Source organism: Lithobates pipiens, unplaced genomic scaffold (assembly GCF_037356315.1).
Source record: "Lithobates pipiens isolate NorthernLeopardFrog02 unplaced genomic scaffold, aLitPip1_a1.2 Scaffold_16, whole genome shotgun sequence".
NCBI lineage: Eukaryota > Metazoa > Chordata > Amphibia > Anura > Ranidae > Lithobates > Lithobates pipiens.
The window spans coordinates 566,270,869-566,342,957 of NW_027507748.1; the positions used below are offsets into that span (position 1 = coordinate 566,270,869).

A 72,089-nucleotide genomic window follows, 5' to 3' on the forward strand; every position below is an offset into this window, starting at 1 on the left:
GGGCTCAGGTAAGTATTAGTGGGCTGCTGCACACAGGTTTTTTATCTTAATGCATAAAATGCATTAGGATATAAAACCCTTTGCCTTTGGAACCACTTTAGCACAAGCAAAATAAAGGGTCAGAGTCCATCAATGCGCCTGATCAGTGCCCATCTGCAACCTCACCATTGCCCATCAGTAGCCTCTCCATTGCCCATTAATGCAACCTGCCATTGAAAATGAATGCAGCCTGCACATTGCACAATAATGCATCCTCACCATTGAAAATGAATGCAGCCTGCACATTGCCCATCTGCAGCCTCGCCAGGGCCAGGTTACACAGTGCCGCGATCTGCTGTGTACCCAGCGATCAGTCACACACAGTCCCGCCTCCTGTGATAGACAGAACAGTGGTCCAATGCCAAGACAGGAGGTGTGACTGAGCGCCGGGCACACAGGAGATCGCGGCTGTGTATAATCCGGCTGCGCTCGGCACTCCTATTCCCTCAGAGACAGCAGGAATCGGTGTATAACACTCACACACAGTTTTCCCCTGATTTTTGGGGAGAAAAAGTGCATGTTATATGCTGATAAATACGGTAATTGTTAGGGTTTACATACATTTTAAAGGTTCACATCAATTGACCAATAAATTATTTTAAGAGTAAAATTTTATATGTAACTGTATATTGAGCTCTGGTTTGCTTGAATTATCAATAAAACATATATTCTATTTAAATGCCAGATGTGTAATATATTTCACCAATAAGGGAAACTAGACAGGGGGTCCACAGAAGAAAAACAAGGTCTGAAGGGGGCCACAGGTGATACATTTGCCACTGATTTACACAACTAAACTCTTATGAAAACTACAATAAGGGGCACACAATAGATACATTTAATAAATGTTCACAAAAATCTTTTCAGTGCCTCTTGAGCTAGTGTTACCTATATTCATTTATTCTTACCAAGCAAGTTAGAACCCAAACAGACATGTTTGTAATAATGCCAGATGAGCTTTTTGAAAGAGAGAATAACGTCTCATCAGTTCTTCACAGCCTTGATGCTGGGAACGACTTTGATATATCACACGTGATTTACCACGTTTTCGGTAATGGGATTTGATAGGAACTTTCATACAACCCTTTAGATCACTTTATTCTTGCTCAAGGGCCATTCTAAAGATCCCATATGGAGAAGAAATGCCCTTCATTAACTCTAATGACACCAAAACAGGCCTGCCTGCTGTGCCCACTTCAGTTTGCTTTACCATCATAACCATTAAATGTATCCATCTGCCGGAATTTAGAAGAAGTGGGATTTCACTGGGCCTGCAATGAAATCTGTTATCTATTTTTCATAATTTATATATCATATCTGGCCTTTAACATAAGAGCTTGGCATGCTTTCACAATGAAGGCTGTGCTACAAATAGTATATATATATATATACAGTGGTGTGAAAAAGTGTTTGCCCCCTTCCTGATTTCCTGTTCCTTTGCATGTTTGTCACACTTAAGTGTTTCGAAACATCAAACCAATTTAAACAATAGTCAAGGACAACACAAGTAAACACAAAATGCAATTTGTAAATGAAGGTGTTTATTATTAAAGGTGAAAAAAAATCCAAACCATCATGGCCCTGTGTGAAAAAGTGATTGCCCCCCTTGTTAAAACATACTATAACTGTGGTTGTCCACACCTGAGTTAAATTTCTCTAGCCACACCCAGGCCTGATTATTGCCACACCTGTTCACAATCAAGGCATCACTTAAATAGGAGCTGCTTGACACAGTAAGGTCCACCAGAAGATCCTTAAAAGCTACACATCATGCCGAGACCCAAAGAAATTCAGGAACAATTGAGAAAGAAAGTAATTGAGATCTATCAGTCTGGAAAGGGTTATAAAGCCATTTCCAAAGCTTTGGGAATCCAGCGAACCACAGTGAGAGCCATTATCCACAAATGGCGAAGACATGGAACAGTGGTGAACCTTCCCAGGAGTGGCCGGCCGCCCAAAATTACCCCAAGAGCGCAGCAACGACTCATCCAAGAGGTCACAAAAGATCCCACAACAACGTCCAAGAAACTGCAGGCCTCACTTGCCTCAGTTAAGGTCAGCGTTCATGCCTCCACCATCAGGAAAAGACTGGGCAAAAATGGCCTGCATGGCAGAGTTCCAAGGAGAAAACCACTGCTGAGCAAAAAGAACATCAAAGCTCGTCTCAATTTCTCCACAACACATCTTGATGATCCCCAAGACTTTTGGGACAACATTCTGTGGACCGATGAGACAAAAGTGGAACTCTTTGGAAGGTGTGTGTCCAAGTATATCTGGCGTAGAAGGAACACTGCATTTCATAAAAAGAACATTATATCAACAGTAAAATATGGTGGTTGTAGTGTGATGGTCTGGGGCTGTTTTGCTGCTTCAGGACCTGGAAGACTTGCCGTGATAAAAGGAACTATGAATTCTGCTGTCTACCAAGAGATCCTGAAGGAGAATGTCCGACCATCTGTTCGTGTACTCAAGCTGAAACGAACTTGGGTTCTGCAGCAGGACAATGATCCTAAACACACAAGCAAGTCCACCACCGAATGGCTGAAGAAAAACAAAATGAAGACTTTGGAGTGGCCTAGCCAAAGTCCTGACCTGAATCCTATTGAGATGTTGTGGTATGACCTTAAAAAGGCCGTTCATGCTCGAAAACCCTCTAATGTAACTGAATTAGGACAATTCTGCAAAGATGAGTGGGCCAAAATTCCTCCAGGACGCTGTAAAAGCCTCATTGCACATTATCGCAAACGCTTGGTTGCAGTTGTTGCTGCTAAGGGTGGTCCAACCAGTTATTAGGTTTAGGGGGCAATCACTTTTTCACACAGGGCCATGATGGTTTGGATTTTTTTTCACCTTTAATAATAAACACCTTCATTTACAAATTGCATTTTGTGTTTACTTGTGTTGTCCTTGACTATTGTTTAAATTGGTTTGAGGTCCCGAAACACTTAAGTGTGACAAACATGCAAAGGAACAGGAAATGAGGAAGGGGGCAAACACTTTTTCACACCACTGTATATATATATATATTTATATAACTTTTATTTATAAAAAACAAAGTAACATGTCAGTAAGCAAATCTCAAAAAAATATATAGTATATGCGAGCTCACAAAAAACATCTATGTACTTTCACCACTTCAGCCCCCAAAGATTATACCCCTTTCCTGACCAGAGCACTTTTTACAATTTGGCACTGTGTCGCTTTAACTGGTAATTGCGCGGTCGTGCGACGCTGTACCCAAACTAAATTTGCGTCCTTTTAGAGTTTTCTTTTGGTGGTATTTGATCACCTCTGCGGTTTTTATTTTATGCACTATAAACAAATAAAGAGCGACTAGTTTGAAAAAAAAAACAATATTTTTTAGTTTTTGCTATAATAAATATCCCCAAAAATGTTTTTAAAAAACTAATTTTGTCATAAGTTTAGGCCAATATATATTCTTTTACATATTTTTGGTAAAAAAAAAATCAAAAAAAACGCAATAAGCGTATATTGATTGGTTTGCGCAAAATATATAGCATCTACAAACTATGGGAAAGATTTATGGCATTTTAATAATTTTTTTATTTACTGGTGGTGATCTGTGATTTTTAGTGGTAATGCGGCATTGCAGCGGACCGATCGGACACTTGACACATTTTTGGGACCACTGACATTTATACAGCGATCAGTACTATAAAAATGCACTGATTAATGTGTAAATGTCACTGGTAGGGAAGAGGTTAACACTAGGGGGCGATCAAGGGGTTAAATGTGTTTCCTAGTTAGTGTTTATAACTGTATGGGAATAGGACTGATTGGGAGGAGGAGACCTATCACTGTTCATACTTACTAGGAATAAACAATATGTCTCCTCTCCCCTGACAGAACAGGGATCTGTGTGTTTACACACACAAATTCCTGCGCTGGCTCTGGTGCCCGTGATCACGGGTGGCCGGCGGCGATCGCGGGACCCCGCCGTGCAGAGGGTGTGTGCCTCTGGCGGCTCTTAAAGGGAACAATGTGGCCATACATTGTTTTGGGCAGCCGTGCCATTCTGCGGACATATATCAGCGTGAGCCAGTCGGCATGGGTAATGCATACTCTATTAGGTGATAGCGACAACCTTAGAGGCATAAACTCAGAACTAAAATATGACAAACAGTTGAACAAGCAGGTTTCCAGGACCTATCTTGGACTGTCGAAGACAGTTTGAATGCTGTGCTGAATAGCAATGCAGTTCTGCAGGCATTGCCGCTTAAGAAGGGGGGCCAAATGGCCTCCATCAGACCTCCCCCAACAGTCTGCCAACAGAATTTAAAATACTGAAATAAAGGAATAGGACCTTCCTCAAGTGAGGTGACCTCGCCTACCGTGGCAAAATGTTAGGTCAGTTTATTCATTTTGTGCATTTTTAAAACAAGAAAAGAAAAAAAAACACATACAAAAACAAAGAAAAAATCAGTTACATACCGAAATTGTTTGCTTGTTAGTCCAATCACTCACACCAATGCCCGTCGATATGCAGTGAAGAGGATGATAAAAAATAACCAAGGAGAGACAATCCTACGTCTACAGAAAATGTTTGAGAACTCCTTTGTTGTTGAAGAGAGGGTTCTGCTAACTCCAGAAGTGGCAAGTCCAAACTGGAAGAAACTAGTCCTGCCTTGGGAACCCGCTCTAACCACATTGCCCATATGCTAGTGAAGCGTTCGCCTGTGCCCTCACAAGTTGCTATCCAGTCCTCAGCATCCCTGATCCTATTCACCCCTCGTATCTACTTCTCTCTATTGGGAATTTGTGTGCACTTCCAGTAGATTGGCAGCAAGTGCTTAGCCGCATTCAAAAGATGGGGCAGTACACTTTTCTTATACTGACTAATGGACATGAGGATGGACATGGAAGATGTATCGGGGATAGGGGAAGGTCTAGACCAAGAATATCTTGTATCTGAGCTTTAATGTCCTTCCAAAAGGGTTCTATCATAGGGCATTCCTGCCACAGATGCAATAGTGTGCCCCTATGGCCACAGCCTTGCCAGCATAGGTCAGGTGTAGAGGCCTAGATACGTGAGAGATCAGCAGGCACCCTGTACCAGCGTGATAGGATCTTAAAGTTCATCTCTTGCATTGGTACATATGAGCCAGCTGAGCCTCAGAGTACTTGAGCCTTAAGTCACGTTCCCATGCCCAGATGAACAAAGGCTTAGCGTCGGGAGTGGCAGAACCCAATAATTTATATAGTTTGGATATCATATGAGGAATAGGTTCTTCAGCTACAAAAATACGTTCAAAAGGCGTGAGAGGAGATATGACTTTAATAGTGCGGCCCTGCTGTGCAAAGAAATGATGGAGCATGCTAAGTCCATGGGAAAGCCACCACGCTAGGCCTTTAGAACCTCAAGGGCCAGCAGGTTACCATTCTCCATTAATTTACCACCATTGGCATTGCCATCGTCTGCCCATGGTCCAAAGAAAGAAATTTATTCACCAGTGGGAAACCACAGAAACTCGCCAAGCGTAGCCAATGGGGACACAGGGAAAACAGGTCCCACAACTGGTAATTCAATCCTAAACTCTAGGAGCATGGGTCGTCAAAGGGTAAGTGCTATTCAATAGCCTGCTGTGTTCCCAGGCCAGCCAAGGGGCGTAAAACAAGTTTCTGCATGATATACACTTTTCTAAGGACACCCATAACTGAGATTGAGTATGGAAATGCCAGTTCAGGATGTGTTGGAGAACTATGGCCCTATAATACCTCTGGACATCTGGGATTCCCAGACCTCCCCTTGTTTTTGGGCACCACAGCAGTCTCAAAGCAATTCGTGGCCTCGGCTCATTTCACACAAACCTGGTCATCAGCCTGTTAAGTTAGGTTAAGAAGACCCTGGGCAGGGATATCGGTATCATCTGCATAAAAAAAAGTATTCTTGGAAGGATATTCATTTTCATAATGTACACCTGTCCCATCCATGTATAAGAGCTATCTTATTCCAGGAGGCTAGATCCCGTCTAACTGTGGCTAACAGCTTAGGATAGTTATTAGCATATAAAGTGCCAAAGCTGTCAGTAATCTGAATGCCCAAATACTTCAAAGAGGATTTGGTCCATGTAAAGGAGATTGCTGCCTGTAAGCTATTTGCTAGGGAAGAAGGTAGCTGGATAGGTAAGATCTCTAAGTTTGTATACCGTATTTATCGGCGTATAACACGCACCCCAAGTTTAGGAGGGAATTTTAAGGAAAAAAACTTACATTTAAATGCCCATCAATGCAGCCTTATCAGTGTCCATCTGCAGCCTTGTCCATCATTGCACCCTTGTCAGTGTCATTTGCAGCTTTGTCAGTGTCATTTGCAGTCTTGTCATGCAGCCTTGTCATTTAAAAATGGAACCACCGAGATACAGAGATGGATGTCCTGTGTATCTCGGCAGTGCTTGGTAGCTCTCGGCCATTCTCTGCGGCTCTCGGCTGTTCTCGGCCACCGAGAGCGGCCGAAAGCCGGCGCGAACGGCCGAAAGCGGACTAAAACCATCCGGAGGCTCACAATCGGCTGGGGATCGGTGTATAACACGCAACCGCAATTTTTTTCCCGCTTTTAAGGGGAAAAAGGTGCATGTTATACGCCGATAAATACAGTAATTAATTTTGACAGATGAGAGCGTCGCAAAACGCTGAAGTTCTTGCATCATGTTAGGCAATGAGACAAGGGGGTTTGTAAGGTCAAAGAGCATATCATATGCATAAGCTGACAACTTGTACTCAGTATTGCTCACCGTCAGGCCCTTATTTATCCAGGTTCGCTCTTACAGTGTGTAAAAAAGGTTCAAGAACCAAAGCAATAAGAAGAGGCAAAAGGGGGCACCCCTGCTGTTCCTGATGGGGTACCTGGGAGAAAAAAAGGCTGTTTACCTTAACCACTTGCCGACCGCCGCACGCCGATGTACGTCGGCAGAATGGCACGGGCAGGCATAAGGGCTTACATGTACGTCCCTTGCCTCCCGCGGGTCGGGGGCCCGATCGGGCCCCCGCCCGGTGCCTGCGGCGGTCGGTATTCGTTCGGGAGCGATCCCGGACGAGGGGACGGCCATTCATTCATGGCCACCCCCTCGCGATCGCTCCCGGCGAATGAAATTGTCCGGTGACATCACTTCCTCTCCTGTAATGTAAACACAGGAGAGGAAGTGATGTATTCTCTCCTCCGTGTCGGTAGTTTTCGTTCCGGCACCGAGGAGAGAGCATCGGTGAGTTGCACAAGCACTACACTACACAGTAGAACATGCCAGGCACACTCACACCCCCCCTTTACCCCCCGATCACCCCCCAATTACCCCTGCCCCCCCAGTCACAGTGACACCAATTGCTTTTTTTTTTTTTTTTTGCATTGGTGTCATTTGTGACTGTAATAACTGTTAGGGCAGTTAGGGTTAGCCCCCTTTAGTTCTAATGTGCCCCCCTAACCCCCCCAATAAAGGTTTAACCCCGTGATCACCCCCCGTCGCCAGTGTCACTAAGGCAGGGTTCACATTGCAGCGGTTTATGAGAACGAATGTGATTCGCACCGCACTGCAGTGCAAATCACATCCGATCTCTGTGCGATTCGAGTTCAGCCATTCGCCGCACCCGCCACACCCGCCGCAAATTCGCACGGGACCTTTTTTTGGCCCGCAGCAGAATCGTATCGCATGGGTGTTCACACCATGCGATCCGAGTTTGCAGATCGCACTGCGATATGCGAACTGATCTGGGGGTGTCAGTAACATTTCACTGACACTCCCAGCAGTTCGCATAGGGCAGTGTGAACTGCCGCCGGGAGGCATGCGATGCGGGAACCCGCCGCGGATTCGTGGCGTTTCCGCATCGCTCCAGTGTGAACCCAGCCTAATAAGCGATCATTTTTCTGATCGCCGTATTAGTGTCACAGGTGACGCTAGTTAGGCAGGTAGGTATTTAGGTTCGCCGCAGCTTTTTATAGCGCCAGGGACCCCCATATACTACCGCATAAAGCCCCCTGATTGCCCCCTAGTTAACCCTTTCACCAGTGATCACCATATAACTGTTACAGGTGACGCTGGTTGGTTAGTTATTTTTTTATAGTTTCAGGGCACCCGCCATTTATTACCTAATAAAGGTTTAACCCCCTGATCACCCGGCGGGTGTCATTTGTGACTGTAATAACTGTTAGGGCAGTTAGGGTTAGCCCCCTTTAGTTCTAAGGTACCCCCCTAACCCCCCCAATAAAGGTTTAACCCCGTGATCACCCCCCGTCGCCAGTGTCACTAAGGCTGGGTTCACATTGCAGCGGTTTATGAGAACGGATGTGATTCGCACCGCACTGCAGTGCAAATCACATCCGATCTCTGTGCGATTCGAGTTCAGCCATACAGATAGTATGGCTGAATTCGTGTCGCACCCGCCGCAAACTCGCACGGGACCCTTTTTTTGGTCCGCAGCAGAGTCGGATCGCATGGGTGTTCACACCATGCGATCCGAGTTTGCAGATCGCACTGCGATATGCGAACTGATCTGGGGGTGTCATTAACATTTCACTGACACTCCCAGCAGTTCGCATAGGGCAGTGTGAACTGCCGCCGGGAGGCATGCGATGCGGGAACCCGCCGCGGATTCGTGGCGTTCCCGCATCGCTCCAGTGTGAACCCAGCCTAATAAGCGATCGTTTTTCTGATCGCTGTATTAGTGTCACAGGTGACGCTAGTTAGGCAGGTAGGTATTTAGGTTCGCCGCAGCTTTTTATAGCGCCAGGGACCCCCATATACTACCGCATAAAGCCCCCTGATTGCCCCCTAGTTAACCCTTTCACCAGTGATCACCATATAACTGTTACAGGTGACGCTGATTGGTTAGTTATTTTTTTTATAGTTTCAGGGCACCCGCCATTTATTACCTAGTCTCACTAGTGTACCCCTAAATTTAGGGGTGTCTACTTTCCAAAATGGGGTCATTTGGGGGGGGTTTGTGCCATCTTGGCATTTTATGGCCTTCAAAACTGTAACGCCCTTAGAAAGCCTGAAGGCGGTGCTTGGTTTTCGGGGCCCCGTACGCGGCTAGGCTCCCAAAAAGTCCCACATATGTGGTATCCCCGTACTCAGGAGAAGCAGCAGAATTTATTTTGGGGTGTCATTTCACATATGCCCATGGCATGCGTGAGCAATATATCATTTAGTGACAACTTTGTGAAAAAAAAAAAAAAAAAAAAAAAAGTTTGTAATTTTCCCGCAACTTGTGGCAAAATATAAAATATTCCATGGACTCAACATGTCTCTCAGCAAATAGCTTGGGGTGTCTACTTTCTAAAATGGGGTCATTTGTGGGGGTTTTGTGCCATCTTGGCATTTTATGGCCTTCAAAACTGTAATAGGTAGTGAGGAGTGAAGTCAAATATTTACGCCCTTAGAAAATCTGAAGGCAGTTCTTGGTTTTCGGGGCCCCGTACGTGGCTAGGCTCCCAAAAAGTCCCACATATGTGGTATCCCCGTACTCAGGAGAAGCAGCAGAATTTATTTTGGGGTGTCATTTCACATATGCCCATAGCATGTGTGAGCAATATATCATTTAGTGACAACTTTGTGAAAAAAAAATAAAAAAAAATTAAAGTTTGTAATTTTCCCGCAACTTGTGGCAAAATATAAAATATTCCATGGACTCAAAATGCCTCTCAGCAAATAGCTTTGGGTGTCTACTTTCTAAAATGGGGTCATTTGTGGGGGTTTTGTGCCATCTTGGCATTTTATGGCCTTCAAAACTGTAATAGGTAGTGAGGCGTGAAATCAAAAATTTACGCCCTTAGAAAGCCTGAAGGCGGTGCTTGGTTTTCGGGGCCCCGTACGCGGCTAGGCTCCCAAAAAGTCCCACATATGTGGTATCCCCATACTCAGGAGAAGCAGCAGAATTTATTTTGGGGTGTCATTTCACATATGCCCATAGCATGTGTGAGCAATATATCATTTAGTGACAACTTTGTGTAAAAAAAAAATATATATATTTTTTTTGTCATTATTCAATCGCTTGAGGCAAAAAAATAAAATATTCAATGGGCTCAACATGCCACTTATCAATTTCCTCAGGGTGTCTACTTTCCAAAATGGGGTCATTTGGGGGGGTTTTGTACTGCCCTGCCATTTTAGCACCTCAAGAAATGAGATAGGCAGTCGTAAACTAAAAGCTGCGTAAATTCCAGAAAACGTACCTTAGTTTGTAGATGTGACAACTTTTGCGCAAACCAATAAATATACAATTATTGACTTTTTTTTTACCAAAGACATGTGGCTGAATACATTTTGGCCTAAATGTATGACTAAAATTGAGTTTATTGGATTTTTCTAATAACAAAAAGTAGAAAATATCATTTTTTTTCAAAATTTGCGGTCTTTTTACGTTTATATCGCAAAAAATAAAAATCGCAGAGGCAATCAAATACCATCAAAAGAAAGCTCTATTTGTGGGAAGAAAAGGACGCAAATTTTGTTTGGGTACAACATTGCATGACCGCGCAATTACCAGTTAAAGCAGCGCAGTGCCAAATTGTAAAAAGACCTCTGGTCATTTACCAGCAAAATGGTCCGGTCTGAAGGTGGTTAACATGGGCACTGGGAACCGAGTACAAGGCCATGCCAACATGTTTTATCCCAAACCTAGGGTCTTCAGGTCCACCTTAAGGTAGGTCCAGTCCACCCAATAAAATGCTTTTTCTGTGTCAGCCTATTAGGTCAAGTATGGCATGGGGTCCTGACATCTGCAAGCCCAATGGATAAGCTGAATAGCCCTAAGGGAATTATCTCTTGCTTCTCAGCCAACAATAAATCCTGTTTCGGATGGATAACATGGGGCATAAGATATTTCAGGCGATAACTTTGTGGTAAGGTAGGTTCTTTACCATCCTTCGGGAATACTGTAATATGGGCCAGTAGGGCCTCCGAAGGAATCCGGCTGCCACCTGCTATAGAATTGAATAAACTACACATTGGGCATATTAAAAGCGGTAAGAAGGTAATATAATAAAAAAATTGTAAACTCAATCAGCACAATCAAATAATACATGACAAATAATGTGACAGTAAATCAATTAAAAATACCATAAGAATAAGAAAGTAGCTATCACTCAAAGTGTTTTCACTCCACTCAAATAATCAAAATACATAAATAAACAGTGCTGCGCCACTAAAAATATACAGTGTGCATAAAGAATACAGAAGACATGAAATGAATCAACATTCCAGTCCATGAAACAGTGATGAATCAAATAAGTGACAAAAATAAGTGACAAAAATAGGAACAATCCACCATTCTTGTGAAATAATCCAAATAAACCATGCTCATGCTCACCTCACAGTTTGACCCTGTTTCACCAGCAGGTCAAACAAAGCAGTTCCCTTCTGGGGATATCATAAGGGACACCAGTAGTCCTCTACTCCAGTGTCCTCAGGGCCCATTAACAGGCCAGGTTTTATGTATTACCTAGTGGAGATTCAGACTAGAATTCTGCAATCACTGAGCAGCAAATAATATCACTGGTGATGTATTTCAGTTATCTTGCAAACCTGGCCTGTTAGTTCCCTGAGGACAGGGTTGATGACCACTGCTCTATTCCATACACCTCCTCTATCTGGTTGGCAAACTCTCCGTGTGTGCAACGATCAGCCTATGTATTAAACAGAATGGCGAGATCTAGTGCTCTCTGTTTTTAAAATCAATTTATTCCCATAAAAAAAAGTAGTCATACTCACAAACAAGGCACTGTGAGCCGTGCTAGCTGTCCAGGCATGGATACAAGTTAGACAGGATGGTCACAGTTTGACATCAGCATGTGGGCCCCGCCCCCTATATGCCTATCATCAGAGCATTGAGCGTAGAGTTCTTCAGTAGGGGTGAGGCAAGAGATGTCACTCTGCTGTTAAATAGAACCTAATGCTGTTATGGCACAGCCGTGGCTAATCAGCCACTAATTAACCTTCCCACTGCCTCCCCACTGCTGGGATCTCAGTGACATAGCAAAGTAGAAAAATGGACTTCATTATGAGGGGACACCCAACAACAAGGTGAAACCCCCAAAAAAATGCAGAGCCCATTTACTAAGAATATCACATCGTGGCCATTTATACATAAATCAATAACTACTTCAATAGCCCAAATATAACACCACAGACTATAACAAAGCAGACTAAGGATTGCTGTATATGATTGCATTGAGTTTAACACTTCAATAATGATGCAGGTACAGACGATGTCTTCAAACAGTTTCGCAACTAAGTTGCTTCTTCAGGAGGTGTCAAAGCATCTAAAAATAAGTAGATACAATCTCATAATTACATGAATAGTAAACAAATAATACATCATCATTGTAGTTAAGCTACCATAACACTTAATTGATGGAGTTTAATAATAAAAAAATAAAAAAACAGTGCAACTCACCACTGCAAGCTCAAGGGGACATCAAAAGGGTACAAGAGACACCCTGAACTACATTTGTGTAGAGAACAGAGACCCCAAACATTATAGATTACCACCAGTGGGCACGGTGTGATCAAAAGGCACGTCCTAAGAATAATCGAGTCGTCTGTAGGTACAGAATTGGATGCCACGCCACAATGGAGAAGACCCCCAGCCGCCACCTGCAATCCCTTCTGGGAGCCACACCTATAGAGGTTTGTCATATGTGGGTACATGAACCGGCATGAAAGGGACCAAGTGGCTCATACTCCATACCTGAGTCCAAAAGGTAGAGATGGTTGATAAAGGCAAACGATAGCAAGGAACATGGTAAATGGGACAGCCTGCATTCAGTCCGTCACTCTCTGAGGGTAGAGGGACCAGGAGAGGAACCTAAAGCAGGACGCTGGTGGCCCCTCTTGCGACCTTTGCATCTGGCAGGCAGCCAGGGTTGAGGTATCTAAATTGGGAGCAAGTCCAACGACCCTCTCCAGTCCGGGAAGTCGACTAGGTCCAACTCCAGAAAGGCTAGAAAGCATGGGGGGGTCATCTTTAGTGCATAGTGTGGCTTGATGGCCCTCCTTGGTAACCTGCAAGGGGATCCCCAGCGGTAGGTGAGTCCTGCCTCCTGGGCGGCCGTAATAGGGTATGAAGCGTTCTACGCTGCATAAGGGTATGTCTGGAGAGGTCCTGATAGAAGAAAAGATGGGCCCCCACAAAATCAAAATATGGCTCCCCATGCATTTTTTGCATAATGTGTTCTTTAAGGGTATATTTGTGCAATTTACAGATAACATCCCTCGGGTTGTTCACATCTGGTGATGGAGGCCTGAGCAACCTGTGGGCCCAGTCAATTTCAATGGGAACCATATCAGGTCCAATATTTCCCGAAACATGGCGATCAAGGTAGGGGTGAGATCTTTAGAGCCTTTGGCTTCAGGCAGGCCGCGTATGCGGATATTTGCCCGCTGGCTACAGTTTTAAAAATCATCCATCTGGCATACCAGGGTGTCAATTTTCTGATCTTGCGCATCACATCTATCTGTTAGCAAAGCTATTGTGGGAAGTGTCTCATCAAACCTCTGTTCCAGTGTCTCCAAGCTGTGTAGTTTCAGATTCGAGCTGTGCTATTTCCTGTTTAAAAACCTTCTCCACCCTGTCAGCGAATTGCTCCAGGTTCTCCTTTGTGGGGAGAGACCAGATATGGCGCTTCAGGTCTCCATCCCCCATAAGATCCGCTAGGTGAAGGCTGGAGGGGCAGAATCTCTTACCGACCTTGGGGAGGGTATTGGGGACGCTGCAACCTGAGATAGCTGGGCGCTATCTTAGAAGCTCTGGTCCCCGTCCGATGGGCCTTGGGGAAGAACAACTCAAGCTGCCCTCGTCGAGAACGATTGGTCCTCTGTGGCTGTGAGGAGGTCCAGCGGCGTTGTGACATGACTGAAGCCCGCTGCCAATGAAATCTCCCCCTTATGCTGCTGAAGAAGCCGCGGTGGACAGAGCCGAGGAGACACGTCCTCACTCCTCCATAGCTAAGACATGCCCTCGCATGAAGGTCTTTTTACTTAAATGCAACAGCTCTCATTGCTGTCATGGGAGGTCCGAGGAAAGAATAACATGTTTTTTATTTTAATTTAAAGATCGCTTCACAACTACTTTAGCCACTTAAGCCCCGGACCATTTTCCAGCTAAAAGACCAAGCCCCTTTTTGCGATTCTGCACAGCATTGCTTTAACTGACAACTGCACAGTTGTGCGACGTAGCTCCGAAACAATCACCCCTGTGGTTTTTATTTTTTGCGATATAAACAAAAAAAGTGACAATTTTGAAAAAAACTCATTATTTTTTACATTTTGCTATAATAAATATCCCCCAAAAATATATTAAAAAACATTTTTTTTCCCTCAGTTTAGGCCGATACGTATTCTTATACATATTTTTGGTAAAAAAAAATCTGCAATAACCATTTATTGATTGGTTTGCGCAAACGTTATAGCGTCTACAAAATAGGGGATAGTTTTATGGCATTTTTATTAATAATTTTTTTTTTATTAGTAATGGCGGCGATCAGCGATTTTTATTGTGACTGCGACATTATGGCGGACACGTCGGACAATTTTGACACATTTTTGGGACCACTGGCATTAATACAGCAATCAGCGCAATTAAAAATGCACCGATTCCTGTAAAAATGTCACTGGCAGTGAAGGGGTTAACCGCTAGGGGGCAGTGTAGGGGTTAAGTGTTTTTTTTTTTTAACTGTAGAGGGCGTGGCTTGGCGTCTGACATCACTTGTCGTCTTTCCCTATAACAGGGAACAGACGATCAGTGACAGGCTCAGTAGGAAGCCCGAGGAGAGGTTTGTTTACACTTACCTCTCCTCATTCTTCAGCTCCGTGACTCAATCACGGGACACCAACGGCGATCGGGTCCACAGTCACGGAGTACACACAGCTGGGCACTTAAAGAGCAACGTACAGGTACGTGATTGTGCCCAGCCGTGCCATTCTGCCGACGTACATCGACGTGAGGCGGTCCTTAAGTGGTTAATTGTAGTATTTTTGCACAATAAACGTTTGTTCTTGTATGGTCATGGGGGGCGGGGGTTATATATTTTAAAGCAGCGGCCACCACTATTCTACTCATTCTCTAGCACAGGTGTCAAACTGCCGGCCCTCCAGCTGTTGTGGAATTACAAGACCCATGAGGCATTGCATCGATGATAGTTACAAGCATGACTCCCACAGGCAGCAGCATGATGGGGTTTGTAGTTTCACAACAGCTGGAGAGCTGCTAGTTTGAACCCCCTGCGTCTAGAGGTAAAGCATAACACCAGCTTAGGCTCACAGTACCACTGCAAATAATGTCACTTTCATGTTGCACACTGCAACCACTGCTGGTGGAGGGAAGGAAGGCGACATAACATCACTAGACAAGCAAAAGCACCTCGGGGAAAAGAGCCATGTATATGTTTTTAAGAGGATGGGGGGTTCAAAATGATGGAGCTCCATCTTAAATCAATCTGACTTTTTCAGTTTTTAAGTCCAATATCTCTATTAGCAAACCACTATGCAGAGTCTATATATTCAACATATTGACTTCTCCACGAAATACAACTAAAGGGTTATTTCCCCTTTTCCTATGTGGCATTGTCATACTGCACCCTATTGGGGAGGCAGACCAGTGTAGGAAAGCCAGCCAAATCGCCATGTTGTTGATTGGCAACTTCAGTTCCTCCGATAGCCATGTTCCCTGAACCCAAAAGGTTCTAAAAAACATCTCCCACCCAATAAGCTGGCATCCATTTAAAAAAAAAAACTCCCATTTTGCAAGGAAGGACTTTCTGGTATCTTGCATCTGAGTGCTTATCTACCATTCCAGAGCTGACCTGGACTCGAGAGTCAGATGCATTAGCAGATTCAAAGATCTGACCCACACCGGCAGGCTATTGAGCTGCAGAGTTCTAGAGAGAAACTAGACATAGGGAAGTGCATCTAAGGCAACTACCATTTTCCCCAGTACTTTCATGCATGGTTTAATTGAGATACTTTTCAACAACCCCAGGGACTTCACCTGGGCACTAAGAGACAAGCCTTTCTCCTGCAGTAGCCATACTTTCACCTGTGCCACGTCAAAGAGTAAGCCTAAGTACTCCGGCCAGTACTCCAGTGGGCATTTCATGTCAGTTTCTGTGCCCCACAATGGGAATACACCGGGTCCTCAACAAACCCAGAATGAGAGCCAACACCCTGGAACACACTCTGGGACCCATAGACAGACCAGAAGGTAATGCCACAAACGGATAGCAGCAAATCTCCACTTCAAAGCGCTGAAACTATTGGTGAGGTCAGAAAATTAGGATGTGTTAGGTAGTCTGGATAACCATGAAGGCTAGAAAGTCTAATGAAGCAAAGCAATCACCAACCGAGGTGGATTCCATCCTGAATAACTGTAGCCTCAGACTGGGCCGAAGGTTTACCTTCCAACAAGACAATGACCCTAAGCACACAGCTAAAATAAACAAAAAAAAAAAAATAACAACTCCGTGACTGTTCTTGAATGGCCCAGCCAGAGCCCTGACTTAAACCCAATTGAGCATCTCTACAGAGACCTAAAAATGGCTGTCCACCACCATTTACCATCCAACCTGACAGAACTGGAGAGGATCTGCAAGGAGGAATGGCAGAGGATCCCCAAATCCAGGTGTGAAAAACTTGTTGCATCTTTCCCAAAAAGACTCATGGCTGTATTCAAGCAAAAGGGTGCTTATACTAAATACGGAGCAAAGGGTCACAATACTTAGGACCACGTGATATTTCAGTTCTTCTTTAATAAATCTGAAAAAATTTCAACAATTCTGTGTTTTTCTGGCAATATGGGGTGGTGTGTGTACATTAATGAGGAAAAATGAACTTAAATCATTTTAGCAAATGGTTGCAATATAACAAAGAGTGAAAAATTAAAGGGGTCTGAATACTTTCCATCCCCACTGTATATAAATAAAATGTTTGGAGGGGGGTCTAAGTAATTTTCTAGCAAAAAAATACTGATTTTAACTTGTAAGCAACAAGTGTCAGAAAAAGGTATATTCTTTAAGTGGTTAAACTGACCTCATTTACAGACCGAACTTCATTCCTTTGATCTAAAAGGAAGAAGTGTTACAATGTTTCTCTTTATCTCACCTGAGCAATGTTATAAAACTTGGCAGGCTGCCTAGATTTTATTTTTTTGACAGATGTCATATTGCGCAAAGAGCTCTGCACTGAATCAGGAGAATGCTGTGTTAAGATGGAGAAGGGGGTTTAAGATTAATCGTGCAGCTCTAGGTTACAGTAAGGATGGGGGTTGTTATAACCCCTGTCAGTATTTTTAACCATCTGTGTCCCATTAGGGAGCTTTACCCTCACAGCCAAAACAGGGAGTGAAAGGGAAATCTCTATAAATTAAGGGAATACTTTAACCTGAAGGTTTTGTGCCAATATTGACTGGTATTTGGAACTGTTCATAAGTCCCTTTACCTTTACTAAGGCCCCTGTTCCAGATGAAGAAAAGCAGCCCCAAATCATATTGCTGCCACCACCACCATGCTTCACTGTGGCTATGGTGTTATTTTGTTGATATGCAGTGCTTTTGAGTCAAACATATCTTTTGGAATTATGACCAAAAAGTTCAACCTTGGTTTCATCAGACCAGAACACATTTTCCCACATGCTTTTGGCAGACTTCAGATGCTTTTTCAGAATTTAGCTAGGCTTGCATGTTTTTCTTTGCAACAAAAGGCTTCAGTCTTGCCACTCTAATTCATAGCCCAGACATATGAAGAATATGGGCGATTGTTGTCACATGTACCACACAGCCAGTACTTGCCAGATATTCCTGCAGCTTGTTAATGTTGTTGTAGGCCTCTTGGCAGCCTCTCTGACCAGTTTTATTCTCGCCTTTTCATCCATTTTGGAGGGATGTCCACCTCTTGGTAATGTCACTGTTGTGCCATATTTTCTCCACTTGACCATCTTCACAGTGTTCCATGGTATATCTAATGCCTTGGAAATTCTTTTGTGCCCTTCTCCTGACTGATACCTTTTAACAATAAGATCACTCTGATGCTTTGGAAGCTCTTGCAGACCATGGCTTTTGCTGTAGGATACGACTAGGAAAATATCAGGAAAGACATACTAGAGCAACTGAACTTTATTTGGGGTTCATCAGAGGTACTTTAAATGATGGCAGGTGTGTACCAACTCCTATTTAACATGAGTTTAAATGTGATTGCTTAATTCTGAACACCGCTACATCCCCAGTTATAAGAGGGTGTGCACACATTATGAAAGCACATTCAGTTTTTTTTAGTTTTACTCCACCCCTACTAAAAGATTTTAGTTTGTTTTTTAATTGAGTTGTACAGGTTATAGGTCACATTAAAGATGGAAACATTTCTGAATTTATTTATCTTGGTCTATTTTTTTTACATCACAGAAACCTGACATTTTAACAGAGGTGTGTAGACTTTTTATATCCATTGTAATTGTGAAGTTGAAGGAAAACGATAAATGGTTTTCAATTATTTTTTTTACAAATAAATATGTGAAAGTGTGCCGTGCATTTGTGTTCAGCCCCCTTTACTCTGATACCACTAACTAAAATCTAGTGGAACTAATTGTCTTTAGAAGTTACCTAATTAGTAGAGTCCACCCGTGTGTAGTGTAATATCAGTAGACATACAGCTGTTCTTTGAAGCCCTCAGATGTTTGTTAGAGAACTGTAGTGAGCCAAGGAACACACCAGACAAGTTAGGGATAAAGTTGAAAAGTTTAAAGCAGGGTTAGGTTATAAAAAAAAATATCCTAAGCTTTGAACATCTCACAGAACACTGTTCAATCCATCTGAAAATGGAGAGTATGGCACAACTGCACACCTACCAAGACATGGACGTCCAACTAAACTGACAGGCCTGATAAGGAAAGCATTCATCAGAGAAGCAGGCAAGAGATCCATGGTAACTCAGGATGAGCGGCAGAGATTCACAGCTCAGGTGGGGGGAATCTGTCCACAGCACAACTATTAGTCGACCACTCCATAAAACTGGCCTTTATGGAAGAGTGGCAAGAAGAAAGCTGTAAGAAAACCATAAGTCCCATTTGCATTTTGTGAGAAGCCATGTGGGGGACACCAAAAATATATGGAAGTTGTAATTGATTATATAAAGGTCTAAAATAAATATTATATAAAAACATGTGGAAGAAGGTGCTCTGGGCAGATGAGCCCAAAATTGAACTTTTTGGCATAAAAGCAAAACGCTATGTGTGGCCGTAAACTAACACTGCACATCCCCCTGAACACACCATCCCCACCGTGAAATATGGTGGTGGCAGCACCATGTTTCACCATGCTTTTCTTCAGCAGAGACAGGGAAGCTGGTCAGATTTGATGGGAAGAAGGATGTAGGGCATTTTTTAAGCCCCATACACACAATCAGACTTTGTACAAACTTTCCCATGGACTTTTGTACAAAGAGCATTGGCCGTAAGTTTGTATTTCATACACACGATCAGACTTTTTAGGCAACACGAACGTAGTGACAACACTTAAAAAGAGGACGTTCAATTACTCCAGTGCCACCTTTGGTCATCTTCTGTATTGTTGTCTGATCTTTTGCATTGGTTCTGAGCATGCATGTTTGTACTTTGTACAAAAGTCTGATGGTTTTGTGTACACATGATCGGACTTTGCTCCATCGGACTTATGTTGTCAAAAAGTGTGTCCAACAAAAGTCAGATGAAAAAGTTTGCCCGGTGGAGTGTACACACGGTCGATGTTGCCTCAAAACAGCTAATTTGCATGTTTGTTGTCAAAAAGGCCTTTAGACGAAAACCTGTTAGAGAGTCTGCAAAAGATTTGAGACTGGGGTGGAGGTTCACTTTCCAGCAGGACAACAACCCTAAGGATACAGCCAGAGCTACAATGCAATGGTTTAGATCAAAGCTTATTGGCAAAGATTTCACACTCTAGCTGTGAAAAGCTGGCAGAGACATACCCAAAAAGACTTGTAGCTGTAATTGCAGTGAAAGAAGGTTATATATTGACTCAGGGGGCCTGAATATAAATGCACGCCACACTTTTCATATATTTATTTGTAAACAATTTTAATTTTCCTTCCACTACACAATTATGTTCCACTTTGTGTTGGCCTATCACATAAAAACCCAATAAAATACATTTACGTTTTTGGTTGTAACATGATAAAATGTGGAAGATTTCAAAAAGGTATGAATCGTTTTTCAAGGCACTGTATATTTGTGAAACAAGTTATTGGGGCCAAACACCAAACCCATATAAATGACTTATTCCAAAAATGGTTTGATGCTGATGTTTTCATTAAGGCCTGGATTCTTAGCAGGTTCTAGTTAAAAAAAAAAATTATAATCCATTTTATGTCCAATTGGAAAGGAGGTCTATCAAATTCACTCCCTCATTCTGAGTGTTCCAAATGTTCTAAGGCTGGGATCTCCAAAGAACAGCTGTCGTGGAACTACACGTCCCAGGAGGCATTGTAACACTGACATTCACAGGCATTACTAGGCATGATGGAAATTGTAGTTACAGAACTGGAGCGTTTGGAAACCACTCTTCCAAGGCATAGCACTTAATTACTGTCGCATTGAACCTGTGAAACAAACCTACATATCTGCTAAATGACATGGTAATCTTACCGCTATTTGTTGCCTTTGTTTTACCAAAATAAAAAGCATACATACTGCAAGCATAAAACACACTAACCTCTTAATATCAAATTAACGTATTACCCCTTTTGATTGAGCTATAACGTCTTCCAATCTTGAACAATTTCTTTCAACTTTAGGTACTGTCCATTTAGAATGCTGTTAAAAGGTTTAGGATGGGCAGTTACTGCATGTAGGATTGCATTCGCAGATGATGTTTTTCTATACAGATCAGAGAGTAGGTGATATATGATGCCCGACGAAGCAGTCCTGCATTGCTATTAGTTGCACTTTGTTTTTGACATGATCATTCAATAAAAAAAAAAAAAACATTTGATCTTAATCTGAAAATCCATGGTGTGCTAGCAAATCTGCATTCGACTGTCTGTAGAACAGCCGCCTCTCCCATACTCCCCATCAGGGCAAGCCTGATCATTGGAGGAGAGTAAGCTAAGTTCTCAATAAATTTACAAAAAAACGACAAAAAAAATAATAAAAACACGCTGTGCTTTCATGCCTAGTGTGGCCAGTTTTTAGGGAAAGCAGAGCGACTATCAGGAACACCCAGGATACGTTTTCATCTTTTTCATACAAGCATGTGGTACAGCAGGCACATATCAGGAATATGAAATGCTGCGATACGTTGCAATGGAAAGTTTGAGATTTTTTTTGATAATGAGGATCTGCTGTAAGTGATGGGCCGAATCGGTGAGATCTCCTAATAAGACAGACAATCTCATCACTATTACTTTCTTCATATCACTAAACACTTAGAAATCATTAATTATAAATCTTTTCCACAACCATCAGGCACGAGAAATTGGGAAGATGTGTGTTCTTTATCATGAATACCATGTTGTAGAGTAAGCTTTCTCACGAACAAATAAATAAGCTTAGCTACTTCAAACTGCTCTATTTCTTTAAATAGGCAAAAATGTAAAAGGCTAATGAACGACCTACAAGTACTGTCAGCCACTGCAGCAAATGGCTTGTAGTTCTCAATGAACTATGAGGGCGCTGGTGAGAGCTTGTGTAGTTCATCGATTCTTCCTGCAGTTCAGTAACTGCCTGTCCATAAAAGAGGTATGGGCAGACAGCTGATTGGGAGTCAGCAGGATCCTGGCCTGTCACCCTGAATGCCAGCCTGCAGTGTAAAAAAAAAGCACCTTTTTTTTACCAGCAAAAAGATTGCCAACTAATATGCACTGCACAAACTAACTGATAATGCTGCCCCTACCTTGCATAGTCTGCTAAACAGAGGATTACAAGAAGCTGATACCAAGTTAAACTCAAGTACTTACATCTGTTGCATTTAAAAAAACTTTTCTAAGAAACTGCATAAATTGTGCATTTTCAAAAAAAAAAAAATAATAATAAATATGTGGGGAATGTATTCCAGAAGTGATGTTTGGCTCACAATATTCTGGGTGTCACTGGGGCTGGACCTCAGAGGACTCCCTGACAATACCCAACTTAATAAACCCACCAAGAGTTAAAAAGAAAAAAAAGAAAAAATGTTAACCTTGCATTCAGGCTTTCAAATAGATTTAGAAAGCTGTATAATAAAAACATAACATGAGACACAACAAGGTAAAGCATAGTCACCTAACAATGCCGTTCTGCCCAGTAGTAAATCTTTTTTTGTTGGAACATCTATTGCCATAGTCCCACAACTTCATTAAAACAGAATTCCTCAGAGGGGGGGGGGGGGGGGAAAAAAAAAAGTCAAAAGTCAGCAGCTACAAATACTGCAGCTGCTGACTTTTAATAATCGGACACTTACCTGTCCCAGGGTCCAGAGATGCGGGAGAACGAAGCCCCGCTCATCTCCTCCTTCCTCTCTTTCGGCATTGTCAGTATGGGTGCCCGGCTGTGGCTTCACAGACAGGCAAGCACTGCAACTGGCTGGGCAATCATCTGGGACCTGTGACGTGTCCCAGATGATTGCAGAGAGGTGAACTTTCTCAGCGCCGCGGAGCCCCGGGATGAAGTGGCAGCTGGAACCCTCTTTAAAAAAAATAAATAAAAAAAATAAGTTTCCGCCATTCCATTTTTGAGTGGAACTCCGTTTTAAAGAAACCTTAGCTGCTCAAGAACAAAGACCAACTAATGCTTCTGAGCTGCAGAATGAATCTTGATTTAAAACAAGAACTCAGAACATGAATAATGCTTCATATTGATGCCAAATCCAGGACTCTTCACTTTAGAATGTCTTCAGAGATCTATCTTCTTATCTTATGCTTCCAGATTATTGCAGATTGATGATTTGACACATCAGTTTTATTCATGCGACAACTACATTTCTTTATTCCTTAAAGTCCTGTTTTCTACCCGTTGAAATACAGCCAGGAAGTTTTGTCCTTTATTACGCTGAACTTTCTTCCCTTCTTCTGTAGATGAGCCCAATTTGTCTATGATGATATCATCAGCCTATACACACCAAAATTGAGGGTCAGAGTTAATAAATAAATAAATATACATTCAATTAAATAATCAATTTTTATGTCAGTTAAATATCTTACCAATTGTTCTTTTGAGACCCGCTCAAAAAGCGGATGCTCTGTAAAGTGTTTCACCATCCATTCGTGAACTTCTTCTACATCTGTGATTGTATATACCAACCCCTGCAATGCATATTTATCACAGATTATTACACCATATGGCACAATATTACAGAAGGTACAGTGGATATAAAAAGTCTACACACCCCTGTTAAGTCAGGTTTCTGTGATGTAAAAAAATGACAAAGAAATAATTTCAGAATTTTCCATCTTTAATGTGACCTATAAAACTGTACAACTCAGTTGAACAACAAACTGAAATCTTTTTAGGTGGAGGAAAGTTAAAAAATAAAAGTGTGCACACCCTTAAACAAATCATCTTGATTTTATTACAGCACTCAGTCTTTGTGGGTATGAGTCTGAGTCTATCAGCATGGCACATCTTGACTTGCCAATATTTGCCCACTCCTCTTTGCGAAGACACTCCAAATCTGTCAGATTGCGAGGGCATCTCCTGTGCACAGCCCTCTTCAGATCACCCCATAGATTTTCAATCGGATTCAGGTCTGGGCTCTGGCTGGGCCATTACAAAACTTTAATCTTCTTCTGGTGAAGCCATTCCTTTGTTGATTTGGATGTATGCTTTGGGTCATTGTCATGCTGAAAGATGACATTCATATACATCTTTCTAGCAGAAGCCTGCAGGTTTTGTGACAATATTGATTGGTATATGGAACTGTTCATAATTCCTTCTACCTTGACTAAGGCCCCTGTTCCAGATGAAGAAAAACAGCCCCAAAGCATGATGCTGCCATCACCATGCTTCACTGTGGGTATGCTGTTCTTTTGGTGTTGTGCAGTGTTGCTTTTGCGCTAAACAGATCTTTTGGAATTATGGCCAAATAGTTCAACCTTGGTTTCATCAGACCACAACACATTTTCCCACTTGCTTTTGTGAGAGTTCAGATGCATTTTTGCAAAATTTAGCTGGACCTGGACATTTTCTTTGTAAGAAAAGACTTCCAACTTGCCACTCTACCCCATAGCCCAAACATACGAAGAATATGGGTGATTGTTGACATATGTACCACACAGCCAGTATTTGCCAGATATTCCTGCAACTCCTTTAGTGTTGCTGTAGACTTCTTGGCAGCCTCCCTGGCCAGTTTTCTTCTTCTTCGTCTTTTCATCAATTTTGGAGGGACATCCAGTTCTTGGTAATGTCACTGTTGTGCCATATTTTCTCAACTTGATGAGGGCTGTCTTCAGTGTTCCATGGTATATCAAATGCCTTGGAAATTATTTTTTACCCTTCTCATGACTGATACCTTTTAACAATGAGATCCCTCTGATGCTTTAGAAGCTCTCAGTGGACCATGGCTTTTGCAGTAGGATGCGACTAAGAAAATGTGAGGAAAGACTACCAGAACAGCTGAACTTTAGTTGGGGTTAATCAGGGGCACTTTAAATGATGGCAGGTGGCAGAATGCCTATTTAATATTAGTTTGAATGTGATTGCCTAATTATAAACACAGCTACATCCCCAGTTATAAGAAGGTGTGCACACTTATGCAACCACATTATTTTAGTTTTTTACTTTAACCCCCCAGGAGATTTCAGTTTGTTTTTCAATTGAGTTGTACAGTTTAGGTCACATTAAAAAGGTGGAAAACGTTCTGAAATTATTTATCTTTGTCCTTTTCTTTTACATCACAGAAACCTGACATTTTAAAAGGACTGTGTAGTACTTTATACCCATTGTACTTAATAAAATAGCAATTATCCATCATTTAAATTTTCCTAACAAGTAAAACACTTACACTGTCCAAATAATTGCCAACATGCTCCTATTGGCATGGGATTAAGGTCAGATGGGGCTTAGACCCCAGCAGTAACATCAAATGTAAAGGAGAGTTTTTCTGGCTAACATATGTCATAGCAGGCACACTGCGATGTCTTAGACAATACATTTACTTTTAGCGAGTCTCGCTGAATGCACAGATGCTGGTGTGTGCTCAGAGAGACAGTGTGATGCACCAAACTTGTTGCATCACACTGTTCTTTTTTCCCTAACAGAACTTTATTGGAATGTCTCATTTAATAGAATGAGACATTTCAATATGGTTGTACTCACTGTGGCTGCATTGGTTTGTGGCAGTTCATGTTGCAATCTCTTACAATGAAAACAGTACTGCGTGCAGTTCTCAACTTCAACACACACCACAGCAACACTGTGGTGTGAACTGACAGCATAGTAAACATGATTTTGCCTTGTTCATTGTGGATGTGCTGGGAATAGCCTTCATCATAGCCCAAAAGCTTTTGGTGTAAATTAGCTCTATGATCATTGGTCTGATGATTTACCTCAACATCAAGACGCAAAAAATCTATATATTATTAACATTCTTGGACACAGTTTCCTGTGACATGAGAACACTAAACTATGAGCATGCACTTTTGCACACTCCTAGTTTTGAGACTATCTTGCAACTGACAGCCAACAACAAATCAGCATGCGTCCCATTCAAATGATCACCATAACAGCCAATCATGGTAAATCACATTCAAGCTGGAAAAGTTTGTTTACAAACATACCAGCCTGAAAAATTACACTGTGCCAATGGGTGCACAGAGGAAAAAGTGGATGACTAAAACATGCAAAATTTGGTGCAGCCCTGCATAGAAACCAATCAGCTTCCAGATTTTTTTGCCAATGCTTAATTGAAAAAGCCGACAATAGAAGCCGATTGGCTACCATGTACAGCTGCACCAAATGTTGCACTCTCCAGGTTTAGTAATTCAACATCAGGATCTTCCATGACTACAAACGAGAGAGAGACTCCTCCTACCCAAGACAAGAAACATATCATGCACAACCAATTAAAAAAAAAAAAAAAAAGTTACATATTTCCCTCAGTATTAAGAAAGAACAGAAGGCAACTGATAAAATAGCATAAATGACAGTACAAAAAATATAGGTCAGGAATCCCTGCTGTCCTGGAAGATTACTTGAAATTGAGTTACCAAGTAACTCTTTTCCCAAGTTATCTTCGATGCCAACACATTAAAAAAAGAGGACAAGCTAGAAATACCCATTAGGCTGGGGCAACTGCTTGCAGGACCTATTCCACAAGTCTTAGCCTTGACAGGTGAATAGAGCAATTCGGATGTGTTAAACTACAGTATGAAAATTGGACCAGATAGCAGCTCTGTAGAAACAAAGCCATTCATTCTCTTAAAATTACCTCTAAATCCATTGGCAGGTCCTGTAATTATGTACAGTATACACCGAAAAAGGTGACTCTGATCCATCTGCAAATAGTGTTCATAGACACCCTAGAAACTCACTTGGGTCCTGCAAATAGTACCAAAAGGTTACCTATTTTCCCATCCTTTGGATTTCTAAAGACAAAATTGTATAGCTAAGTTTGGGAATGAATCACCAAGTCTTAAGCCTGTAGCTTGGGGTGATTATTATTCAGACCCTCAGATCGAGAGAGTCTGGGAAAATAGGATTTTTAAAACAGCTTACCTGTAAAATCCTTTTCTTTTAAGTACATCATGGACACAGAGCCATAGTAGTTACTATGTGGGTTATAGGCCACATTCAGGTGATGGTCACTGGCACACCCTAAGACAAAATGTGCACTCCCTATATAACCCCTCCCACTACTGGGAGTACCTCAGTTTTGTAGCAAAGCAATACAGGTGTACACCAAAGAAGGGAGGGACCTGTGTGTCCCGTGATGTACTTCAAAGAAAAGGATTTTACAGGTAAGCGGTTTTAAAAATCCTATTTTCTTATCGCACATCACGGGACACAAAGCCATAGTAGTTACTGTGTGGGATGTTTCATAGCAATGCCAAATGAAGGGCAGGAGACAACAAAAATAGAGCACTAAGACTAGAGGACTTATGTTGCAGCACACTGTGCCCAAAGGCAATATCCTCATGACCTTTTACATCCACTTGATGGTCTTCAGTGCATACATTTACAAGATTCTAAGTTGCGGCCTTGCAGATCTGAACCAGAGGCTTGGTGATGCACTGCCCAAGAAGCACTAACAGCCCTTGTGGTGTGCGCTTTAATATGAAAAGGTGAAATTTACCTTTTAAGACATAAGTTTGAACAATCACTTGACAAATCCATTTAGAAATAGTAGTTTTTGACCCTGCCTGTCCTCTTTTAGGACCGTCTGGCAACACAAATACTTGATTTTCTGGAAAAAATTTCTGGAGTGCCAACAATTTCGGCCATGACTGTACCTGGAAGGTGGTAACAGATGCCGGCCTTCTGGGCTGGGGAGCAGTCCTGGAAGAAGCGTCTGTCCAAGGGAAATAGTCCAAATCAGAAATTAACTTGCCTATCAATATTCTAGAGATTCGGGCAGTACACCTGGCCCTAAAGGCCTGAACGCTCAGACTACGGAATTGTCCTGTCAGAATCCAATCAGACAATGCCACAGCAGTGGCCTATATCAATCACCATGGGGGCACGAGAAGTCATTCGGCACAAGGAGAGGTGAATCATATTCTATCTTGGGCAGAATACAATATTCCTTGTCTGTCAGCAATAGTCATTCCATGAACAGAGAATTGGCAGTCGGACTAATTGAGTCACCAACAGTTGTTCCCGGGAGAATGGTCTCTTCATCTTTCTGTCAATATGTCAAAGATGGGGAATTCCGGATGAGGATCTGTTTGCGTCCAGGTTCAAACAACAAGATCGACAACTTTGTGTCAAGGACAAGGGATCCGATGCGTTGTTTTTTCCATGGCCTCGGTTTCCACAGATCTGTGCGTTCCCTCCTGCTCTGCTGCTTCCGCGCCTTCTTCGCAGGATCAAGCAGGAAGGGAAGGAGGTGATTCTTGTGGCCCAGGAGATCTTGGTTTGCAGAGATCGTAACGATGGTGGTAGGAGACCCATGGACTCTACCACTATGGTCAGACCTTTTCTCGCAAGGTCTGCTATTCCATCCTACCTTTACAAGCGCTAAATTTAGCGGTCTGGCTATTGAGACCCACATTCTGAAAGACCGTTGGCTGTCAGCTTCAGTAGTTTCTACTTTGGTTAATGCTAGGAAGCCGGCCTCCAGAGTCATATACTATGGAAGGTATAAGTCTCCTGGTGTGAATCCAGGGGTTGGCACCCCAGGAAATAGGTCATAGGTAGGATTCTTGAATTTCTGCAGATGGGATTGGAAATTAAGCTGGCCTTGAGTACTATCAAAGGCCAGGTGTCGGCCTTATCAGTGTTTTTTCAACAACCACTTGCTTCACACTCTCTGGTTCGTAACTTTATTCAGGGAGCAACGCGGATTAATCCTCCAGTTCGGTCACCTCTGAACCCTTGGGACTTGAATTTAGTCCTGTCAGCATTACAGAAACAGCCTTTTGAGCCAATACGAGATACTACTTTGGTCCTCTTGTCGAGGAAAATAATTTTCTTGGTTGCAATATCTTCTGCAAGAAGAGTTTCAGAGTTGGCTGCTCTTTCTTGTAAAGAGCCATATTTGATTATTCATAACAATCTGGTCCTGTCACCTGATATGGACTTAAGGGGGAAGCCCTACGCCGAAAAAACGGCGTGGGGGTTCCCCCCAAGGACCATATCAGACCCTTATCCAAGCACGCACCCCGGCCGGTCAGGAAAGGGGGTGGGGACGAGCGAGCGGGCCCCCCTCCTGAGCCGTACCAGGCCGCGTGCCCTCAACATGGGGGGGTGCTTTGGGGAAGGGGGGCTCTGTGGCCCCCCCACCCCAAAGCACCTTGTCCCCATGTTGATGGGGACAAGGGCCTCTTCCCAACAACCCTGGCCTTTGGTTGTCGGGGTCTGCGGGCAGGGGGCTTATCGGAATCCGGGAGCCCCCTTAATAAGGGGGCCCCCCCAGATACCAGCCCCCCCACCCCTACCCATTCACCTGTGAAAAAAAAAAAAATGTAAATAAAATACAACACACAATGGTTTAAAATAATTTATTGCACAGCTCTGGGGGTCTTCTCGCCGGACTCCTCCGCTATCTTCTGCTAGCACTTTTACTAGCGGAGGAGCCCGGCTTTCTTCTTCGTCACCGCCCGGGGGTCTTCTTCCGACGTCGGGGGTCTTGTGCCCCTCTTCGGGGGTCCTCTTGCAAGGCCTTCGCTTTCTTCCTTTACTAGCGGTGGCCGGTCTTCTGTCGCCGCCTCTTCTTACGACTTCGGGGGTCTTGTCCCACTATTCGGTGGTTCTTGTCATTATGGCCAGAGACAGCGGCAAGTCAACATCTCAAGGAAGAAGAAAAGAAGAGAAGAGAAGGCAGCGACAGAAGACCGAGCCACCGCCAGTAAAAGAGCTGGAAGAAGGAGCGGAGGCCCGGTCTTCTGTCACCGCCTTCTCTTCTTCCTTGAGATGTTGACTCGACGCTGTCTCTGGCCGTAATAACAGGGACGTGTTGCGTGGCAACTTATATAGGGACAATGGGCGGGGTCACCGGGTGATGTCCCCGCCCATTATGATGTCACAGTCCCAGCTTTCATCCTTTCCCAACAATTTCATGCAAAGTCGAATAGGAGGATTCTTCTTTGTTTTGACCGACTGAATCAGTTCCCTTATGGAACTGATCCTTTCCTGGGGCAAAAAAAACCTTTTCTGAACTGTATCTATGATCAGCCTCAAGTACTGCAATCTCCTTGATGGTTTTAAGGAGGATTTATCTCAGGTTGAGAATCCAACCTAAGTATTCCAGGTAGCCAACTGCGGTGACCAAACTTTGGTTTAAGCGGGCTACCAACTGATCTATCAAGAGTAGGCTAGCATCGTTATACTTTGAGCCCTTAATCCCTTAATCTGGCTAAAGGAGGAGCCAGGACCTTTGCAAACACTCAAGGTGCAGTAGATAGACCGAAGGGCAGAGCTACGAACTGAAAATGAAGATTTTCTACCTCGCAGCGTAAATATAATCGGCACATGGAGATAAGCATCCTTGATGTCGATTGACGCCAGAAGTTCTCCATCTTGTAGGTTAAGATCTTTGAGATCTAAAATGGGTCTGATATCCCCGTTTGGTTTTGGTACTACATAAAACCCCAATCCTCGCTCTACCAAGGGGAACACCGATATCACTCTTGGACAAGAGATGATCCAAAGCTAGAAAGAGACTTTTTTTTTTTTACTGGACCTCTGGAAATGTTTGATCTGAGAAAACGAAGAGACGGGAATTCTCGGAACTCTAGATTGTAACCTAGAGTTATCGAGGAAACCACCCATCTGTCTTCACATTGTTCCTGCCAGACCCTTGAAAACTGCAGAAGTCTTCCCCCCACTCGAGCGAGCGCCCCTTCACAAGGAGGTTTTAGCATTTTGTTTTGTGGGTTTCCTCCCCCAGGGCCTCTTTTGACCCTGGGACTGACCCTGAGGTTTACCTCTTGGACGAAGCTTGTCTAAAAGAAAAACGTATAAAACTTTCTTAAACCGGTAAAAAGGGAACTTTTCCCATTAGATATTCTTTGGCTGTATTTATACAGATAGTCTCCAAATAACCGTTCACCGTGAAATGGGAAACTGGCCAAGAGCTTTTTGCATCGCGATTCGGCTGACCAATTTTTCAACCATAAGATTCTACGCACATGTACCAGCCCTAGCATAAGCCATGAAGCCTGGCGAATAGAATCTTTCATAGCATCTCCTGTAAAACACAACGCCTCCGATATCCTGGCCAAATCTCAGGCCTGTTGATCAGGAATAACCTTGAGTACCTCTATAAACTGGTCCTTTAAGGACTCAGATACCCCAATCGCTGCCAGCGCAGGCTTAACCACTGAACCTGCGAGCGAAATATAGTTTTTAAAAAGGAATTCCAACTTCTTATCTGTTGGATCCTTCAGTATTTGAGCATTGTCTACTGGACAAGTCAGGTTTTTGTTCACAGAGTCAATTGCTGGAATTCCCCATTTCTTATTAAACTCTTCCTCCATAGGATAAAGTGTTGAAAACTTTTTTGGAGGAAAAAAATAAAAAATAAACTTTTTATTTATCTGGGTGCTCCCCCTCAGAATACATAATACCAGCCATATTACTCTCAGGGGTAGATGCCATCTATTTTGAGGTGGTTGCAGGCTTCTGTGTGACTGTAGAAGTCTTTCTAGAGCCCTTTTTTGAGGTATTTTTACCCCCCTTCTGACCATAGCCCAATACCAGAAGGAACACATCCACTGCTTGAGCAGAAGTCCAGCCCTGTCGCTGCTATAAATGCTCAGCCTGATGCAGTAGTAAATGTGTCAAAAGGAATGCCTGTGTCACCAAACCTCTTTCAGGCCACCTTTGCTTGTTTCCCTCCGCAGCTTGCAGCAGTAACAATGGTGCCTTTTAAACACACTTTCCGCCAATGCCGCGCTAAGCCCTGCCCCCACCGTCGTCTACGGCCCCTCTCCTTTTGAAAAAGCCTTTCCAGCACGCGCGTGGGCTTCTGATCCTATGGTAATAGGAGGAGTAAGGCGTCATACCTTTACAAATAACATTGGTATATCTACATATCCATTTGATCTTTATCATGGGTGAGCAGGGAGTGAAGGCAGGGAGCACAGCACCGCAAACACATTTGAAGGACATTTGAAGGACCCATCAGCACTTGCACTTTGTTTGCACTTATGAAATATATGGATTACATTTATTAAGATCCTGAGGATATGCATATTAAGGACTCCTCATTACTTTCACTTTATCGTTGCGTTAATGAACTATTGATTGTAAGTTTATATTTAAAAATATGATATATAAACAGGACAGGTTCTATTTTAATATTGCATATAAGGTCCATACACCAATTATAGCAGCAGCTTCACATTTATTTTGAGGTATAATAATGTGTTTCCTGTTTTATTGTAGGGGGCATGTGCTGTCCTGGAAGACGATTTGGGAAAACAGAGTCTATTAAAGCAGCGTACCAAATAAATGCACTTAAAAAAAAAAAAAAGTGAAATATTCTTATTAGGCTAATAAAAGTTATCAAGTTAACCAACAGTGCCTTGCAAAAGTATTCACCTCCCTTGGCTTTTTACCCATTTTGTTACAATACAGCCTTTAGTGCAATGTTTTTTTAATCTGAATTATATGTGATGGATCAGAACACAATAGTCTAAGTTGGTTAAGTAAAATTAGAAAAATATATATATACATAAAACTATTTTTCAGAAATAAAATACCGATAATTGGCATGTGCATATGTATTCTCCCCCTTTGTTATGAAGCCCATAAAAAGCTCGGGTGCAACCAATTACCTTCAGAAGTCATATAATTAGTGAAATGATGTTCACTAGTGTGCAATCTAATGTCACATGATCTGCTATTACATATACACACACACACACACACACACACACACACACACACACCTTTTAGAAAGGCCCCAGAGGCTGCAACACCTAAGCAAGAGGCATCACTAACCAAACACTGCCATGAAGACCAAAAAAACACTCCAAACAAGTAAGGGACAATGTTGTTGTTGAGTCGTACAAGTTCAGGGTTAGGTTATTAAAAAAAAAAAAAAAAAATTATCCAAATCTTTAATGATCCCTAGGAGCATCATCAAATCTATCAAAACTAAATGGAAAGAACATGGCACAACAGCAAACCTGCCAAGAGACGGCCGCACAACAAAACTCAGAAACGGGGCAAGAAGGGCATTAATTAGAGAGGCAGCACAGAGACCTAAGGTAACCCTGGAGGAGCTGCAGAGTTCCACAGCAGAGACTGGAGTATCTGTACATAGGACGACAATAAGCCGTCCACTCCATAGAGTTGGGCTTTATGGTAAAGTAGCCAGAAGAAAGCCATTACTTTCAGCAAAAAAACAAAATGGCACATTTTGAGTTTGCGAAAAGGCATGTGGGAGACTCCCAAAATTTATGGAGGAAGGAGCTCTCGTCTGATGAGACAAAAATTTTACTTTTTGGCAATCAAAGAAAAAAACGCTATGTCTGGTGCAAATCCAACACATCACCCAAAGAATACCAACATCGTGGTGGCAGCATCATGCTGTGGGGATGTTTCTTCAGCAGTCAGGACTGGGAAACTGGTCAGAGTTGAGGGAAAGATGGATGATGCTAAATACAGGGATATTCTTGAGCAAAACATGTACAATCTGGGGCTAGGGCAGAGGTTCACCTTCCAGCAGGACAACAACCCCAAAACACACTGCTAAAGCAACACTTGGGCGGTTTAAGGGGAAACATGTAAATGTGTTGGAATGGCCTAGTTGAAGCCCAGACTTCAATTCAATAGAAAATCTGTGGTCAGACTTAAATATTACTGTTCACAAGTGCAAACCATCCAACTTGAAGGAGCTGGAGCAGTTTTGCAAGGAGGTATGGGCAAAAATTCCAGTGGTAAGCTTATAGAGACTTATCCAAAGGGATTTGGATTCTGTTATTTTGTCCTATTTGTTTTTTTTTGTGAAGCAAACACACACCTTCAAAGTTGTGGGCATGTTCTGTAAATTAAACGATGCAAATTCTCAAACAATCCATGTTAATTCCAGGTTTTGAGGCAACAAAAACACAAAAATTGCCAAGGGGGAGCATACTTTGGCAAGGCATTCTATGTACTGAATCTGTTCATTATGGTTTGGGCGAGGGTGAAAGCATAAGGCCAAGTCTTCTGTCACAAATAGTTTTGTTTGGGTCGAGGCGGCCCAAACAAACTATTTCCTCTACTAAGTGATGTGGCTGCTGTGATAACTGTATTATACTTCATGTAGCATCAAGCTAAGTGCTTCTCAGCCATTCAGAGGAAGCCTTGTAATTTAGCAACGAATAAAGGGTATTCTCTGATTGGCTGGGGTGGACATTGTGATATCATCCATCTGCCTCTCCATCTTAGCCAATCAAAGCAAGCCTTATATTTAAAATGACAAGTCAATCTCCAAATAGCTGATAAGTTTTCAGCCAATTCAACCAATTTTGTTCTGACAGCAGATGAGAAGTCGCCAAAGACACTGGGAGAACAATGCTGCATACCGCTCACAGCGGCCCCATCCATTGGTAAAGTAAACAGTTCCTTTGGGCAAGATTGGCCCAATTGAACAATTTAGGGTCACAGAAAGATTAAACTTAAGACTGTAAACATGCTGCCCTACTCACATTTACTCACCCCAACTCGCAGCACATACGCATATTCTGCTAGCAGTGTGGAGCTAATAATCCTCCATTTATGCTTGGTCTTCTTAAAGTGAGGATCAGGAAACAGGAAGAACATCTTACTCAGCTACAACAAAAGAATATATTTACATACATTATAGTCATATGAACAAGTAAATGAGATGCACAAAAAATGTCATTTCCTGGGTCTGGAAAACAGCCAAAAGCTTCCCTGACAGCATATAAATATTGCCTCCAGACAGTAAACCCAGAGATGACATGTTTAAATAATAGAAATGTTACCAGAATAAAGCTTTGTTAAAATGACTTAATTGCAGACCCTCTAGGGCAGGGGCCTCCAAACTGCGGCCAGGGGACAGATGTGGCCCTTTGCTTGCCTTTATCCTGCCCTTGGGGCACTATTCTTCCCACGGATATGAGAGACTATTCTGACCGACAATGGGGCATAATTCCTATCACCAACATTAACAACGAGGCTCTATTTTTCCCACTGACACTAACATTGGGGCACTATCCCCCTCCCATACCAAAGATGGGGCACCGTTTACTCCCACTGAAGCCAGAATAAAAATGATATTCCTGCTGGCCACAGTGCTGCCCCCCTAAAGTCTGAAGGGCAGTAAACTGGCCCTTTGTTTAGAGACCTCTGCTCTAGAGGTACTAATAAGAGACAGTCTAGTCCACAGCCAACTGTTAAAACCATACAGGATTATTTTTTCCATTCAACTGGTATGTGGCTCACGCATTCGCAGTAGGAATCCAGGCAGTGAAGGGGAAGCTCCACTTGTTTGCCTCCTACAACATTTGGCCCCTTTTGAGGGGGGTGGATACGTGTCAAAAACAGGTACCCGCTCCCACTTCTGGGTAAGATCACCGCAATTGTTGTGCTGCGATCTATGCAATTTCTGGCCCCTCCTCCTTCCCTCTCTGCTGGGAGAGACACAGGTCCCAGAATACAGCGGGGCCATTCAGAAAGCACAGCGTGACTCGTGCATGCGCAGTAGGAAACAGGTTATGACGCTCCAAGGCTGTGAAGATGCCAGCTCCTACACCCGGAGCCAATTGGCTTCTGGTGACGACATTGTGGGATCCCTGAACAGGCAAGTGTCCTTATATTAAAAGTTAGCAGCTACAGTATTTGTAGCTGTTGACTTAATTTATTTATTTTTCTCCCAGGCTGGAACTTCTTTAAGATGCCGGTCCCAACACATGATTAAAGAATCAACTCAGGTAAAACATCGCTGGGTCCCTGGACATCTAAGTGTCCATATATATTAAAAGTCAGCAGCTACAGTATTTAGCAAAAATTGAGGGGAAGCTCCTCTAAGGTTACCATGTAATTTTATGGAACAGCCCTCACAAAGAAATGAATAGAAGAGCCCTAAAAACAGCTCCACCAATACATGTAGGCAAGAAATACACTTTTAAAAACCAAGACATGTTGTATATTTGATACCTGTCCTTTTCTAAAGAAGTTGGGTAGGTATTTCATAGCATTGCTTCTGATACAGGCAATATTCTGGTACTGGCCCGGATGACTGGCTCTCAGTGACTTGATTCGGTCTTGCACATAGTCGGATACCTTAACGCGTATCTCCAGTCCAAGCATGAGTTTATTTGGAAATAACGGAGACAGTTCCACTGTAAGTGCAATTACACATAACTATTAATAATTGCACTACATAGAAACATGCAGTTGTTAAAACAACATTTCCTTCTTACAGATAGCAACCAGTGTTGGTAACGGTCCAAATATCCTGACCCAAATCCCAACTAATAAATATTAGTACATACTGGGGGCTTGGTACAATAATCAAAAAAGGTAATATGCAGTACAAATACTACCAAAACAGATTCTTAATAAATCTTATTTATAAAACATTTGTTAAAAAAAAAAAAAAAAAAAAAAGGGAGGAAAAAGTATAAAAATACAGCCTGGTACAATCACAAATTCATATTTCAGATACCCTGGAAATGTTAGCTACCCTTTCCCAGTATAAACATGGTAAGTGAAAGTTAATACAATGCTTAGCAAGCAGATGGTGATAGATTTTTGATGTTCAGACATCTATTGCATCAAAAGACATGCACGACAGAGGTCCCGAGTATGTACTATTGGCTTATGGACCTTTCTTCCTATAGACTAAGACATTCTAAAGCAATGCCTAATAAACCACAAATCTTAGAAAGAAAACAGAAATCCGTAAAAAGCCAAGTTCACCTTTAGAACATGTTACACTCATATTTAGTGTGCAATATGTTACAGTAACCCCCCCCACCCCAATGAGGGCAGGGGTTATTTTACCCTGCAGATGCTATCCACCTGCGCTGCCACATATTTCATTCACAGGGATCTGTAAATGAATAAACTACAAGTCCTGTCTTCCACTGGGGCAGATGGCTTGTAGTTCTCAATGGACTAAGAGTGCCCTGAACTACGCACCTAGTCTTTACTCTTCCTCCAGCTTCCTAACGAAAAGCTCATACAAAAAAGGTACAGGCAGAATGTTGGGAGGGAAAGTGCATCACAATGACGGTCCGCTGATGGCAGGTGCAATGCTTTGCAGGCTTCTGTAGGATTTTTATTTTTTTTGCCTATTTGTCACACTTAAAATTACCAAGATCAAACAAATTTTATTATTACACAAAGATAACCCAAGTAAATACAAATTGGAGTTTTTAAATGATGGTTTAATTTATTAATGCAAAAAATCTGTCCAAACCTACTTTATGTGAGAAAGTTATTGCCCCCTAATAACTGGTTGGTCAATCAAGCGTTTGCCATAACTGCCAATGAGTCTTTCACATTGCTTTGGAGCAATTTTGGCCCATTCTTCTTTGCAGAATTGTTTTAAATCAGCCGCACTGAATTGGTTTTCCAGCATGAACGGCCTGTGTAAGGTCGCGATACAGCATCTCAATTGGATTTAATTACAGCTTTGACTAGGTCACTCCAAAACCTACATTTTGCTTAGTTTTAACCATTTGGAGGTGGACTTGCTGTTGTGTTTGGATCATTGTCCTGCCGCATAACCCAAGCGCACTTGAGGTCACAAACTGATGGCTGGACATTCTCCTTTAGGATTTTCTGGTAGAGCTCAGAAATTCATGGTTCCATCAATTATGGCAAGTTGTCCAGGTCCTGAAGCGCAAAGCAGCCCCAGACCATCATGCTACCACCACGTCTGACTGTTGGTATGATGTTCTTGTTATGAAACTGTATTTGTTTTATGTCAGGTGTAACGAGACGTACACCTTCCAAAAAGTAAAATGTTTGTCTCATCGGTCCACAGAATATTTGCCTTAAAGTCTTACGGATAAGCAAGATGTTTGTTGATAAATTTGAGATGAGCATTTGTGTTCTTTTTTGGTCAGCAGTGGCTTTGGCCTTGGAACTCTCCCATGGATGCCATTTTTGCCCAGTCTCTTTCTTATTGTGGAATCATGAACACTGATCTTACCTGAGGCAGTTATTTAGATGTTGTTTTGGGTTCATTTATGACCTCCCGGAGTTGTTGTCATGCTCTTGGAGTCATTTTTGTAGACCAGTCACTCCTGGGAAGGTTCCCCACGGTTCCAAGTTATCTCCATTTGTAGATAATGGCTCTCCCCATGCACACAATCAGAAATTCCACCAGCAAAAGTCCGATGTGAGCTTTTGTACGGAAATTCCAACCGCGTGTATAATCCATCGGACTTTTGCTGGTGAAATTCCCCCCAGCAAAAAAAAATTGAGAGCGGGTTCTCAATTTTGCGGTCAGAAATAGTTCTGATCGGAAATTCCGATCATCTGTACCAATTCCGACGTGCAAAATTCCTACACATGCTCGGAAACATTGAACTTAATTTTCTCAGTTCGTCGTTGTGTTGTGCGTCACTGCGTTCTTGACATTCGAAAGTTCAGAGAACTTGTGTGTGACCGTGTACATGCAAGCCAAGCTTGAGCGGAATTTCGTTGGAAAAAACATCCAAGATTTTTCCAACGGAAATTCCACTCGTGTGTACGGGGCCAGGGCCAGGCAGGTTTGAAGAACTTTTTTTCCCTTAATAAATTAAGTAATTTAAAAACTGCATCTTGGATTTACTCGGGTTATCTTTGTGTAATATTAAAATTCGTTTGATGATCTGAATACTTTGAGTGTGAGAAATATGCAACAAAAATAAAAATCAGGAAGGGAACAAATACTTTTTCACAGCACTGTGTGTATTTATTTTTCCTTAAAGGTAAACTTAGCCTTTAATATACATTCAAAAGTGTGAAAGGATCCTGTCACAGATTATCTATGCTTTATAAAAATGCAGTTAAAGAATTGGCCCTGGATTAAAAAGTACATATCTTGTATTATTTTCTAAGCAGAGCGCATTTTCAGGGGCTTTTTCTTTTTTTCAGGCATGCAGAAGAGCCAGGGAATTAAGCAACTTGAACTTCCCTTACCATGCTAAGTAGCATTCAACAGGCTTGGGAATCAATTCCTCCTCTACCATGACAGGCATTCCTATTTATCAAGTGTATAAAAAAAAAAAACAAAAAAAAAAAACCCCCACTTTCCTCTCTCAATCAGTAGCTTCAGCAGAGTCTGAAGGAGTGAACGGTTTTGTATGGCCAGAATAGGGAATTTATTTGAAGTACCTACAATGCCAGATGGGCTTTTATACAGACATAAAATGAAAACTCCAGTTTTGTTGGGAGAGAAGAAAAAAAAATCCAATTTATAGCGACTACAAATCCGCAAACAATTTGGCTACATTTGCATGAGCGTCCGAAGTGTTTCCTTGGCACCTTCCAAGCCTTTCGCCCCCATTCCCCCAAACACCAGGTTAAAAGGGTTGTACTGTATCCAAAGACACATTGCAATGTGATGAGCTGAGCACTGCATGCCGTCATGCTGCACAATGCCTGCAAAACACAGATACCAACTCTACATTTTGGACAATGTTACACCCCACCCAGGGAGGGAAAAAAGTATTTGATATCCTGCCGACTTTGTATGTTTGCCCACTGTCAAAGAAATGATAGGTAAGCATGATATGCTTATTTTAAATAAAAAAAAAAAATTGCCTTTAACATCACTTTTAGCTTGTCATACTGATGCAGACTGTTGCACCATAAAATGTAAGTGCATGTACCAATGGTGTCTTTGTTTAGGATTTAAAGCATTTGTTTATTGATTTTCAATATGGTTTATTATTTAAAATAAAATATGTTTTTAACCACTCAACCTCTGGAAGGTTTTTACCACCTTCATGACCAGTGCATTTTTTTTGCTATTCAGCACTGTGCTACTTTAATTGGAAATTGCACAGTCAAGCAACATTGTACGCTAGAGCTGCAACTAACGATTAATTTGTCTGTCGACTAATCTATCGATTATTTCTTCGATTAGTCAACGACTATCCGATTATTATTTTTTATTTTTTAATGAATCTAGTGTTTTTTTTTGGATTAGCTATGCATTGCAGGGCAGGGCAGAGTATTGGCGGGCATTGCAGGGCAGGGCAGAGTATTGCAGGGCAGGGCAGAGTATAGTATGGCAGGGCAGAGCAGAGTATGGCAGGGCAGGGCAGAGTATGGCATGGCAGGGCAGAGTATGGCATGGCAGGGCAGAGTATGGCATGGCAGGGCAGAGTATGGCATGGCAGGGCAGAGTATGGCATGGCAGGGCAGAGTATGGCATGGCAGGGCAGAGTATGGCAGGGCAGAGTATGGCAGGGCAGAGTATGGCAGGGCAGAGTATGGCAGGGCAGAGTATGGCAGGGCAGAGTATGGCAGGGCAGAGTATGGCATGGCAGGGCAGAGTATGGCAGGGCATGGCAGGGCAGGGCATGGCAGGGCATGGCAGGGCAGGGTATGGCAGGGCAGGGTATGGCAGGGCAGGGTATGGCAGGGCAGGGTATGGCAGAGTATGGCATGAGCAGGGCGGGGCAGAGTATGGCAGGGCAGAGTATGGCAGGGCAGAGTATGGCAGGGCAGAGTATGGCAGGGCAGAGTATGGCAGGGCAGAGTATGGCAGGGCAGAGTATGGCAGGGCAGAGTATGGCAGGGCAGAGCATGGCAGGGCAGAGCATGGCAGGGCAGAGCATGGCAGGGCAGAGCATGGCAGGGCAGAGCATGGCAGGGCAGAGCATGGCAGGGCAGAGCATGGCAGGGCAGAGCATGGCAGGGCAGAGCATGGCAGGGCAGGGCAGGGCAGAGCATGGCAGGGCAGAGCATGGCAGGGCAGAGCATGGCAGGGCAGAGCATGGCAGGGCAGAGCATGGCAGGGCATGGCAGGGCATGGCATGGCAGAGTATGGCATGGCAGAGTATGGCATGGCAGGGCAGAGTATGGCATGGCAGGGCAGAGTATGGCATGGCAGGGCAGAGTATGGCATGGCAGGGCAGAGTATGGCATGGCAGGGCAGAGTATGGCATGGCAGGGCAGAGTATGGCATGGCAGGGCAGAGTATGGCATGGCAGGGCAGAGTATGGCATGGCAGGGCAGAGTATGGCATGGCAGGGCAGAGTATGGCATGGCAGGGCAGAGTATGGCATGGCAGGGCAGAGTATGGCATGGCAGGGCAGAGTATGGCATGGCAGGGCAGAGTAGAGTATGGCAGGGCAGGGCAGAGTAGAGTATGGCAGGGCAGGGCAGAGTAGAGTATGGCAGGGCAGGGCAGAGTAGAGTATGGCAGGGCAGAGTATGGCATGAGCAGGGCAGGGCAGAGTATGGCATGAGCAGGGCAGGGCAGAGTATGGCATGAGCAGGGCAGGGCAGAGTATGGCATGAGCAGGGCAGGGCAGAGTATGGCATGAGCAGGGCAGGGCAGAGTATGGCATGAGCAGGGCAGGGCAGAGTATGGCATGAGCAGGGCAGGGCAGAGTATGGCATGAGCAGGGCAGGGCAGAGTATGGCATGAGCAGGGCAGGGCAGAGTATGGCATGAGCAGGGCAGGGCAGAGTATGGCATGAGCAGGGCAGGGCAGAGTATGGCATGAGCAGGGCAGGGCAGAGTATGGCATGAGCAGGGCAGGGCAGAGTATGGCATGAGCAGGGCAGGGCAGAGTATGGCATGAGCAGGGCAGGGCAGAGTATGGCATGAGCAGGGCAGGGCAGAGTATGGCATGAGCAGGGCAGGGCAGAGTATGGCATGAGCAGGGCAGGGCAGAGTATGGCATGAGCAGGGCAGGGCAGAGTATGGCATGAGCAGGGCAGGGCAGAGTATGGCATGAGCAGGGCAGGGCAGAGTATGGCATGAGCAGGGCAGGGCAGAGTATGGCATGCCAGGGCAGAGTAGAGTATGGCATGCCAGGGCAGAGTAGAGTATGGCATGGCAGGGCAGAGTAGAGTATGGCATGGCAGGGCAGAGTAGAGTATGGCAGGGCAGAGTAGAGTATGGCATGGCATGGCAGGGCAGAGTAGAGTATGGCATGGCATGGCAGGGCAGAGTAGAGTATGGCATGGCAGGGCAGAGTAGAGTATGGCATGGCATGGCAGGGCAGAGTAGAGTATGGCATGGCAGGGCAGAGTAGAGTATGGCATGGCATGGCAGGGCAGAGTAGAGTATGGCATGGCATGGCAGGGCAGAGTAGAGTATGGCATGGCAGGGCAGAGTAGAGTATGGCATGGCAGGGCAGAGTAGAGTATGGCATGGCAGGGCAGGGCAGAGTAGAGTATGGCATGGCATGGCAGGGCAGGGCAGAGTAGAGTATGGCATGGCAGGGCAGGGCAGAGTAGAGTATGGCATGGCAGGGCAGAGTAGAGTATGGCATGGCAGGGCAGAGTAGAGTATGGCATGGCAGGGCAGAGTAGAGTATGGCATGGCAGGGCAGGGCAGAGTAGAGTAGAGTATGGCATGGCAGAGTAGAGTATTGCATTGGCAGAGTATGGAGGGATGGCTGCATCCATCCGACCTCTCCCCTCCACTGCACAGATCAGTACAGAGAGGGGAGAGAGAGAAACCGGCGTCATGTCATGACGCCGGTTTGTTTACAAGTGATCGCTCCATCGGAGCGATCACATTGTAAACACCTGGGTGTAGAAAGATGGCCGCCGCTTCGGAGCTAGGCCGAAGCCGCGGCCTCTCCTAAGGCCGAGACCGCGGAGCGCTCCGCGGATCGCGGCATGTGCGCACGGATCGGTGACGATCCGTTGCACCCCTAGGGACGGCGGCACGGAGGGGGAGAAGAGAGGGGGACGGCGGCACGGAGGGGGAGAAGAGAGGGGGACGGCGGCACGGAGGGGAGCGGTAAATGCTAAGCACTGCCCCCACTGTGACGCATCGACGCTCTGCACGCACGTCGACGTATTTTCTTAGTCGACGTAGTCGATTACGTCGACGCGTCGTGGCAGCTCTATTGTACGCACATAAAATTTATATAATTTTTAGTACTAAATAGTGCTTTCTTTTAGTGGTATTTGATCACCACTGGGTTTTGTATTTTTTTATTTTTTATATAAATGAAAAAAAAAAAAAAAAAATGAAAAATCAGACAATTTGGGGGAAAAAAAAAAAACACCACAATATTTTCTACTATCTTCTGGTTGCAGGAAAGAAAAATTGCATCATCCATGGCCAGGTTAAAGGATAAGTCCACCTTTAGGAACATGTTTCACCTGTTATTGGGGTGGAACATGTATCATGTTCCCAATGCTGCAGTGCCAACTTCCTGGCGGGCTCTGCATGTGGGGTGTGCGAACACCCTGGAGCTCATCCTTACTGATGGATTTTGTTTCTAATCCCCTTGTGGATGGGCATTTTATGGTTACACAACCTATCACATTGCCATAATCTTTTTATATGGACTATAAACTGAAGGACCTATGAATAAACAGTTGTGAAACGAATCATCTGTGTTTCCATTATTTCTTATGGGGAAATTTGCTTTGTTATACAAGTGCTTTGGATTATAAGCATGTTTCTGGAACGAATTATGCTCACAATTCAAGGTTTTACTGTACCTAATAAACCGCCATATCCGCAGCCAATGTCTGCAAACTCCACCTGAATCTCTTCCTTCTTCTCCGTCAAGTCCTTTACATCATCATGGTGGTTATCGGGTGATAAAGGCTTAAAATATTCAGGGTAATATTCCGACCAGTCCATCCGCTGGGGTTTCACTGGGCTGAAAAATAAGACACACAAGCACAGCACATTTTTTAGGTTCCCATTTAAATTCCACTGCGGGTAAATGACAGTGACTGATCCACCACCAGTGAATGTTTGATGAAAGTCACATTCACTGGCTAGTTTGATCAATGCAGAATAAAATGTCAACCTGTCCACGCTCTCTTACTTTGAAGGGCTTGATCTGAGCTAATTGGACTGTATAAATTTAGTTTACATGGAAACAGAAAATCAGAACCCTGTTGCCTCCCCTCCCCTCCCCCATAGTGTAAGGCACATAATGAGGTATACACCTTCCTTAGCCAAGTCAAAGTGTCTATTACACTGAATGCTGCTGGCACTGGGGCACTGCAGGTTCCAGCATGTCCTCCCCACTGTTTACCTTCCCAGGCATGCCAAGCTTTTGTAGCAGACACGATCTGGGAGAACTCCTTGCCCTGTTATTGTGGTAGACCAAAGGCGCCAAATAGCACTCACTAGTGAAATGTATGATCGGCCATGGGGTTAGAATGAGCTCTCTGTCTGTAATAGCGCTTCTGAGGAAGGGACACTGCCATCCCCGGCTGTGCCATGGCAGCACAAGGCTGCACTTCAGTCTCAGACATGTCACAGCACCAAACACACAGGCACCATGCGGCTCACTCCCTGCCCGGCGCACACCACACGTCATTGTCACCACGTGCCTTTCATCACGCCTGTGATTCGCTGCCTTGTTACAGGAAATCTTTGGCCGAAGCCGACCATCTTTAATACTGGCAAACAAACGGTAACAGATGTATTTTTTTTTTTACTATAAACAAGTAATAAAGACGGAATAGGAAATGTGTCTGCGTTATCGGATTTCCTGCTTCCAATACTTATTGATTTTCTCCTAGAAAGGAGAACAGTTTCATGAATTAGGCACAATACAGTGATTTCAGCTAGCAGGGACCATTATTGTGTAGCTTGCCTGAAAATAATGTTAAAAATGAAATGTATCATTGCCACCTGCAGGGCAAAATTTCAGTGACTATGTCATGCATTATTCTTCCAGAGTAATAGTAGTGATGTTATATGGTGTTTGGCTCGGTTCACACGTGTGTGGTGAGAAATCACATGTGATTCGCACTGCTGTGCAAATCATGTGCAATGCGATTTCAGCCATACAGATAGTATTGCTGAATTTGCACTTAGATCAAACACGCACAGGACCCTGTTTTCGTTCCACACCAGAATTGGATTGGATGGGATCTGGTTCACTGACAAATTAGCTCTCCCACCAATTCCACCCTCCTCTCTTACTAATGCCCCCCCCCCCGCTCTCCCACCAATTCCACCCTCCTCTCTTACTGATGCCCCCCTCTCTCCCACCAATTCCACCCTCCTCTCTTACTAATGCCCCCCCCACTCTCCCTCCAATTCCACCCTCCTCTCTTACTAATGCCCCCCAGCTCTCCCACCAATTTCCCCCCCCTGTGTTAATAATCCCCCCCCCCCCAGCTCTCCCACCAATTCCCCCCTCCTCTCTTACTAATGCCCCCCAGCTCTCCCACCAATTCCCCCCCCATTTTACTAATGCCCCCTGCTCTCCCACCAATTCCCCCCTCCTCTCTTACAAATGCCCCCTTCTCTCCCACCAATTCCCCCTCCTATCTTACTAATGCCCCCAGCCCTCCCACCAATTCCCCCCTCCTCTCTTACTAATGCCCCCAGCTCTCCCACCAATTCCCCCTCCTCTCTTACAAATGCCCCCCCAGCTCTCTCACAAATTCCACCCTCCTCTCTTACTAATGCCCCCCCCCAGCTCCCCCACCAATTCCCCCTCCTTTCTTACTAATGCCCTCCCCCAGCTCTCCCACCAATTCCCCCTCCTTTCTTACTAATGCCCCCCCAGCTCTCCCACCAATTCCCCCCTCCTCTCTTACTAATGCCCCCCCAGCCCTCCCACCATTTTCCCCTCCTCTCTTACTAATGTGCCCCCAGCTCTCCCACCAATTCTCCCCTCCTCTTTTACTAATGCCCCCCCCAGCTCTCCCACCAATTCCACCCTCCTCTGTTACAAATTCCCCCCAAGCTCTCCCACCAATTCCACCCTCCTCTGTTACTAATGCCCCCCCCAGCTCTCTCACCAATTCCCCCCCTCTCTTTTGCTAATGCCCCCCCAGCTCACCCACCAATTACACCCTCCTATCTTACTAATACCCCCCAGCCCTCCCACAAATTCCCCCTCCTTTCTTACTAATGCCGCCCAGCTCTTCCACCCAATTACACCCTCCTATCTTACTAATGCCCCCAGCTCTCCCCCAATTTTCTCCTCCTCTCTTACTAATGCCCCCCTCCAGCTCTCTCACCAAATTCCCCCTCCTCTGTTACTAATGCCCCCCCAGCTCTCCCACCAATTCCCAGCTCCTTTGTTACTAATCCCCCCCCCAGCTCTCCCATCAATTCCACCCACAGTACTTCACCGGCTCCATGCTACAGTCCTGACAGGTGAGGAAAGACACATCCGGCATCCCCAATGTGGGTGTTTGTGGTGCCAGGAACCAGGGCACCCACCAGCAAATGTGGGCATATCCCCCCCGGGTGCCTGCCGCAAATACACAATAGCAGGTGGAGTGCTTCTGTGTGAAATGTGAAAAGGAGTTCCGTTTTCCTTTCATGAACCACTGAGAGGCGGGAGCAGGGCTGTTGAGAGCCAGTACGGAGGCTGCTGGCACATGGTATCATGGCTGTTGGCACACAGGATCAGGGCCACTGAGAGCCGGCATAGGCGCCGCTGATAGGCGGAATCAGGTGCTGAAGACGGGGCGGAGCTAAGAGGCCTGCCAATTATGTCATTGGTAGCTAGGACGCCGGTGGTCCCAACAAACGGTGACTGCATGGAGGAGGGGGAGGGAGGAGATTGCAGCCAGATTTTCTACCAGGATTCCTCAATTGGTGCTGTGTGTGAGAGCACACATTGCACCCATTGAGTATACCCCTACTGAGTGGAGTCCAGGACTGGAACTTGTTCCAGGCCTTAGCTCCAGAACTTCAGCCCAGATCCACGGGGACCCTGGGACTTAGTTCAAATTGGAGTACTGTCCCACGGAATCCAGGATGGTTGGGAGGTATGCGATATGTGAGCTGAAATGGGGCTGTCATTAACATTCTATTGGCACTCCCAGCAGTTCACATATAGCAGTGTGAACTGCTGTGGGAGTCAGGTGCAATGTGGGAACCCGCTGTGGATTTGCAGGGTTCCATAAGTGTGAACCGGGACTGAAAGTGAAACTAAAGGCACCATTTTTTTTTTTAATTCTGGTCAAAGTAAGGGAGAGTTATAACTCCTGTCAGGTTATTTTTGTCATCTGTGTTCCATTCACTCGAACAGTTCGGGTTTGGAATCATGTGGCCGGGTTTCAGACTGTCTGAGACCCGGACACATTATTCAGACTGGACTATGGCTTCCCAGCAGGGTTGCTGGCTGCAGTTGTCTAAGCTGGGAGTGTCTGTTATACTCTTTCACACTGCCCAAAGCCAGCACTAAAAATCCCCCCATCCCAAAAAAAAACTCACATAGAGGGGAGAGGAGAGTGGGCTTGATCTGCACCTCTCCCCCCCCCCCACCCCTACCCCTCTTTGTCTGCCCACACTCCAATCACCGCTGTTGGGGATTAGGTAAGTTGGGGCTGGAGGTAGGTAAGTTGGGGCCGGAAATTTGAAGTCAAGCAGCCTCAGATACATCTGGATGAGAGGTGCTGACTGCCAAAGGGTCAGTGAGCTCTCCATCCATCCCTGTCTGTGACTGAAGTGTCCCCCTTCTCTCTCCTGCCTCTGAGTAAGTACACTAAGGCAAATCAGGGTTCCTAGAGCACCCCTTACATCAGAGTTCCTCTTTACACCAGAGGCCGCAGCGTTTCCCCTCACATCAGAGTCTTTTTCGTACATCAGAGTTCTCAGTGTTCCCCCTAAAATCAGGGTTTCCAGAGCATCCCTTATGTTAGAGGCCCCAGCGTTCTCCCTTACATCAGAGTCTGCAGAGTCCCCTCTTACAGTGAAAGGGAACTCTGCAAGTTCAGATGTAAAAGGGGAACTCTGTGTATTCAGATGTAAAAGGGGAACTCTGTGGACTCTGATGTAAAGGAGGACTCTTGTTATTAACTTCATATGATTAGAAATGTTATTTAATAGCAAAATATATGTATAGTTTATACTATATAAAAAATTGCTGTGCCCCGCTAAAGTGTTTGGGTTTGACTTGAAGAAAAGGTGGCAACCCTAGTTCCATTGGGGAGATTTCCCTTCACTTACTGTCATAACAAAAACCAGAAGGGACAGGAAATCCTTCCCAAGTGAGGAAATTTCTGGTTATCACCAGAAATAGCATCCCTGTCGGCAGCTTTGCCCTCCAATACTGTTTTGGTGACAACCCAAAATTTGGCATTTTTCTTTAACTTTTATCTGTGATGATGCTAAAAAGGATAAATAAAAAGGGTGAATCTCCCTTAGGGCCGGTTCACACTGCGAGCCGCGGCGAGGCGTCTCCGACTTCCTCGCCGCGACTTGCAGGGGGGGTCAGCGGCGACTTGCAGAGGACTTCTGCATAGAAGTCAATGCAAGTCGCCCCCGAAGTCGCCCCGAAGTAGTACAGGAACCTTTTTTCTGAATCGGAGCGACTCGAGTCGCTCCTCTCAGAACGGTTCCATTGTACTCAATGGGGACGACTTGCGGGAGCGAGGCGAGGCGAGCCGTGTCGCCTCGCCTCGCGCCGCAGTGTGAACCGGCCCTTAGGCTCCATTCACACCAATGCGTTTTTTCATTCTTTTTACAGAACTGCAGGACATTTTTTTAACATGGGTTCTTATGGAATACATTCACATCAATGCATTTTTGTGCATCTGCATTTTTGGAACGGGTCAGAGACTTTTTATTTTTTTTATTTCAATGGAGAAGCTGCAGAAAAGCATGTAGTGCATTTTTACCATGATTTTGCCACGATTTGCATTTTTAAATCTGCCCAAGAACGACCCCCCCCCCCCCAAAAAAAAGCATAAAGAATGCAAAAGCAAAATCACGGTAAAAACCCAGTAAAGAAAATGCAAAAAGCACAGGAAAAAGCATTGCAGAAACGCTCAAAAGCAATGTACATTAATGTGAATTAAGCATTACTGAGGCACAAACAACAATAGAATCCCTTTTCAAAAAGAAAAAAAAAAAAAGTTTGTCTTTATACTTTGGGCTGGGTTCACACTATTTGCGGAGCGGCTCGCAGCAGAAAAGCTCCCCCAGTGCAGATCTTTTCCCCCCACTGGTACAATTCTCCCTAGTAAAGATACACCCCCTCATCAGTGCAGCTCCACCTAGTACCACTCTCTTCTTACCCAGTACAGTTCACCCCAGTACAGATCACTCCATTTAACATTGTTGGGAACATTGTACAGAACTCCTTCAGGTTGCCATATTGTATTACATTTTACAGGGAATTGCAGCAGCTGCAGGTTGAAAAGGAAAGGTAAGTTTTTATAGCATTAAATTACAACATGATTTGTACAGCAGGTGTATATGCTAGAATATTTTCTTTTTTTAATTTCACGTTTTTTTTTCATGACAGTTGAGTTACCCTTTAAGACTCAGTTTATAATCTATCCCTGTTGTTTTCAACTGCTACCAATTATTATATTTGCTGCTACAGGTTTAGAGTTATGCTGCAAAATAGAACAGGCCATATTATCTTTCTTTGTAGATTTTTGTTTTTGGAATTATTTTGATACTAAAAAACAATTTCTTTGTAATCCAGATGATAGAAATCTCTTTCACAAAGTGATTAGATGAAGTTTAGTTAATGGGTTAGTGACTGGGCAAATCAAGCATTATTTATTAACACTTACTGAGTTTGGAAGCACACATTAACTTGACATAATGTGCAGTTTTACATACACTGTGTATATAGGAATTATGTTTTTATCTGTCACAATTACAGAAAAAAACATATGTAAATACAAAAAATTGTTTCCTTGTGCTCTGGCTCCTTTCTAATATGTTTAAAGTTTATGCAAACCTAATAATTAAAATCACTCTCATACTTCCTCCTCATTTTCCCCCTTCTTTCCCCTCCCTTTTTTCTTGACTATTTCTCCAGGCATTATCCCTGATTCCCATAAATATTATCACTCGAGTTAAAAAACGCCCTCTTGGCTTCAGCCTGCGTGAGTTGGACCCACCGCTTACATACTAGTGCTATGTGGTAAGGGGCCTTGTTTTGCATTGACGTTTTTCCATGTAATTGGATCTCTAATGATCCAAGAGACATAAAAGATAAAACAGTTTCTGATGTGCATTGAATTTTTCATTATTGCTATTTTTGAGTACCATATGACTGTTATTGTTCTGCCTTTTTCGCAGACTACTTTTTGTTGTAATGTACCATGTGCTTTACTGAAGAGTGAAAAAAATATATTAATTTACAAAAAAAAAATCACTTTTATATAATCTTGCTGTGATTTTAAAAATAGTTTTCATGGTTTTTAAATATGTAGCATTCATTAAAATTATGGCAATCTTGCCATGAAGGTCCCTGTTCAGGCATGGTGACAACGCTCTTTCTTAGTCTCTCATCTGTTCTCTTCCATTGTGTATGCAATTATATAAGCTAGTTTAGACTGTGGCCATGTTTCTGGCCATATCTGAATGATACTGGTTCTTTCTCTGTAGGCATGTGGCTAGTCAATATGGTACTGGTTCTGTCTATGTGAGTATTTCTGGGTGTGCCAGCACAGTACAGGTTCCAACTTTGTGGACATGTTTCTCATTATGTCCAGAGCATGTACTTTGTAGAAGTAATTATTTTCTCATGCTTATGTGGATAACTCATGTGGTGTGTGTGTGTGGGGGGGGGGTAAAGTCTAAAGAAGTGGTTGAGAAGGACTAAGTAACCAGCCTCGGGGTAAAAAAAACCTTCACGTACTACCATACCTGGAAGTACCGGGTATTGATGAGGTAAGGTGAGCATTTCCATTCTGGGAAATAGAGGCATTAAAATAAGTCTGCTACATTGCCTTGCATTGTGCATTGTAACCAAATTGACTAAGCTGGAGCTTAACTAGGCACCATAGACAAGCCAAAGTATTTGCTAGTGTATAAGCCACACCTCCCAAGAGTTCTGGGTTTCAGACTCCAAACTATAACAGAGACCCAAAATCCCATGTCCCATTGCCAACTGCGTGTTGAAATGTGCAGTATCAGCTTCAGCTCCTTTGCTGCTCTGTTGGTCATAGTGGTCTCCTGTTCAACAGGAGCACAATGGCCCTGACAGAGACAGGCAAGAGTGCTTGACACAGAGTGTGAATAAGTAGACGCCGAGTCTGGCTCTGGGGTATACCTATGGGTTGCCGGCACTGGCGCCATCTGACACTAATTTAGCGCTTTCCCTAGGTAGGCTCTGACCCACTGTCCTTTGGTCTGTGGGTGATTGAGTGTCTGATGGCTTTGCCTGAATTCACTCTTAGCTCTAGGTTTATTTTCCAACATAGCGACATTGGCTTTGATGTGTCCAGCCATGACCTCACATGCAGCCTGCACGTGCGCAGTGGTTTTTCTCTGAGTCCGCAACATCCACTGGTGCCATTGGATGCCGGTGGATGTGGAGGGTATATTAATGGACCTCCTTAGCTATCCTTTTGTTGCAGCGCCCATTCTTGGAGTGAGGAGAGATGTCAGGCATTGTTCTATCGAAGGTAAATGAAAGCTTTGGTATGCATTCAATCCATTCCTTTTCTGGCAGAAGATGATGTGGATTGTTTGATATGGAATTGTCCTCTTTTGCATTCTGTCATAATTTAGGATGGGTAACAGCTCATGATTCCACTCTAGGTGGAATTTTCCAAGACGGCACCTAGGTGGCTCAGGGTGGATTTTCCAACATGGCGGCATCGGCTTTAACGCACCCTGCCATGACCTCACAACCAGCGAGGTGCATGCATGCACAGTGGTTTTTCTTGGCGTCCACACATCCACCAGCGCCAGAGCAGACTTCTCGCCAACCGGGGACAGTGAAGTAGCAAGTCAGGGACCTAGTGGGACAGCAGAGGTGACACTTGTGGAGTGCCAAGCCAGTGTCAGCAAAGGTGAAGCTTGAGGAGTATCTGTGAGTGCCAAGCCAGGGACCCAGCTGTGAAGCGGCGGTGACGCTTGAGGAAGATACTGAGTGCTACGTTGGAAGAGCTCAGGGGATGCAGTGACAGCAAATCAGTTACTCTAGTGAAAGACTGAGGGCTCAGTGGAAGTGAAGTTCTACAATAGGAAATTGTAGAAGAAGTGAAAGAGTTCATTGTAACCTTTGTTAGAAACTTTTACATGACTTTTGCCGTAGGAGACTGCGTTCCTACTCATGCAGATGCGGTGTTTGGTTAGATACCTTTCTCCACATGGCTGGCCACCTATAGAAGTCTCGGAGTCTGCCAATTAACGGTTACTGTGCCTGTGCATGTTGTTTTATGCCAGGGTGCAAGGGAGCGGAGTGGCCAGAGCCTCGTGTGCGGGTCTGTGGGACGAGAGCAAGGCAAGCCAGGAGTGGGACTGTCAGTGCTCTTTGGACTGGAGGGGACTGAGAGGACCACCTGGCGTGAAGAGAGACTGTCACTGTGACTTAGGATGGGACGTGTCAGTGATCTGTGCTGCTGCGCACTGCTGTCAGTGTCACTGTGAGAGTCCATTTCATGTGCGTGTGTCGCCCATTCTAATTTCCTGCACCTGAGTCCTGTCCCTGAGCCACTTACTATATTGAAATTAAAATAAGAAATATGTTTTTTGCCTTAACATCTACCTTAAATCACATTGATAATTGCATATTGTAGTTATTTGTAGCCTAAATACTGAAATTTGCACTTGCACTTTGCAAATTTTGTAACTTTTGAAAATGCCAGTAAAAACTTGGCTATGGCATTAAACTTTGGGTGTCGTGTCAGTAAATTTCAATCTGGTAGGTTGGCAACACTGCTCCGTGGGAAAGTGGCAATTAAGAACTCTACTTCTTATAGACTGTGTTCCAACAATGTGAGGAAGAACCAGTAAGTCTCATTGCTCATGGGAGAGTACCAGCCTGGTCTTTTGACGCTTTCCACCAGCGCTGCTAGGGTTAAAACAGACTCCATTACAGATTTTGCATGTTCGAGAAGGAAAAGGGTGGGCACTGAAGTTTCCAGAAAGTATCTGCACCAATCTGTTAGCAGGGGGAGGTTAAGGAAGTGCTGCCACGTGTGCCATGTTGTGGGTTGGGGAAAATGGCGCAGTTTGGAAGTGCAATGGCGGATTGGAAGATGTATGCTCCGGGTGTTGGCTTTGATCTGAGTGAGTCAGTGATATCAAGAGCCCACATGCCATCACCTGATTCGTGCAGGAAGCTGCTCCGCCTGTCTTGACGGCTGCCCCAGGAACCAGCTCTTCTGTCACTCCTCGAGAGTGTCGTCGGCTCACCTGCTCGCTTTGATGTTGGAGTCACCAAGAAAAAGGGTACCAGAGTCAGGTAAGCCTGCAAGGGGTGAAAGCAGTGTGCCAGTAGGGGAGGTGATAATTGTGGCCATTAAGATGGTTGTGCCGGTTAAAGCCAGTGCCAAGCGCAACTATATCTCGGCTGAAAAGTGCTCCACTATTTACGATTTGGACATCCCCTCCGATGGGATCTCTGAACTGTTTTCAGACACTTTGTCCTGGATTGGAAAGGGGAGTGAGAATGAAGAGGAGCAGTTGTGTGACTTGAAAGAGGATGAATTTCCTCAGGGGCATAATACAAGTGTAAAGACAGAACTGTCTGTCAATACCGCACCAACTGTACGTATTACTGAATCTTTTGACGAGGGTCGTTGGGAGCATTGGGTCCCTAAAGTAATTCCCACTAAGCAGGTGGAGGCAACCAAATTTGATTGCAAACCCGATACTGTTGTGGGATACCCGGTTTGGCGTGCTCCAAACACGTGGGTTCTGTCCGGGTATGGAGACTCTAAGCTCTTGTACACACGGTCGGACATTCCGATAACAAAATCCGTCGTATTTTGTCCGACGGATTTTGTCCGAAACTGGTGTTGCATACACACAGTCGGACAAAGTTGTCGGAAAATCTGATTGTTCGTAACATGATGACATTATTTCGTTACGACGGGACTATGTTCAGGCTAGTAGCCAATAGCTTTGGTCTAGGAATTTGATCTGAGCATGCGTGGCACTTTGTCCGATCGGAATTCTCTACAAACGATTGGACAAAGTCCGATCGGAATTCTCTACAAACGATTGGACAAAGTCCGATCGGATCATGTTGTTGGAAAATTTTATAGCCCAGCTCTAAAACGTTGTCGGTCGGATATTCAGACGGAAATAGTCCGATGGAGCCCACACACGGTCGGATCATTCGACAACACGGTCCGATCAGACATGTTCCGTCGGAATGTCTGACCGTGTGTACAAGGCTAAGACCCTGCCCAGACTGTCCAAGGCATCGTCATTAAGAAAGTGGCTGAGGAATACGGATATCTGTATCCTTATATACCGGCTCATTTAGAGGAAGAAATCCTGGATAAAGAAACCCAATGGGTAGACGAAGAGGTGCGAAGTTTCCTCCGAATCCCTTTGCGGGTGAACTTTTCAAAGCTGTGCCCTAAGATAGCTGAAAAGTATATTTCAGTGCTAAAAACCTCGGGCTGAAAAGTATATTTCAGTGCTACGCACCTGGGGCTATGGTTGCAAAATCAACTTATATTGTGTGATTATCCGTAGGCCAAACAAGAAGGACGTTAAACACTTTATTACTATGGTAAATGCCAAAGGAGGGGCCTTGAAGTTACCTGATCCCGGATATTACTGGTAGAAGCAGGGGCGTACCTAGAGCATTTGGCATCCGGGGCAGATGCTATATATCTGGAACACCCCTTTACAGATCTTATCTGTATGCTCTCAGCGCCCCCCCACACCTCTACGCACTCAATCTCCATCACACCTCTACGTATTCAGTATCCGTCACACCTCTACGCACTCAGCCTCCCACACACCTCAAAGCACTCAGCACCCCCCCCCCCACACACACCTCTACGCACTCAGCCCCCTCACACCTCTACACACTCAGCCCCCCTCACACCTCTATGCACTCAGTCCCCCTCACACCTCTATGCACTCAGGTCCCTTCAGACCTCTACATACTCGACCCCACTTACACCTCTACGCACATGGTCCCTCTCACACCTCTACGCACTCAGTCCCCCGCACACCTGTATACACTCAACTGCCCCCCCCCACACACACACCTGTACACACTCAGCTGCTCCCCACACACACACCTGTACACACTCAGCCCACTTTCATATGTGTGTAGTTTGTATGTAGTTTAGACATATTATAGGGTGTATTTACACTGCTATGCTGTTCAAGGACAATTAACAACGTCTTAAGGTTTACTTACTGTATGTACATATTACACTGTATTATCATAGGGATAGGATGCATTTGCATTGCTATTTATTTTCTCTTTCAGGTGTTCCTGCATCATTGTGTCTAACTTGGACAAGGAGAGACAGTGACCCGACATGGATAATAATGTTAACTATTCATGCCCTTTATTACTGTATATATTAGATAGATAGTGGTATGCCACATGTAAGTTGTATTGTTTAATATTTATCTGCCCTGTGTGAACTGCTATCCTCTCATGTTTCATGTTTATTCCATGTGGTACGCCACGTGTATTGTTTGTTATTATTATTCCTTTCTTGTTTCCCCACCCATAACGGTTTTTGCCAGAACATTCGCTCTCAGGCTTGAGAGATCAAATTATTTTCCTGCAAACTCCAATGACGTTTTTTTCATAGGTAGGGGGAGGATGAAGCCCCTTGATGTTTAGGCAGGGTGGCTACTAAATTTATCTGCCAAGTGATATTTGTCTTGGCCAATTGATAGGAGGTCATTTGATTTCACGCTAATTCTGGAATTGCTGCACTTCTCTCTTCTGTCACTAGATGGCTGGATATCTGGTGGCATTAGATAAGACAAAGGCAGTGCAAGGACAGATTAGGAATGAATGGAGTGTTTTAGCCAATGGACAGGGGTTTTCTTGGGTCCCTTGGCCTGCTGGAAGAGCATATTTGGGTGGAGTCAGGTGATCGGGTTCTGTGCCCACTGGACAGCTGTCTGGATGGACATGTGTTGTAATGCCCCAGGCTGCTAGGCCATACGCCTTGGGCCTATCTTGGGGACATCTGGCTTCAAGGCTGTCTGGGGGCCTATCCAGAAGCAAGAGAGCAGTGTAGGGTTGGGACTGTGGCTTTGCAGTCCAACCATTAGTAACGGTTCCGCTGGCCGCAGAACCAGTCATGGCCCGGAGGTAAAGAGGAAGCTGTCACCACTAAGGGACCATCCACCTCGCCACCGGAGACCATTGTGAGTAATCTGAGGCCAGTACCAGAGCAGACTTCCCGCCAGCCGGGGATGGTGAAGAAGTGGGAAAACTTCAGCAAGTATCAAGTCAGGGACCCAGCGGGACAGCAGAGGTAACGCTTGTGGAGTGCCAAGCCAGGGACCTAATGTGTCAGCAAGGGTTAAGCTTAAGGAGTATCTGTGAGTGCCAAACCAGGGACCCAGCAGTGAATTGGGGGTAACGCTTGAGGAAGAGTGCTAAGTTGGAAGAGCTCAGGGGATCCAGTGGCAGCAGATCAGAAAGTCTAGTGAAAGACTGAGGGCTCAGTGAAGTGAAGTTCTACAATAGAAATTGTAGAGAAATTAAAGAGTTCTTTACAACATTTGTAAGAAACTTTTACAAGACTGTTGCCATAGGAGACAGTGTTCCTACTCATGCAGATGTGGTGACTGGCTAGATACCCTTCCCTGCATGGCTGTCTACTTACAGAAGTGCTAGTTAACATTGCATCTACTTAAGGGTGTCCTAGCCCTGACCCTCTCTCCTACAGTTCTGTTTAGGAGACAATAAATCTCTTTGCATTTAAGAAGTGTCTGACGCCCATCAATCTACTTTGCATTACACCTACTATGCCTTGTTACCCACTCTACACAGAAGAATGTCAGCTGTCCCTAACCCTTGAGGTCACCTTTAGGCCTTAAGGGGTCCTGGACTTGGCTACATTGGTAAAAAAAAAATTGTAACCATATATCATTTTCCTTTACAATCATGTGCCACTTTGTATTGGTCTATCACATAAAATCCCAATAAAATACACTTACATTTTTGGTTGTAACATTAAAATTTTTTGAAAATTTCAAGTTATATGAATACTTTTCAAGGGGGGCTTATAACTAAGCTCCAGTGGGTGTAGTAAAATGCATAAGGTTGGGGGGGGTGTGGTATGGTGGAGACATGTAAGCTGAGGCCGCTCCTTATTGTTTGTTCACCTGGGCTGGTCAGGAGTAGCAGCGTTCCTTTCCTCTTTATATTTACTAGCCCACAATGTAACCATACTTCATTTTTGCCACTGTGACAGAGCGAGTTATGGTTCTTTTTTCTGGGTTGTACTTCATCAACTTCTGATGTTGGGGGGCATGTTTAAACAACAGAATTATTAACAACGCACATGACACAATGGAAAATGTTTTTGCAGCTGTAATATTCTGAATCTTACTGTAGACGATGGCTATGTTTTCAATATTTACTTTGTAAAAAAATTAAGTCTAAAAAAAAAAAAGCAGCCAAAAGGGCTATCTCTCTAGAGGTAAAAGGGAATTACTGCTCTGTATCATTGTCAGCCTATGGGCTCTGGGTGGGTCACATGCCACTTTGTTGTTTCATGATGGTTCATCAGTAAATGATGTGTTCACAGCATCACTTAGGAATGAAGCCAAGGGTGTTTAAAATGTAATTTCTCTGGTGACCTTGTCCTGACAGGATTCCCTGGATGACTTTTGTACTAACACGTACAACGCCAGCTCACAGCTCCTAAACTACACCAAAAGCAAATTAAAAGAGGCTTGTTAACGTCGCAAAGAAGTTTTAGAACGATCATTTTTACTATTTTACATTCTGTGTGTGCCAATTTTGTCTGTTGATACAATAATATAAAATTCCAACACTCGCACTTCTAGCATGATACACCTGTGGAAAACTGTAAAGATGTATACTCTGACTGATGGGATGGACTCGTATGTAGTGAAACTCAATCAATGATGGGGTAAATGTGATTCATTTATCTTTGTACTTTGTCTCTGAAGATGATTCTTGGTTTTGGATTTCCTCCCCCAAAAAATGAAGATGTCTTCTGAATTTTAAAGGATCTCTATTTGTTTGCACGCAATTTTCGAAAATTGCCAAACATAGGGAGGATGACTTGATCAAATACGCTAATTTCTCAGTGACTGATTTTAGAGCTTTGCTAGATCCTTCCAATCTTGCTGGAAGAAGAGGGTTTCCAATGACTTTTTTTTTTTTTTTTAATCAATATTTTTTATTAAAGTTAAAATTTTTATCAAGACAAATGACAGAAATTATGACTAAATAACAGATCAGTTACAGTATTTAGATACATAGATAATAGTATCCAAAAATAATAAAAAATATAATATAACAAAAACCATATTAACCACTTTCAGACCGGACCATTTTGCTGGTAAATGACCAGAGGTCTTTTTACACTTTGGTACTGCGCTGCTTTAACTGGTAATTGCGCGGTCATGCAATGTTGTACCCAAACAAAATTTGCGTCCTTTTCTTCCCACAAATAGAGCTTTCTTTTGATGGTATTTGATTGCCTCTGCGATTTTTATTTTTTGCGATATAAACGTAAAAAGACCGCAAATTTTGAAAAAAAAATTATATTTTCTACTTTTTGTTATTAGAAAAATCCAATAAACTCAATTTTAGTCATACATTTAGGCCAAAATGTATTCAGCCACATGTCTTTGGTAAAAAAAAAGTCAATAATTGTATATTTATTGGTTTGCGCAAAAGTTGTCACATCTACAAACTAAGGTACGTTTTCTGGAATTTACGCAGCTTTTAGTTTACGACTGCCTATCTCATTTCTTGAGGTGCTAAATTGGCAGGGCAGTACAAAACCCCCCCAAATGACCCCATTTTGGAAAGTAGACCCCCTAAGGAAATTGATAAGAGGCATGTTGAGCCCATTGAATATTTTATTTTTTTGCCTCAAGCGATTGAATAATGACAAAAAAAAAATATTTTTTTTTTTTTACACAAAGTTGTCACTAAATGATATATTGCTCACACATGCTATGGGCATATGTGAAATGACACCCCAAAATAAATTCTGCTGCTTCTCTTGAGTACGGGGATACCACATATGTGGGACTTTTTGGGAGCCTAGCCGCGTACGGGGCCCCGAAATCCAAGCACCGCCTTCAGGCTTTCTAAGGGCGTAAATTTTTGAGTTCACTTCTCACTACCTATTACAGTTTTGAAGGCCATAAAATGCCAAGATGGCACAAAACCCCCACAAATGACCCCATTTTAGAAAGTAGACACCCCAAGCTATTTGCTGAGAGGCATGTTGAGTTCATGGAATATTTTATATTTTGCCACAAGTTGCGGGAAAATTACAAACTTTTTTTTTTTTTTTTCACAAAGTTGTCACTAAATGATATATTGCTCATGCATGCCATGGGCATATGTGAAATGACACCCCAAAATAAATTCTGCTGCTTCTCCTGAGTACGGGGATACCACATATGTGGGACTTTTTGGGAGCCTAGCCGCGTACGGGGCCCCGAAAACCAAGCACCGCCTTCAGGCTTTCTAAGGGCGTAAATTTTTGAGTTCACTTCTCACTACCTATTACAGTTTTGAAGGCCATAAAATGCCAAGATGGCACAAAACCCCCACAAATGACCCCATTTTAGAAAGTAGACACCCCAAGCTATTTGCTGAGAGGCATGTTGAGTCCATGGAATATTTTATATTTTGCCACAAGTTGCGGGAAAATTACAAACTTTTTTTTTTTTTTTTTCACAAAGTTGTCACTAAATGATATATTGCTCACGCATGCCATGGGCATATGTGAAATAACACCCCAAAATAAATTCTGCTGCTTCTCCTGAGTACGGGGATACCACATATGTGGGACTTTTTGGGAGCCTAGCCGCGTACGGGGCCCCAAAAACCAAGCACCGCCTTCAGGCTTTCTAAGGGCGTTACAGTTTTGAAGGCCATAAAATGCCAAGATGGCACAAACCCCCCCCAAATGACCCCATTTTGGAAAGTAGACACCCCTAAATTTAGGGGTACACTAGTGAGACTAGGTAATAAATGGCGGGTGCCCTGAAACTATAAAAAAATAACTAACCAACCAGCGTCACCTGTAACAGTTATATGGTGATCACTGGTGAAAGGGTTAACTAGGGGGCAATCAGGGGGCTTTATGCGGTAGTATATGGGGGTCCCTGGCGCTATAAAAAGCTGCGGCGAACCTAAATACCTACCTGCCTAACTAGCGTCACCTGTGACACTAATACAGCGATCAGAAAAACGATCGCTTATTAGGCTGGGTTCACACTGGAGCGATGCGGGAACGCCACGAATGCGCGGCGGGTTCCCGCATCGCATGCCTCCCGGCGGCAGTTCACACTGCCCTATGCGAACTGCTGGGAGTGTCAGTGAAATGTTAATGACACCCCCAGATCAGTTCGCATATCGCAGTGCGATCTGCAAACTTGGATCGCATGGTGTGAACACCCATGCGATCCAATTCTGCTGCGGACCAAAAAAAGGGTCCCGTGCGAGTTTACGGCGGGTGCGGCGGGTGCGACACGAATTCAGCCATACTATCTGTATAGCTGAACTCGAATCGCACAGAGATCGGATGTGATTTGCACTGCAGTGCGGTGCGAATCACATCCGTTCTCATAAACCGCTGCAATGTGAACCCAGCCTTAGTGACACTGGCGACGGGGGGTGATCACGGGGTTAAACCTTTATTGGGGGGGTTAGGGGGTACCTTAGAACTAAAGGGGGCTAACCCTAACTGCCCTAACAGTTATTAGTCACAAATGACACCCGCCGGGTGATCAGGGGGTTAAACCTTTATTAGGTAATAAATGGCGGGTGCCCTGAAACTATAAAAAAATAACTAACCAACCAGCGTCACCTGTAACAGTTATATGGTGATCACTGGTGAAAGGGTTAACTAGGGGGCAATCAGGGGGCTTTATGCGGTAGTATATGGGGGTCCCTGGCGCTATAAAAAGCTGCGGCGAACCTAAATACCTACCTGCCTAACTAGCGTCACCTGTGACACTAATACGGCGATCAGAAAAATGATCGCTTATTAGGCTGGGTTCACACTGGAGCGATGCGGAAACGCCACGAATCCGCGGCGGGTTCCCGCATCGCATGCCTCCCGGCGGCAGTTCACACTGCCCTATGCGAACTGCTGGGAGTGTCAGTGAAATGTTACTGACACCCCCAGATCAGTTCGCATATCGCAGTGCGATCTGCAAACTCTGATCGCATGGTGTGAACACCCATGCGATCCGATTCTGCTGCGGGCCAAAAAAAGGGTCCCGTGCGAATTTGCGGTGGGTGCGGCGGGTGTGGCGGGTGCGGCGAATGGCTGAACTCGAATCGCACAGAGATAGGATGTGATTTGCACTGCAGTGCGGTGCGAATCACATTCGTTCTCATAAACCGCTGCAATGTGAACCCAGCCTTAGTGACACTGGCGACGGGGGGTGATCACGGGGTTAAACCTTTATTGGGGGGGTTAGGGGGGTACATTAGAACTAAAGGGGGCTAACCCTAACTGCCCTAACAGTTATTACAGTCACAAATGACACCAATGCAAAAAAAAAAAAAATGACATTGGTGTCACTGTGACTGGGGGGCAGGGGTAATTGGGGGGGGGTGATCGGGGGGGTGTGAGTGTGCCTGGCATGTTCTACTGTGTGTGTAGAGTGTTGGTGCAACTCACCGATCCGCTCTCCTCCGTGTCGGTATTTTTCGTTCCGACACGGAGGTTATATACAGCTTTGTGGTCCAATAAAAGGTAAAGTTGAGGTAGTTGCGATTGATTTATCATTTAAACACTATATATGCTGATTATATGTATTAATGGTGTAAAAAGAAATGTACTTTGTGAAATTAATTTATGTTTTTTCTTTTTGAATTTGTTATGTTGGTAGTTGGCTTATCCTCTGATGAAGCATTAAGCGAAACATGTCGGGATAAATCAATCGCAACTACCTCAACTTTACCTTTTATTGGACCACAAAGCTGTATATAACCTCAGTATGATTATACAGATTACTGCTCTGTTTTTATGAATTTTGTATAAATAAATTTTGTATGGAAAAACCTTTTATTATGAATATAATTTTGATTTTTTGCACCGTTAATGTCCCATTTCTTAGGTTTGGTTTACCTAAAAAAAACCTTGTTTGATAATATAAATATTATCTTCATATATTTATATACTGCCAATTCAAGTAATTCAAAGATGATGAACCTAAATATATTCCCGAACACCCCTATGGGTGCTAAACTGTGTTTGGGACAGTAATAGTAACCTGTAATTTAATAGATACAAAACAAAGATTAAAATATTAGAGCGGGGTAAGTAATTTTTTAATTCAAGTTATCTAGGAACAAAGAACTCGTGCAATGTTTTGGAGACAAGCCCATTTTAACCATGGCTGCCATATTTTATGAGTATGTTCTTTTTTGTCAGGCCGAAGAGATAGATCCAATGACTTTATTAACCAGATTGCTTTAGAAGACGTTAGAGATCAACGTCCATCCCCCAGTCCTTGAATAATAGGTCACACAAATTTCCCCACTTAATACCAACCAAAGTATTGCCACTTCTGTGGAATCTTTAAAGATTAAATCAAATAGTTCCAAGAATCTGACAGATGCCCAAATGACAGTCTAGGAGAAGTTGACTAATTGTCAGATTACTATAAAACCTGCTGACAAGGGGAGGGCATTTATGAAGAGAATTTAAAGCGGAGCTCCAACCTAAAGTGGAGCTTCCGCTCATTGGAACCCTCCCCCCCTCCGGCGCCACAATTGGCAGCTTTCAGGGGGAAGGGGGGTACAGGTACCTGTACAGTACAGGTATCTGCACCCACTTCCGGCATAGATATCTGCAGAATCTATGCCCCTTTCTGCAGAATCTACGCCCCTTTCCGAAGGTCCCCCGCTGTCTGCTGGGAAACACACGGATACCAGAGACAGCAGGGACCATCCTTATTGCGCAGTAGGGAACCGGGAAATGAAGCCGCAAGGCTCCACTTCCTGATTCCCATACCCAAGATGGTGGCGGCAGCACCCAAGAGACGATGGAGAGATCGGCTTCGGGTGCCAACATCGCGGGCGCACTGGGCGGGTTAGTGTCATTATTTTAAAAGTCAGCAGCTGCAGTATTTGTAGCTGCTGGCTTTTAAAAAAAAAAAACGACGGACTCCCGCTTTAAGCAATAAGGACTGGTATCATCCTATTTTCCCACTTTTGATTCATATTTTTTACAGTACGTTTTTAGATTAGTGGATGGAGCTTTTGAGCAGGGAACAATTTCCAAAACTGTATTAGTTTTAAACCACACCAAGTTCTCTAAAACTCCAGTTATGTATGCTTTTTCCAAAGAACAAAAAAAAATTGTTAAATCCTCCCGGTGGGCCCATTAATTCGGGGTGAGGTTCGATTTCCAAAAACCTTAGTCAGTTGGTGGACTCCCTCCTTATGTCTTATGTAATGAGCTTTCCTTTCACTTCCTATCTTGTTAAAAGGTATCAGACAGCACCAGAAGACAGATTGAAATTGCAACAGGGAAATTGTATTTCAATCCTAACAGAAGTTGTACCTCTACCTTGCTCTACTCAAGACCAAAAAAAATGCGAAATTAAATTTTTGTACATATGTGACCTCTTTGACCGAAGTAAGTAGGTATGAATCATGGTCAGATGGAGCCAGTGACATCAAATTATGGGTGAGCCAGACAATACCTTGTACAAAGATCATTGCTATATGTGCTCCAGCTTGGAGGCTCTAAAAACTGTAAACCACGTTATACAAAGGAGCCCCGATGGGGCACTGTGGCTTCCACATGAATTTGAAAATGTGTGCAACTAAACTTTCTGTCTTTGACATGAACTGTTAGACAGTTTTTTTTTTTTGCAGGCTAGCTGGTAAGTGTGCTGGGAATTTTTTTGTTGTTTGTAATGTGCTAAGGCCCTTCCATGTGCGAATTACTGTAAAGGCTAGTTATATATTGGGGTGGTTGCCTGCAAAGTAATATGCCTGTATTCTAGTATTTTTATGCAGAGCCAATTAGTTCCAGGTATTTTACTATGTACTGCTGATTTATGAGTTAATAATGACCCAAATGTATAGTACAGCTGATGGTCAAGTACAAGGTGAATATTTAACATGTACACAGTGATGTGGGTGGATGCGCACAGAAAGCTTATGCAATCCTTGCACCTGGAATGTTTCCAAAAGTCATTAGCCCACAAAAGGCAAAGTCCCAAGTCTTTACATGGGCTGATTATTATCTGAAAGGATTCCCAGCCATGCCACATTCTCAAAGCAAGCTGACCAGCCGTTAAGCTTGATAGCCTGCACATTTGTCTGCATCAGTTCAGTAAACACATAACTAGACATCCACACAGGGCCTCATACCTAACTGAACTATAAAACATGATGTGTAATGTGCTATAGGTTGTCCCTTACTAGAGAAACCATGAGCAAGACTGCTGTGATTTATATCAGTAAGGATGGTCAGACAAGGGCCTATTATTGGTCACCAAAAAACATTTTAGACCTACTTTTACAATAACTGGCTTTTGCATTAAGCTGCTCTTGTAATCTGTTTGTTGGTAGGAAAGACCATCCATGCATCAGCCCAAATATAGCGGGCACATTATTCATGATATGTACACCAGTGGCAAGTTGTTACACTGTTATTGCTTACATAACATACATTACAACAGCCATTGTGTTGCCAAGATCTCTGGTAGATAGACAGAAGATCATAGACGCTCAGTTAGCCAAAGAGGCATAAAAGATAGATTTTTTTGACTAACTTTATGATCCTAAAATAGGGAATAAACAATTTTCTTAAATGTTTTGTTGAAATTGATCCCTTCTGTTTCAAGGTATAGTTTACTTTTCAGTGCTTTTAGGGGCCATTCAGTTCTTTTGGACGAACTAACCAAAAGTTAACAGTGTAAAGCTAAGAATCCAGAAGGTATACCCATATTTTTTTTCTTTAAACTCTGTAGCACATGAACAGACTATCCGGTGGAGAATCCGCCGGACTTTCCGAATGAGCGGACTTGTCCACACATGCCCACACACGACCAGACTTTTCCGGCGGACTAGGTCCAGCGGACAATTCGCCGGACTTGGCGGAGGTCCATCGGACTTTTCAAATGAATGGACTTGCCCACACACAGAGTATCATTTTGAACGTGACTTGAGGTACGACGGGACTAGGGAAGGACGTCAATGTCGCCGCCTCCATCGGTGAGATTGACACCTTGCTAGGCCCGTCGCCTGGTATGGATTTTAAGGGGAACTTAGTGTACAAAAAATATAAAAGGAGGTGATATGGCGTGCCGCTCGTGCCCCTGGATGATGCAATTTTGTTGCGAAACGCGTAGGGCTGAGCGTCACGCTAAACATCACCTCGTGTTCAATATCCAGGCAGGACGGGTTTTTCCGTGTGCATCCGGCCGCGCGACAGACTTAAGGCTTTGAAACTTCTATTACATTGTAAGTGTTATTTTATATTCTTAAGTTCTCTTTAATAAAGGGTTTTTACACTATTGGAGCCCTATTTTCTCTTCCATGGTGCACGTTTTGAGCCCTCCAAATATGTGAGAGGTATCCCATGAAAAACGCATCCAGCCATTCGTACATGGAAAGGATGGTGTAAGGCGAATAGGAAGGATTCCTTTGAAGTGGGGGACAACTTTATATTTGCATGTTTACCGTGATCCTCTGTAGTGGGGGATCATGAAGTTCCGGTAAGAAGTAACTTCAGATATTTGGTGGTGGATTGAACACTTTTCGTTTATGGAAGATTCTATTTGTAGCTAATCCATGCCAGCTGGAATTTTTCTTCGTTTATCTATTTGCTCATCATTTTGTGCGTGTATAGAGACTCTCAGTTCACGGGTGTTTTTAGATGTGATCACCTGATCTATATTTTTTGTACACTAAGTTGTGGTCTGCCCACTCAAGGGTGTGGCAGGGAATAATATTTATATTGTTTGCTCCCCCATTGGTCGGGGGCAGAATAGTATTGTATCTACATTGTCACTTTATTTTGTTATAGTGCACTTAGCGCGGCTTAATATTTTTCCAAATTGTCTATTTCTGTAATATGTGATACAGCTAAGCCGCAGCTGAATTCAGTCCTTTGGGATTAATTTGCCACATATTGTTTATTCACCTTAGCGCAGTTTTTCACCTTTATCCTTTTTGCTATTTTAAGGGGAACCCCTTTCCCGAAAAAAGGGCGTGGGGGTCCCCCCAAAGTCCATACCAGACCCTTATCCGAGCACGCAGCCTGGCCAGTCAGGAAAGGGAGTGGGGACGAGAGAGCAACCCCCCCTCCTCAACCCTGGCCATTGGTTGTCGGGGTCTGCGAGTGTGGGGCTTATCGAAATCCGGGAGCCCCTTTAATAAGGGGGCCCCCAGATCCCGGCCACCCACCCTATGTGAATGAGTATGGGGTACATCGTACCCCTACCCATTCACCTGAGGGAAAAAGTGTCAATAAAAAAAAACACTACACAGGTTTTTAAAGTAGTTTATCAGACAGCTCTGGGGGTCTTCTTCTGACTTAGGGGGTCTTCTCGCCGGGCTCCTCCGCTATCTTCTGTTCTTTTACTGCTCTTTTACTAGTGGAGGAGCCCGGCTTTCTCCTTCATCGTCTGGGGGTCTTCTTCCAACTTCAGGGGTCTTCTCGCCGGGCTCCTCCGCTATCTTCTGTTCTTTTACTAGCGGAGGAGCCCGGCTTTCTCCTTCGTCATCGGGGGTCTTCTCCCACTCTTTGGTTCTTCTGCCGGGCTCCTCCGCTATCTTCTTCCAGCTCTTTTACTAGCGCTGGCCCGGTCTTCTCATTTGTCACTGTCGCTGCCGCCGCCTTGTTCTTCCTTCTTCTTCCGATGTTGACACAACGCTCTCTCTAGCTGTAATGTCAGGGACACGTTGCGCAGCGACTTATATAGGCATAAGGGGCGGGGTCACTGAGTGATGTCACATGGTGACCCCATCCCTTATGATGTCACAGTCCCATGGGATGCTGCGACTGTGACATCATGGTCCTGATGGTCCTGGCTTCCCCCTTTCACAAGGCTCCGTTTGGAAGACTCCTCGGACCCCCAGCTTGACTTAGGTCAGCCTCACATCCTCACGCACCGCAGGTATCATCTGCTGGACATGGCTCTGCTTGGTATTGTAGTGGAGTAATCAGTGTAGTGTAGTGGTAATCAGTGTAGTGGACAGTGTGTAGTTGACAGGTAGGTCAATGTACTGGTCAGTATAGGAATTGGGTAGGTCAGTGCAGTAGACAGGTAAGTAAGTGTAATGGTCAGTCTAGGAATCATGTAGGTCAGTGTAGTGGATAGGTAGGTCAGTGCAGTGGACAGGTAGGTAAATGTAATGGTCAGTCTAGGAATCATATAGGTCAGTGAAGTGGTCAGTGTAGGAATCAGGCTGGTAAGTACTATTGTAGGAAGGGAAGGGACTTGGGGAGTGCTAAAAGTCTATAGGTTAGGGGGCACAAATTTCTTGCCTTGCACTGGGCTCTGACAACCCATGCTATGCCACTGCTGCTGGGGGCAGCTGATGCAAGGACAGACTCTGCTAGGGAGGCACCTGATGCAAGGACGGACTCTCCTGGGATGGCACCTGATGCAAGGACGGACTCTCCTGGGATGGCACCTGATGCAAGGACGGACTCTGCTGCGGAGGCACCTGATGCAAGGACGGACTCTGCTGGGGAGGCACCTGAAGCAAGGACGTACTCTGCTGGGGAGGCACCTGATGCAAGGACTGACTCTGCTTGGGAGGCACCCGATGCAAGGACGGACCATGCTGCAGAGGCACCTGATGCAAGGACGGACTCTGCTGGGGGGACCTGATGGCATCTGGTGGCAGGTGGCACGCACAGGGCTTCCACTGATTCTGCATTATGGTGATTTTAATTATTTCATTTTACACTACAATGTAATAATAGAAATAATGTGCTTCAATCACCCTGACACCATAACAACCATGGTGCCGGGATGATTGAAGCGCTAACACCAGGTGTTTGGAGTATCTTTATCAGCTGATTTGTTAAACTTTCTGGAATAAATATATTTCTATTGTGGTGTAGGATCTGGGCCTGCTTGTCAGAAACCATGAAACAGACTGAGACAGAAGTACAATTAAATCACACTTGTTTATTAATAAAAATAAAAAGGTAAATAGAAAAAAGCATAGTCAAGCATAGCCAGAGTCCGGTAGGCAGATCGGGTAGTCAGCCAGTCCAAAGTTCATTAACCAGATTGGGTAATCAGCCAGGCCAGAAGTTGGGGATCCAAGGAGAGCAACTGCAAGCAGGATAAGAAGCCAGGAGGGATGTCAGCAAGCCAGTCTTGAAACAAACAGCAGGAGATGGTTCCTTGTGATGTGACCAACGTGAAGGCAAAGGAAAAAGTGAGCTGGAAGGCTTTAAATAGGCAGGTCAGACGAGCATCATCGGGAACATCTGGTAACTGTGGAAAGAGAAGAGACCTGGCAATTAACCGACAGCTGAGCGGCCAGCCCAGAGGAGGAAGGGCTAAGCCAGCCCTAACACTGCTGTCCTTTCTTTCTTTCCCCCCCTACATCCCTCATTCATCTCAGACTCTAACCACACCCCTTTTTGAGCCATGCATATTTATGTCACGCCCACTATTCCACGTAAACCATGCCCATTTTTCGCCGCGACATAGCAAAATTTTACTATGTCACGCCTACAAACAAATGGCCCATCCCCTAATAATAGCAAGGCTCCCCCTACATGCAAAAAAGTGTCCCTAATTTTTTTTTACAATGTTGGCAACTATGAGGTCAGTGTGTCAAGTAGGTTAGGACGTGTCAGGCATGTCATGTAGGTCAGTGTATGTCAGCCAGGTAGGTCAGTGTATGTCAGGTAGGTCAGTGCGTGTCAGGTAGGTGGCCCTCCCCTCCATACAACCCCACCGCCCTCTGCCCCATTTCCCCTCCCCCCCCCCCGGTTCTGGGCTCTGACTTTGGGTTGAAGCCCCTGGTCTTTTTTCCACCTAGCAATGCCCCTGCCCACAGAATATCTATCAGTCTGGCAGAAGGGATTATTCAGAGTAATGCTTATCTGTCTAACTTGAGAGTGCTGTATCCTAAAGAGAAATAGAACCAAGGAAAGGACTGCTATAAGGGTTTTAAGTCACAAAGCTACGGCTATAGATTAACACCCTTTAAAGAAAATGGTGTCAGAAGGGACATCTCATATACCTCACTGAATAGCCCCACAGATATATTCCCAAATAAAGTAATATAAATCTGGAATTCTGACTGTTTGGTGTCATGTGATATCATGGGGAGATCGGAAGCGGAGTGATCAACAAAAGGTAATGAACAAAATCAGCAGCCCCCATGGGGGTACCACTATATATTTTGTAAAGTTATGGGTTGTTTAGCTCTCATAGTAGATATATTTGCCAGTGATTCAAACCAGTCAGGAACGGTATTTTAGGGCATGGTAGCCCATTTTTATTAAAAAAGCAAATAAAAGTTCATAACATAACGGTTTCCCACGCAGGCATTCTTTGCCAAATACACACAACAGAAAATGCTAGCCCACCTGCCTCTCTGTGGCAGTACTTCTGTTCTTTATCCTGGTCACACATACCACTGGATCCTTCAGTGTGGACGGCTTTACTTAAGCGCCCACAGCTCCTCTCTGGCCTTAGTCCTTAGGCCGTTTCACTGCCTCTTGCAGTCACACGTGTTCTGGCTGCCTCCTGCAGCCCCTCTGACTCCTGGAGACCTCCTGTCTCTTGGTGTGGAGCAGTCCCCAACTGGGAGCCCTGAGGTTTTCCCATAAACTCATTATAAGGGTTGTGCTCACCTGAGCACACACCCTGCTGGTCATTTGCAAAATCTGGACATGGGGTTGGAGATCTCGTGCCACCCAAGACCGTGTGTGTGTGTGTGTGTATGTATTTGTGAACCTAATGGAAAGAAAATGTTAGGTGTGACTCCTGCAAGTCACCTATTCATAAGTTATGTTACCGTTTCCCAATTATTATTAGAGTCTTATCTAAGCAAGGAGACACGGAAAACTTCTCAGTATATCTGCTCAGACCGTCGCACTTGCTTACTCTGAGATTTATTATCACACACGGCTCTTATATACACAAAGGAAAGACAGACGTTAAAAATGTTAAAACAAAACAATTTCTATAAAAGGCAATGTCTTCTGTGCTTAAAGCTGACGCAGTAGTTTGACCCTTATGACCTGGCTTCCTCTTTGTGTGTACGTGACTGGATGTGACGGCACCCATCCGGCCTTTAAGAATGATGTCTTTAAAACTACTGAAAACAGACGAGATAAGCATTAATAAGAAATATACTGTCAACCATTTTTTTATTCTTATACCTTGATCTTCACAACTTCCCCCTTTGACATCACCCCTCCCTCTTACCCTGGGTCCACCTGAACAAGTTCTAGTCGGCCTATGTCCAAAGTACTCTCCCTGACCGCGAGTTGTCAGAGGGGTATACACCCATCCCCCTGGATAGTACCAACATCTAAAATTCAGGAAGAGTGGCTTTTCTGACAGATGGGTGATGTCAAGAAACTAAATCCACCTATCTTATCCAACTTATCAACTTACAAAAGTTCCATCTTTTCTACAGCATTTACCTTGGCTTTCTTGCAAAAGCACATAAACAACTTAAAACACAAATAAATGAGAAATATGAATATAAGCACTACTATAATCATCATTGCTGCCTTCTTGAACCAAGAAAATAACCCTGAGAAACTAAAAGTTCCACCAAAAGGATCCCAGTCACGGCCAATATTACGGGCCTTCTCCTGTAGATCCTTTACTTCCGTGCGGTGTTGTGCAATGATGTCATAATAATCGGGTACTTCGATGCTGGTGTTATGTATCCAAGTACAACATTCATAGTCTTCTGTGGTCTCACAGAGTCCTGTTAATGCTGCACTCATACTTTCAATCGCTAACTCATGTAATTCTATTTGTTTTGTGATGGCTCTGGTCTCTAGATTTAACTTAGTAATGTCATCAGAGTTTTTCTCCAAAATATCATTAATTATTCCAGTATAGTTATTTAGTCGCTTCATTAAGTCTATACCCCATCCTGTCCAGGACGGGAACCAAGCCCATGCCATGTCCTGCTCTAAAAATATTTCTCTTTTGCTACGATATCTGAGGGGATATCTGGGGTGCATACTAGCTTCTAGTAGGTGATCACCTCGTTCATCACCCACTACTCCCATTACTGGTACCAAACTTGCGAGGTAGCACCATCCCTGAGCCCTTCTAGGTATCCAGGTATAACACTTATCCCCACAACAGATGTATATATTGTTTCCTAGAGCTACTGATCTTGAACTGATATCATTTCTATAACGAGAGGTGTATCCATAGAGAGATAAGTTGGATACTAACCACCTAACATTATTATCCACAATGTTAGTGAGGAAGTCAGATAATGTCTGGTGTGTGCTGGAATTACTGGGGTAGAAGCTTCCATTTAATACGACAATGGACAAATTAAACTTGCTGTCTTGGCATTCTCCATTTCCTCCCGTTGTGTTCCCTAAGTTGAAACACCAGGCAGGGGGAAAGGCGAGACCATTTGATTTAAACATTACTGTCTTGCTGGTATTTGTTCCAGTTATGTTAATGCTACTGTTAGCAAGGTCAGTATAATTTATAGGAACTGCCATCAGTGGTATGTTTGCTGTACTGGGGTGTAATTTACTGCAAATCCAACATTTCTCATATCCTGACTTCCGAGCATAAGCATATTTAAACTTCAGTAATAACATTTTTTTTAAAAATCCTTCATCCTTGTGAATTTCATTCTGTGAGGTAACCAAACTATTGGTCAGGATTACTGAAACAAAAAGAATAAAAAGATACATGTTGTCATTTGCCAACTGGCTCCTTTTTACAGTGTGAAGCGTGGATCCAGGCTGCTTTACCCTCCAACTTGACCGATGTGGGAGTGGTCAGCAGTACTTGATATGGTCCTTCAAACCGTGGCTCTAAAGCTTTTCTGGTATGTTTCTTTACATAGACCCAATCTCCGGGGCTCAGTGAATGAGTACCTGCTATTGAGTTAGGGTCTGGAAGAGAAGAATACACACTTTTGTGGATCTTAGTTAGATGCTGTTGTAATTGTATCACATATGCAGTCAAACTATCACATTGCAATTGCATACTCTGTGGAAAGTATAAACCTAGTCTGGGTGCATTCCCAAAAAGTATTTCATATGGGGATAACCCTGTTTTTCCCGTTGCAGTATACCTTATGGAGAACAAAGCTAAAGGCAGACATTCTGGCCAAGGTTTATTTAACTCTTGCATAGCTTTTTGTATTTTTAACTTTATTGTCCCATTTACTCTTTCTACTGATCCTGAACTCTGTGGGTGGTAAGGGGTGTGGAAACTTTGTTGAACCCCTAACATAGCCATTACATTCTGCATGATTTCTCCTGTAAA

The 72,089-nt window shown here is 44.0% G+C and overlaps 1 protein-coding gene across 2 annotated transcripts; it reads right to left on the minus strand.

The window, feature by feature from the left end:
* Positions 1-20,075: 20,075 nt before the first annotated feature.
* METTL1 (methyltransferase 1, tRNA methylguanosine) lies at positions 20,076-44,079 on the minus strand. 2 transcript variants are annotated; one of them, XM_077483657.1, is made up of 6 exons: positions 43,896-44,079; positions 43,253-43,416; positions 35,772-35,956; positions 34,308-34,421; positions 23,204-23,305; positions 20,076-23,111 (listed from the first exon to the last, which is right to left on the minus strand). In XM_077483657.1, exons 1-6 carry the CDS (start codon positions 44,021-44,023, stop codon positions 22,977-22,979), a joined length of 828 nt encoding a protein of 275 aa, XP_077339783.1. In that variant the 5' UTR covers positions 44,024-44,079; the 3' UTR covers positions 20,076-22,976. The 2 variants fall into 2 exon arrangements, with proteins under 2 accessions (XP_077339783.1, XP_077339784.1); XM_077483658.1 differs by having other exon boundaries at positions 22,944-23,111; positions 34,298-34,421.
* Between the last annotated feature and the right edge of the window lie 28,010 nt (positions 44,080-72,089).

Bases quoted from the DNA above. Each gene is read 5' to 3' on its own strand.
- METTL1 (XM_077483657.1), bottom strand. From the start codon at position 44,023: ATGTCTGAGACTGAAGTGCAGCCTTGTGCTGCCATGGCACAGCCGGGG. The intron at 43,417-43,895 runs GTGAGTGCTATT...CTTATTTTTCAG, and splicing joins GCCGATCATACATTTCACTA to CCCAGTGAAACCCCAGCGGA. The intron at 23,306-34,307 runs GTGAGTAAATGT...TATGCATTGCAG, and splicing joins CGTATGTGCTGCGAGTTGGG to GGGTTGGTATATACAATCAC.